This window comes from Nelumbo nucifera, chromosome 2, assembly GCF_055504915.1.
Source record: "Nelumbo nucifera cultivar China Antique chromosome 2, China Antique-T2T, whole genome shotgun sequence".
NCBI classification, from domain to species: Eukaryota; Viridiplantae; Streptophyta; class Magnoliopsida; order Proteales; family Nelumbonaceae; genus Nelumbo; species Nelumbo nucifera.
In genome coordinates this window covers 66400237-66461184 of record NC_142650.1, presented here as the reverse complement: position 1 = coordinate 66461184, position 60948 = coordinate 66400237, and the positions used below count along the sequence as shown (strand labels likewise).

General features: G+C 37.4%; 2 protein-coding genes and 1 long non-coding RNA gene across 7 annotated transcripts; 2 read left to right on the top strand and 1 right to left on the bottom strand.

The window, feature by feature from the left end:
- Positions 1 to 7111: 7111 nt before the first annotated feature.
- LOC148802297 (uncharacterized) lies at positions 7112 to 8582 on the bottom strand. Of its 2 annotated transcripts, none has more exons than XR_016081865.1 (2): positions 8443 to 8582; positions 7112 to 8232 (listed from the first exon to the last, which is right to left on the bottom strand). It is a non-coding gene; the product is annotated as an uncharacterized LOC148802297 (long non-coding RNA). The 2 variants fall into 2 exon arrangements; XR_016081866.1 differs by having other exon boundaries at positions 7112 to 7891; positions 8443 to 8574.
- Positions 8583 to 10528: 1946 nt separating this feature from the next.
- LOC104601388 (uncharacterized) lies at positions 10529 to 19263 on the top strand. 3 transcript variants are annotated; one of them, XR_016081864.1, is made up of 6 exons: positions 10529 to 10681; positions 11249 to 11340; positions 15161 to 18045; positions 18213 to 18331; positions 18620 to 18699; positions 18814 to 19263. XR_016081864.1 is itself a non-coding variant. In XM_010264688.3 (4 exons), exons 1-4 carry the CDS (start codon positions 17994 to 17996, stop codon positions 18890 to 18892), a joined length of 321 nt encoding a protein of 106 aa, XP_010262990.1. In that variant the 5' UTR covers positions 17794 to 17993; the 3' UTR covers positions 18893 to 19263. The 3 variants fall into 3 exon arrangements, 2 of the variants coding, with proteins under 2 accessions (XP_010262990.1, XP_010262989.1); XM_010264688.3 differs by lacking the exons at positions 10529 to 10681; positions 11249 to 11340 and having other exon boundaries at positions 17794 to 18036; XM_010264687.3 differs by lacking the exons at positions 10529 to 10681; positions 11249 to 11340 and having other exon boundaries at positions 17795 to 18045.
- A 33089-nt stretch (positions 19264 to 52352) lies between these two features.
- On the top strand, positions 52353 to 59564 carry LOC104601386 (alpha/beta-Hydrolases superfamily protein). Of its 2 annotated transcripts, none has more exons than XM_010264686.2 (7): positions 52353 to 52582; positions 52688 to 52789; positions 52965 to 53103; positions 53642 to 53812; positions 55899 to 56142; positions 58711 to 58802; positions 59159 to 59564. In XM_010264686.2, exons 1-7 carry the CDS (start codon positions 52483 to 52485, stop codon positions 59436 to 59438), a joined length of 1128 nt encoding a protein of 375 aa, XP_010262988.1. In that variant the 5' UTR covers positions 52353 to 52482; the 3' UTR covers positions 59439 to 59564. The 2 variants fall into 2 exon arrangements, with proteins under 2 accessions (XP_010262988.1, XP_088753202.1); XM_088897076.1 differs by having other exon boundaries at positions 52410 to 52582; positions 52692 to 52789.
- Positions 59565 to 60948: the final 1384 nt, after the last annotated feature.

The following is a 60948-nucleotide window of genomic DNA, read 5'->3' as shown; positions in this document are numbered from 1 at the left end:
GACAAAAACACCTATATCATACGAGCCCATTTCAACAAAATTCATCTTGGGGTCCCAAAAGCCTTGGCTAATGAAGAGATAAAGATGCCTCCCATGGTCGCATGAACTTCATCTCTTTACGGGGTTGATGTAAAATTCTCATTAAGGCTGCATTTGGAAATGATGTAATGGAGTGTAAATCCCGGTTTAGGGTAAATTTACATTCTGGTTTAGTTTTGTTTGTATTGATAATAATGCATTTATGCATTGACCAAGGTTCAAAGTATCGGAAATGCTATGCGTATCGGAAAGTCAAATTTAAGAGATGTATCGGGATACGCCTTGCATATGCATGAATACGGACGAAAATTAAGATACACATGGAAATGCTATAAATACTCCAATAAATCATAAATAAACATCAGTATCGCTAAATATAAGACATAAATGGGCTATTTATGCATAAAAATAACATATTTTAGTGGTTCTATGAAAAAAAACATATTATAATCAATATATGGGAACAAAAACATACTATTTAATAAAGTACTTAATTCAGTTATCATGTGTTTGCTTGTTTTATTCTAAAAATTAAACTAAAATTAAGAAAAGTAAATATGTAATAGCAAAATTGAATGGACTTATGAACATAATAGATCAAGTAATTATTTTGCATTTTTCATTCTAATTTTCTAAAAACTAAATAATTATTTTGGATGTTTTATTAATTTATTTTAAAAATTAAATTAAAATTAAGAAAAATAAATATGTAACAGAAAAATTGAATGGATTTATGGACATAATAGATCAAGTAGTTATTTTGCATGTTTCATTCTAATTTTCTAAAAACTAAATAATTATTTATTTTTATTCAAATAATTATTTTTCATGTTTTATTCTAAAATTTAAATTAAAATTAAGAAAAGTAAATACGTAACAGAAAAATTGAATGAATTTGATCATTGGACATGGTAGATCATCCATATATCTACAACATACTCAGCCTATAGGGTTAAATTACAAAAAATTAAAGAAATTCTAAACATTTTTTATTCCAAACTTTAAAAAATATATATAAAAAATTAATTATTTATTAAAAAAATTCAATTGATCTATGGACATGGTAGATCATCCATATATCTACAAAATACTCAGCCTATAGGGTTAGATCATGTAAAATTAAAGAAATTATATATATATATTATTCCAAAAATAAAAAAAAATATTATTTAGAAAAAAATTCATTTGATCTATGGACATGGTAGATCATCCATAGATCTACAACATACTCAGCCTATAGGGTTAGACCACAGGGTTAGATCACATAAAATTAAAGGAATTATATATATTTTATTTATTCAAAAAATAAAAAAATAAAAAAAAATCAATTATTTAGGAATAATTCAATTGATCTATGGAAATGGTAGATCATCCATAGATCTACAACATAATCAATTTCTAGAGGTAGATCAAAAGAAAAACCTAAAAATTTCATATTTTTCAAATTTTTTATTATTCTGGAATTTCTTCAAATATTCACAAAGATTTATATATACCAGCAAAATAAGTGGGATTTTTTGCACAAGAATAGAAGATCAACATACATAAAGATATTTTCAAGCATCTAAACTAAAACAAAACCAAAAGCATTGGCTGAAAATGTAAAAAATTTTGAAAAAACATCATATTTTCGCTACTTTTTAAACAACCTTGAAAAACTTGTTGAATATTTCAATTTTGTAGGTGTTTTGATGGGTTTTTTTTTCTAGATTTGAGTCTCTAAGAATGTAAAGAAAGTTTATAGAGGGTTTGGGGAAGAAAGAGGGCTTCTGAAATGGGTTTAGAAGCCCTCTTTCGAAGGCTATTCTATTTGTAACAGTGAATTCATAGCGTATTGGCCGATATTCGGCCGAAACATACCGAAACGGGCTGATACCAGCCTGATATGAAGTTGATACTGTTTCGACATGGCAAAAAGAGACGGTACCTTCGATTTAGGATAATCTCTCGTGCCGGTAAGTAAAAAAAACTGATACGTACCGGTCGATACATGATGAAATTTTAAGCCTTGGCATTGACAAATGATAGAAAACACATTTTCCAATGTATGTATATCAATAATGAGATGTAAAAGCACATCAATAAAAAAGAAGTAAATTGGGAGAATGACAATTCAGCCCAGGGTCAGAATTTTTAGGCCCAAAGTACAGTTGGGGTGGGTGCTAGCTCGGAATTGATGGCACGGCGAACATTGGTGTATAGAGTTGGGGTTTTTGACATTTTGAATGTTTATAGCTCTGTAGTGGAATTCAGAAATCTGCATTGGGCCTGTCTGTACTTCTCCAAAGTAAATTTGCATTCAAGTGGGTTTTGATAAAAAAAAGCCATATACTTTATTAGAATTCGTGTTTGCATCCATTGTAGCTTTGCCTGTTTGGCAAGAAGGTAAATTTGTCAATGCAAAACTAACCCAACTTTGAAAGGAGTACAAATACAAATAGGTAGAGTGCAAAACCTTGTATTTTGTATTACTTTCTATGTACATGTACTAAACATATTTGTAATGTACTCTTTCCAAACTGAGTCTAAGGCTGTGTTTGATTGTAATGCAAATAAATTTGTACTGATGCAAAATTATGGCAGTGCAAATGATTTGAATGTAAATTCTGATATATTTTTGTTTCAAATTTTAACTTATTTTATTTGATTGCAAAACAAATGAAGTAATGAAACAGAATAAAATAAAACCCAAAACAAAGTCAAATGAGAATTTGCATTTTTTGCATTTGCACTCCCATTCATTTGTACTAGTGCAAATAAAATTGCATTGCAACCAAATGCAGCGTAAAAGAAAAAAGAATGACTCCAATTCTCCAAAAGGTGTGATTTCATCGACAAAGATTGAATGAACAAGTAATACTCAAGGTTGTAGCACAGGCCTAGCATGGGCACTCTGTCAACACCAGGCCCATCAAGGAATTCAGTGCTGAGAGGAGCGGGAGCAATTTCATGAACAAACCTAGTCGTTTCAAGCACCATGAACAAGCTGTCCAAGTGGCTGTTGCTCCCAATTGGTATTTTGGGCAATTTCTAATGGGATTCCTACGAAATTGTAACTCTGTCTAAGAATCCAGAGGCAGGGCTTATATTGGACAATCACCCATTCAAAGATTTGGCTACTTCGGGCCACAAGAGACGTAAAGAGAGTAAGAATAGTTTGAAAAATTTGTTAAAGAGGGTATCCTAAAAATTATTTGATGTGTATATATGCTTTTTAGACTTTTAGGGGGCATTCTTTTTTATGATTTTGAGAACAGGGGGAAGTTGGTCAATGGGATTTTGGTTCTCACTGATAAAGAATCCCATGTACAAAAATGCCCCTTTTAATAATGGATTTTTATGGTTAAAATGGTCATTGTCTTATTTACATGAAAAATAAAAGAATATGGGTAAATGCACTCACCCAAGTAAGTGTTTCCCAGGAAAAACTTACCCAATTAACTATATTTACCTGAATAAGTAACTTTCCGAAAAATGAACAAGGCCTTAATTTTCACAGTAGTTAGCTCGCATATGCATTCCATCACCCTTTTGGATTCTTAGTCATCAACGGCAATGAGGGATTATTTTTTTTTGAAGAAGGTTCTAACCAATTGCTCGGTGTAAGAATAGCATCCATCCAGGGGAAAAACGACATTGCAAGGAGAAAAAGCAACGGCGATTCACTTTTGCAATGGCACTTTCTCACCGGCGAGACAGGGGTGGTGGTTGTAGAGAGAGGAGCTATAAGGGAGATGTGGGGAGTAAAAATGAACATAGAGGAAGGGAGAACTCGAGGGTAGGGGTGAGATTAAATGTAATTTAATGTTTTTGGGGTCCAGACTCCCGTTGATGGACTCTCGTTAAATTGAGGGGTTTGAGTGGAATTCCATGTGGCATTTTTTCTTTAGGCTGTGATTGTTTTTGGTGTAAATGTGAATCAATCTAAAATTTTATCATCAGTTTGCATTTGCACGTGTTTGTTTTTAGTGTAAATATGGACAGGTGCAAAACTCCATATCTGGTTTGTATTTTTACACATTTGTTTTTAGTATAAGGTTAAACCTTTCCATTGGTTGATTTTTCCATTGATAATTGATGTAAATAATACATCGATAAACATTGATTATCACATCAAAAAAACTTCCACTAAAATTTTAAACCTACCAATTGAATTTTACATCAATGAATTTTCCACTGAAAACAAACGCTGCCTTAGTGGATGTTCTGCATCGTAGTTGCAGAGTAACACAGATTCAGTCCTCACAAAACCATACTCACATCGTTCTCAAATTCACTTGCAGCTATGTATTGAGAATATCTCCCCGTGAATAAAACATACAAGTAAATACACAATTGAAAGTAGTTGTGAATATGTTGTGACCACGACCTTGCAAGGACTAAATTCAATCTCGTTGAGGATGTGAGTTCAACAAAATCAACTGAAATAAGTAATTTTTTATCCTAGGCCTTGTAGATTACTCTACAACATGCCTAGACTCACTTAGGTGGTGTTTGATAGCACTTTTCAAACCTCTGAAGTCTGGAAATGTTGCTTTTCAGATGCCACCTGCGTTTGGGTTGGGTCTAAAACCCAATTTCAGATCTAAATAGAAAATAGCCTCCCTAGGTGCTTAACGTGCTTAGAAGAATTTCAAATGTGGGCGAAAGACAAAAGAGCCCCCATACAAATTTGAAATTGGCCGTAATACCCTTCATATAAGCCAAAAATTCAGGTCATTCGACTCCTCCCTTGGTTCGATAAAGGAGATTTGCCATTGGGAAGTTCTGCTTGCAAGTATGTTCTTTGAATCAACAGGTCTCGCTTTTGTTGTTTTTTTAGGGTTTTTAGCATTCCAACATTTTTTGCTTATTCATATTTTTTTTTTCCATTTTGGTTGTGGTTTCATGTAGCATTCCGACCAGCGACGCAAGCTTCTCCCTCCGACCTTCTCTCTCTCTCTCTCTCTCCCCTCTCTTCTTCTTCTTCTTCCTTGATGTTCTCTACATCCTTTGCTTCACAGATCCATAGATCCGTCCAAAGAAAATTCACAGATCCACACGGTGCCCATGGAGGGAACTCGTAAATCCGTCCCTGACGTTCTCTATAACTCTGTTGTTTGTTCTACACTCTTGAAATTTCAGTTGGGAAGTTCAAGAATGTTGATGCTGCTCTCGGCGATGTGATGGTGAAGGTGCCACTGCCGCTGCAACTCTCAAGGTGGTTAACACCCTCTCCCTGTCTTCTTATACGTACTTTCCAATTTTATTCTTATTTTAATAATTTTTTTTTTTTATTTTTTATAATTTTTATTTGTATTAATCATTTTAATTTTTATTAATTATTAAATATTTTAATAGTTTTAAGATATTAATTTGCTAATTATTAAATATTTTTATTGCTTCATGGACTTTATTACTATTTTCATTACTACTTTAACTCTTAATAATTTATTTTTAATTTATAAATTTATATGTATTTTCAATTTTATTCTTATTTTAATAAATTATTTTTGAATTTTTTATAATTTATTAATATTTTTTAATATTATTTTGATTTTAATAAATTATTTTTTATGAAATAGTACAAATTGAATTCAAAATTACCAAATAGTCTATTTTAGAGGTAAAATAGTAAAATCAAAGAATTTCAAATGTTGAAGGTTTGGTCCAACACAAATAACCTTCTTTATTTAGAGCCTCTAAAATGTCGAAAAGCATCTATGTCTCTTTTTAGATTTCAGACACTTTTAATATCTTTTTAACTTTTTAGATATCAGATTTATCTAACTCCACCTCAATTTACTCTAGCCTCATGCATCTTTGTTTGCAAAATAAAGCACCGGAAGAGGCCAGAGCAGTCCATGCTCACTATCAAATTATCAGAGTTTCAAGTTTTACACTCGAGCTCTATTTCTTATCACTTCATTATTTTCTACATCACTAAGAGAGACATATTTCTGAGGCATTTACTATAGTAACATGCCAGAAAGGAAAGCCTCTCGTGGGTGCAATGAGCAATTTGCTTGTATATCATGACCGCTCCCACTCTGATGATGAGTTTCGATCTACTACCAACAAAACACGTTCCAACCCCCTACCAACATGATCTAACACCTCACATCTCATTCATGGTGGGTCCCACTTTTATGGTGGGGCCCAATTTGTGCAGTGTTAGATGAGGTTGGTAGGGGGTTGGAACGTGTATTTTGGTAGGAGATCCCAACTCTCCAATGATACATCGGACCGTATAAAGAGCACATAAGGCTGCATTTGGTTGCAGTGCAATCTAATTTGTACTAGTGCAAATGTATGGGAGTGCAAATGAAAAGAATGCAAATTCTGGCTTAATTTTATTTTGGGTTTTATTTCATTTGTTTCAGGCCTTATTTCACTTCATTTGTATTGCAATCAAATAAAAAAAGGTAAAATTTAAAATAAAAACAAACCAGAATTTACACCCAAATCATTTGCACTACCATAGTTTTGCATCAGTGGAAATTTATTTGCATTGTAACCAAACAACCTTAAGGCTTAGTTTGAAAGGATTACAGATTCAAATAATATAGTGCAAAACCTTGAATTTTATATTATTTACATGTATTTATACTGTATATATTGGTATTTGTACTCTTCCCAAACTAAGCCTAAAATTGTATTTATTTGTGGGGTAAATACATAAGTCCATCGATGTAAAAGCATTCAATCAGATGTGTCAATGTAAAAGGCGAATCGGTAGATGCATTTTTTACACCCTTCTATGTTTGCAATAAGAGTGTAAAACACCAATATATTTCTCATATGTGTTTGGAATAAATAATAGTGTAAAACTACACCCAATTTTTGTAACTGTTGTCGTCTTCTTCTATATACTAACACCAGCTAATCAATCCCCCTTTCAAGTATTGCATTTTTATTTGTGAATGAACCTTCCATAGTTTTCAAAACCGGACCGGACCGGAAAAACAGGTAATCGGTCAGTCCTCGGGTCCGATTATACTATAAACCAGTAATTCCTTAAAAAATGTTGAAAAAGTCAAAAAACTGCTGATTTGAACGGTCGAACCGCTAAATCGTTCAACCCAAACAACGGTTCACAGGTTATAATTTTTTATTTTTGCTGATTTAATAAAATAAAAAAACAAAAAATTAAATGACTACCATATCCCCGACCCCAAATCTTACATGCTTAGGGTTAGAATGACCCCATTTTCGTTCTAACCCTTTCCTCCTCTCAGTCCTCACACCCAACCAACCACCTGCGGTGGCCACACCTACAGCATCCGATGATGATACACAACGACCGACAGTGATTCACGGCAACTGGTGATGGCGGTGAAATTCATCTACAGTGGCAGTGTTGATTTTGTAACAGGTACAGCCGTCCAGTAATAATAGTTGCGGTAGTAATAGGTCTGACAACCGACTTGCAATGGCGGCCAACGATTTTGTAGCGACGGGCGATTTTGCAGCGACGATTTTGCGGGGGTTTCTACTTTCTAGCGGCAGTAACAGTAGAAAGCTTGCAGCGGCAATCACCTACGAACAAGCCCGAGCCCACCGACGGCGAGCCAACCGTCACACTACCATTACTGGCAGTGAACCGGTGAAGGACCTGAAATCTATTTTTCTTACAATTGATAGATAAAGATAATAGAAAATGAAGCTTATTTCTCTTCAACTTGAGATATGTACATAAAATGTTTTACGAGAATCATATCAGGATCTCACCTCCTTGTTCTAGAAATTCACTCTAGGTAAAAAGAAAAGGAAAATGGAATTGCTCCTCTGGCCTTGTTAAGAATCATCAACTGAAGTCATCAATTCCCCAAAAAGTTTGAACTTGTCAATCTCCTCATTCTAGAAATTCACCCTAACTAAAATGAAAAGAAAAACAGCATTGCACCTTTGGCCTTGTTAAGAATCATCAACTCAAGTCATCAATTCCCCAAAAAGTTTGAACTTGTCAGTCTCCCCAAAAAGTCATCAATTCTGTATTTTTTGTGTATTTATTTAATTTTATGTTATTTTTTTATTATTTGTAAATATATTTTTTATTTTTAATTTATTTATGACATCACGGGTTAAACCGTTTGACTCAGACGGTTGAACTGCTTAACCAAAAACCGGTCCCCCTGACCAATTCTATTTCCGGTTCATTTTTAAAAACCTTGGAACCTTCCTCCAATCCCCTCCATTCCCTCGTGGTTTTATCTGTACCCAAAAAACAGGGGCAACTGTCGTCGTTAGAAATGGGAAAGAAAGGGCTTTTTTATGCATCAAACCCAGATCAAAGAAATAACAACTTTTATTGAGATCTGATTAAACAAAACATCCAAATCTAACATATACAAGAGATAATAAAAACACAAGAACAGAAAAATCGCAGAACTGTAGATCAGTATGTTGAAATAGTAAATATACCTTGTTCATGACGAGATAGATACCGCGAGATTCCTTGACCGGTGGACCTTCCTCTGTTGTACAGAAAGAATGCGTCCGGACCTGGCAAAGGAGAAGAGATGGTGTGAGAGAGAGAGAAAAGAAGAAGAAGAAGAAGAGAGGGTCAGACCGATGGAGAGTTCGAGCCACTTTTTCATTGATTTTTTCAATGTGAAAAGCACATGGGTTTTTTTTTTTTTTTTTATGTAAAAGTAGATTTAAATGGTGATTTACATTGATAATGGGTCTTAATTTACATTTCATCCAAACGCATACAAAAGTGGACTACATTGTAAAATTACATCTAACCGAGAACAGAAACTGAATTGGATGATGACAGGGAAGGTGACTAATTGGACTCCGGATCTCTTGCCAATTTATATTAGTGCCGGAACACTCGCAGTATAAATAGACTTTCAAAGGGTTACCTCAATTCAAACAAATCTGGTTTCATGGGCATCCGTGATTTATTGGCATGCTCAAAGGGTTCAACTTGAGGAAGTCTTTTGGTGCTTTGAGTTGCTACTTGATGTAGGTGCACATGGCAGGCTCAATGACATAGGCGCACATGGCAGGCCCAAGATGGTGATGCATGGCACAAGTTAGATCGCATCCTCTGGCAGTTTATTCATAACAAACTTCAGGCAGGTTCAAGTATAAATAAGTGGTGTCACTCCCTAGGTAAGTTATTTTGGCTTCTACTGCTCTAAGTTTTTTAGCTCTTTGGTGACCTTGTCTGAACTATCTCTACTCAAGCCTCGTCCAATCCTTTGCTACGCCCTTGCTAACTTGACCGTCGGAGTTTCCACCCCTGGGATAACACCTAGGGCTTCTAACGTCTTCCTTTGCTCATAGGTCGGACCTTGAAGCTTTTGGCTCTATCAGCCCTCGGACTCAGCCAGTCCTCGTCTACAAAAATAAAATTACATTATTACCCTCGACCCATCATTGATAACAACACTACTCAAATCAGGTACTAATTAAACCACTTTCTGGATGCAGTCATAGAGGATTGCTAGGGTTGTCAACGATTTGAATCGAATCAGGGTAGATTCTAAAATCAATTCCATCTAATATCTGTTAAGTTTGAATGTTAATCAGATTGATAAATTATTTGAATATAACCCTTAATGTTCACAGAAACAAGTTTCTAGAAAACTGGAAACTGTTTTCTTTGTTAGTTGTTTAAATATGTGAGCCACCATCAAATATGTCAACCCATTGAATCACCATTCGACTGTCTCTCCCTAATACCAATTTCTCAGACTTTTGGAATGAGAATTCTGTTTTGTAGTGATCTCCAAAACCTTTGTCGACAAGTTGCATGTATTTTATCTTTTCTTGAAGAATAGATATTAAAAAGAATCAAGTACTGCCCTGCAAGACACTGATTTAAGTTGGAGAGTTGATCTAAACAATGAAAAGACATTAACATTTGGAAATGAATAGAATTCTTATTAGGCTCAGTTTGAAAAGAGTATAAATGCAAATATGTACAGTATAAATACATACAAAATAATACAAAATATAAGGTTTTATACTCTACATATTTGCATTTGTACTCTTTCTAAACCGAGCTTTAAGGAAGCAAAAGGGATTGATTAGGTATGGATAGAATCCACAATTACTTCTCAAGCGTTAAGCATTTGAGTCTGATTCTTGTGTTACGCCTGGGACTCCCTATAGTGAAAACACTGTAAATGGTGAAGAACATAATGTAATAAGCTTCTTATAAATATTTTGAGTTATTTGAATTCTTACCTTCTTAAGTTATTAACAAGGAAATTGTGATGGTTTGTAAAGAGTGGAGAGACCTGTTGTAGGATACAGGTACTGCATATAGGTACTTCAAGACCTAATTTTGGTTCTGTGCCCTGGAAATTTCAGGGCACTTTGACATTTCTTGACATTTTGGAGACAAGAAAGCTAGTGTTATCAGGCTCTCTTTTGATCCTGGATGTTTAACCAGAATATAGAATAAAACTACACATTTTGCATCTTTAATAATGTCTTGACCTGTTCATTTTTCCAGCTTTTTATCTACTTCTCTAGTTTAAGGTGTTGAGTTGATTCCCTTAATTGGCAGCATATACAAAAATATCCTATCACTCCTCTGCTGATTGTTTCAGAGATAATGGAGGAGGTAGATGAAGGAATATACAATGAATGTGAGCATGATGATCTGCTTGCAAAGAAGGAACTAATTGGATTGAAGATAAAGGTAAAGAAGCATATTTTGTTTGATGCCTCATAATTATGCTACCATATGTTTACCTCATTCTTAAACTATCATCTGGATGGTGTTTGGTTCCACTGACATTTATCAGAAAATTGGTGTCAGTTCAGCACCACATAGGCATATACCCCAGTGGAGTTTGAAATGTTGTTTGGTTAAACCATTTACCAATAAAATGCTTTTCTCGGGTTGCGCAAGTCTCATCCGTTTGGAGAAAATGCCATTTTGATGTTTCCTTCAATGGTTAGGCTGTTCATCTTATGTGGTGCCTAATAGCACCTAATGGAGCCTAGCTGTCATAAAAGCAATGAAAAACGTTTTGTCCCAGTTTTCAAAGAGAGATCCCAATTTTTAAGAGAAAAATCATACAAAATGTTTTGCAGATAAATGGCAATGGAACTAAACAGACCCCTGTTTATTTGTTTGGTAATCCATTTAACAATTCTGCAAAGTATATTCAATGTTTAAAATTAAATTTTCTTATAATTTTATCATTGAGTCGTTTATGTGACACTGACTTCATAAAGACTGGGCTATTCTTTTTTGCATCAGACCAAACGGTGGAAGATCAACATTGTGGGCATTATGGCATAGGATTATGAAGGGTTAAGACTTTGGTGACTATCTTAGGTTTAGTAAATCAGGTAAGAATATGGATTTTACAATGTACTATGGTTCTCGGGTTAATGAGACAATTCAATCAGGTAGAATGGCCATACAGGGGTCATCTTGGTATATGCAGAGATTGTATGAACGATGACTATGGGTCTGTTTGGTTCGCAGGAATAGGTATTTAGAATCGGTTATGGGAATTCCATTCTCATTCTAGGTGGAATGATGGGATTCCCTATATGAGGGAAGGGCCACTTTCCATCCCCCATGAGAATGCAATTCCCATTCCAACCTCTCTATTTTGTATTTTTTGTTTTTGGGAAAAACACGCTCATCCATTCCAAAGCCCTAATTGACCCAAGTCCTGAGCATCTCCATCAGACCTTCCTCCATCCAAGTAGCCGCCGCTGACCACCATCTCCGGTGAGGTATGACCACTGCCAACCACCATCTCTTCTTCCTCCTGTATCCTCTCTTCTCTCTCTCCCTATTCCTCCTCCCCTTAGTCACTGTCGTTGCTGCTAATACTGCAAGCGGTCGGTACTAGCCTAGCTGAACAGACATTCCACCCTTCTTATTCCTAACTGGGGCAAAACTGGAAATTTTCGCTAATTCCAATTCCGGCTTCCAGTTGAACCAAACAGAAATAATCGGAATCCGATTCTAATTCACGTCTGAACCAAACATACATTGGAAATATGAACAAGATTCTATGGAAAAGAGTAATTCGAGCAAAGTATGGTAGAAGAAATGAAGGGTGGGATCCACGAGAGGCAAATCAGTCATTTGGTTGCTCCATTTGGAAAAAGGGTTGGAAAGAGCTATAGTTCTTTTAGCAAGGAAATCAAGGTTGAAGTAAGGAGAGAATCCAAGTTTAAATATTGGATGGATTGCTGGTGTGGAAACAATTTGTTAAGGCTGCGTTTGGAAACGATGCAAGTGTGAGTGCAAATATGCAGAGTATAAAATGGTTCATATAAATTGTAAAATTGGGTTAGTTTTGCATTGACAAATTTACCTTCTTACCATATAAACTTTTAGCTGTAATGGATGCAAACACGAATTCTAATAAAGCATATGTTTTTTTTTTTTTTATCAAAAGCTTACTTGAATGCAAATTTACTTATTTTTTATTGATATACTTTTACATCTTATTATCAATGTAAATATGCATTGGTCTGTCATTTATCAATGTATAAATGTAATATTGCTAAACACAGGCAAAAGTGAACCAGAGTACAAATTTACCCTGAACCGGGATTTACACTCCATTTGCATCGCTTCCAAATACAACGTAACGTAAAGGATGATTTTCCAGAACTGTTTGCAATTGCAATGGATGAGGCAAAAGTGGCTGATTATGTGCACTTTCAAAATGGGGATCATGTTTGAAGCCCACAATTTAGAAGAGCTCTGAATGATTGGGAGATTGAACTTTTGGACAGATAACTTTAGAAGCTATACAGCATGCAAATTGATTTTAATTCAGAGGCAGAAGGGTGTAGTCAGCAGATAGAAAGGGTCATTTCACAGTAAAATCTTATTATAATAAATTGACTGAAGAGGACGAGCAGGATTTTCCTTGGTATGTAATTGGAGCAAGTATATCCCTTCAAAGGTGGCTTTCCTGTTTTTGGTCTGCCTATCTGAACAAGATTCTTACAAAAGACAACCTGGTCAGGAGGGGAATGGCGATTGACTCACCTGAATGTGTATTATGTAACGGAGTAGAAGAATCAGCTGGCCACCTGTTGCTACATTGCAGTTTTACATACAACATATGGTGAAAATCTTTAGCATTTTTGCCATCAAAAGTTGCTGCCTTGCATCCCATGGTCTGAGTTAGAGAGGGAAAATTCTATGGAAATTTGTCCCAGGAGCAATTTTCTGATGGATATGACAGGAAAGAAACCCAAGGCTCTTTCGAAGTAATGTCCGTCTGGAGGAGGAAATGTCGCAGAAAATAGTTGGAAACTGTTATCCTGGTCATCCGCACATCTATCAACAGATCGTGTTTTCCTTAGTTCTCTCTTTCAGTATGAAAACCCTTTTGCAATGACAAATGGGATAGTGGTCTAATGTTTTTTGTATTCCCACTGTATAGCGTCTGGTTGTACATGGGTCTTTTTTTCTCTCTTTCATAATGAACTAATAAGTGATTCCCATTTCGATTCCTATTCCAATCTTGGTTACAAACCAAACAGACCCTATGTACAGAAATTAAAGGCAATGGGATATGGACAGTGAACAGCTGGAAGGGTTGTACAGAATTTAAGATTTAAATTCTGGGGCCTATCTTCGAACAACCAGAGGCTAGATCACCATGAGAAGCATGTTTTTAGTGCCACTTTTAAAAGAGTGTATACACCACAGTTACCTAGTTTATAGATCTGCCTGGTTCACTCTAGGGTTTATAATACATAAACATATATAGTTTGTGAGATTGAAATGAACTGGGTCATTTGTAAGATTTAAATGAACCAGGGTTTATTTTCCTACAGTTTTCTCTGTGGTGATTTTAGGTTGCTAGTGTGTATAAGGTATTATACAGGTATTATCCAGGGTAACATTTATTTGATTATGCAAAAGGCTACAGTGTTAGCATACCTCATGATATAGAATTAATACATGAGTTGATGTCTGTAACATATTTGGGAACTTAAATTAAGTTGGATATGATTTTGTACATAATTCTACTAATTACATATTGTAGCATCCAGATTATAGACCTCTTATTTTGGTTCTGTTTTCCTTATCACCTCATCATCAAAGTACTGATTTCGTAGGCGTATCTTTTGTAGTATCTTTTCATAGCTATTTCCTTCTGAACCAATATGAATCAACTTACAATCTGGTTCACAGAATGCAATTCCAGTAATGCTAAAGTAATAGAGGTAGCTGTTGTATACATGCATAGATGCATGACTATGGCTAAAGTAATATATGGTACTATTTCCACTTCGAGTCATAACCACTGTTAACCTACACTGCTCCAAAAGTTCTGCATATTAGGAAGAAAAGGACAAGCTTTTGCCAAGTAAACAGGAGTTTTCTCTGGATACCGTTTCTTTCTTCTCTTTTCTTTTTAAGAAGAATAAAGTATACTTTTATTAATAAAAATGAAACCCCTGTATAACTAAAGGCTGTACACCGGGAATTTACAAAAAACAAAACCACAAAGATGAGAAATTATACAACAATGTCCTTTGTGTTTACAAAAAGATTATAATAAGCACAAAAAAGAGCAAAATCTGATCTGTTAAGCCTGTTCTGTCCTGCTGTTCAAGAATACATTTTTCCCACTATTTTCTACCAAACCTCCTCAACTGAGCATCCTTTGTTCTGAAAAATTCTAGGGTTTCTTTCCTGCCAAATTACCCAAAACACAGCCCCCGGAATCATTTTCCAGAAATTTCCCCCTTCTTGGTCAAACCATGTAAGTACCAGCCATTTGAGAAACACTCCACAGATGCTGGACAACAACCTCTGACAGCAAAAAACTTGTACACTTTTACCCAGATGTTGTATACTTGTATGCGAATCTATGATGTATCAACAGGTGATTCACTGGTTCCTCCATCCTATTGCATAGAACACATTCCAATGAATCAATCCCCACACCACTGCTTAAGAGGTTGCCTCTAGTAAGGATCTTATTTAAGTAGGTAATCGTACGAAAAAAGATACCCTCGACCTCGAGGGAATGTGTTTACACCACACTATACTCTTAGGAAACTCCTGATTTTCTTACTGAGTCAACTTATTATAAAAAGACTTGGCAGTGAAGTGGTGAACTTCCATGATTTCTCTCCTAACCAGTCTTCTGTCCTCTCTGTTATGGTCAATTTGCAGATTTTATAGCTTCTGAAACAGTCTAAAAAATGCTCTACTTCAAAATTAGCCTGCATACAGTCAGCAACTTCCACTTCCTGGATACTAATTTATTGAAAAGGTTCATGATTCTCTAGTTTGGAAGCAAGAATTCAAAATTAGCCTTGTTGGCTAGGAAAATAAGTTCCTGCAAAAGAATGAATTGAGCCGGTTTGGAGTCACCAAAGGTTGGAGATTTTGCTAAGAGTGTGATATCTTATGATTTAATTGATAGCAGCTAAATATGGAACTAGACACAAGGGTTTGGAGTTGCCAGAGGTTGGACCATGATATTGGTTGTGCAGTTTGGAAGGTCATTTGAAGTGCTTATTTCTTATTTCATTAGAGGAATTGGTTTTGGTGTCACTGGTTACTTTCTCCATAGCTACAAGTGAAGCATTGGTTCTGGCTTTCTATGAGACATGGCCCCTATGTGGCAGGAGTGAGGATTTGGCTGTATGGATGTCAATACTCCGATCTAACACTGCAAGACCAAATAAAAGAGAAACTTTGATCAAGCCCAAGTGTGGGATCACCAAATTCTGTTAAAAGCGGCATTTATAATCTGGACAACATTTATATGTAATTTCTAACTAAAGATAAGTTGGTGGCCTGTGGTATCGATATCTCCAATTTGGGCTGCAAATGCAAATGCTGACCATATTTTCATTCATTGCAAGATAAGCATGGGTTTTAGAAACATTTTCTCAAGATCTTTTTTAGTGTATTGGTGCTTCAGAAGGATGTCAAAGGAAACTGTTGAGTGCTGAAATATAACAAAGATTAGTGAAAAAATGAATCTTTAAGGATTATCATTTCACTTGCTACAATTTGGGTAATATTTTGGGGGATGGGGGGATGAAGCAGAATTTTTTAAAACAAAGCATCTCTTATTATTCTTTTGTTTTATATTATGCAACTTGTAGATAAAATCAGTTTTAGTATTTGGGTAATACTTCTTGTACAGGGGCATTAGGCAATGTTACTGTAGCATAAATTGGTTTGTTGCTGAATTTCATGTTTAATCAGATATAGTTTTCCCATTCCAAAATGAGCATTGTTAGTGGTTACATCCAGTGCATGATTTTCTGTTCCTTGCATTTGAATTGCAACCATCTTCACATAACCATTCATTGATTGCAAGAAAAAGCTGTGATTGATGTGTACACTCTACTAGACAAAAGGTGTGCCATTTTGCAAGTAATACCCAAGGAAGATTTCAAATTCTAACAGCAAATCTTTCTTTAGATCTGGTGAATCTCCCCTGTGCTTTGATCAAGGGATAGTGCTTGGAATTCCAGAAAGAAAAACACCTGCATACACCTAAATGCTCTGCAAGTTGTTGGAATGTGTTTCGATTTTCAACACTCATGCCCACAGGCAATGTAGCCCATTACATTGGTGGGTATAGATGTTACATGTGATTCTGTTTCGAAGGTTGACAACTCATGGGCACCTAAGAACATGCTTTCCCAATAATTTTCCTTGTTGATATAATGATGATAATGACAAAGTGAAGTCTTATCAGACTGATGGATTTAAATTACTGTGAGATCATTTGGTTTGCATCCTGAAACTTGGTTGGAATTCAGAATGATAATTCTAAGACTAGACCCTGTAAAGTTCCATAAAACTTGCAGTACTGACTACTGAGGTTCTGATCATTCTGTCAAAATCCACTGTCCAAAATCCCAGAATCAGGTTGAAAGTTTAGGCTACACTGTAACTGATTACAGAGTCTGCACATTGGATTCGAACCAAATGCCTTGTGGTTGGGGTTTCGAACAGAACCCTGAGGTTTGAGCTTCCTGAATCCTGAACAGCCATGAGCCTACAACTTTTAAGCTTCTACAGCCACTTCAAACCCTGACCTCTTCAGTGCAGTTAACTCGGAGCTTTGTGCTATTGTACTGGAACCCATTTCTTTTTAGTGGGAAAACTTTCACAATACAAAGTAATGGTACATGCACTACCACCAATTCGTACACAGAACGGAATAAAAATCAAGGAGGTGGGGCTCTCTCCCTTTTGTACAATAGAAAGAGTTCCAACTATTTCCTGTTTGTACCAACCAAACACTATCTCTAGGCTCCAAGAACTTCTTTTTCACTATGACATTTGAAAGGTGACGTCTCACAAGATAACGGATATGGAACAATGGATAACTGAATATAGCTTTAATGGGATGTGATTCATAATGGAAATTCATTTAATACGGTACATCTAAACCATTAGATCGGTATATAACAAAATTCTTCCCAATAGAAAAGACAGATAGATATCCGTATATCGATGTTAAGTGGATCCCAATCCAATGGTTCATAGCTCATTTACATATGCTTTCCAAATAATCATGTCTCTCTTTTTCTTTTTCTTGATAGGCCTCACATCTTTATCCTTGTTGGACAAAAGAAACTCCAAATACGAATAAATGGTCTCCGGCGAGTCTGGGGCCTACTGGTCCATTCTTTCAATCAGGACAAAAGAATTCATGGCCTTACCTCACTTTGGTTCTTTCCACCTTGCATGTGGAAGAAAAGAACCTACTACACTTCACCAGAGAATAGAAAACTCTATACTCTGCAGACATTCAGCTATAAATAGTCGTTGGGACTCGATCATCAAACCAAACTCTCACTCAAGCTAATCACCTTTTTCTTTGAACGTTCTGAGTGTTTGGAGATAAGAACAAACACTCTAGGACTGACAACAGTGAAAATCTGCTCTACAAGAATTAAAATCTCAGAGTAGCCGGTAGGAGACTTGTGTTGTTTCTGAATCAAGATTCTGAATTCTCAAAGGTTGTTTCTCTACGATGGGTTCTTTAACGGCAGGATGGGGTTCACTTGTTCCAGATGGTAAAGCTGGCAAGTTCTCTTATAATCTCACCTGTTCTTCTTATGTTTCCTGGTTTTAGATTTCATATTGGGCCCTTTTATTCCTCGGTAATTGTTCTTTTGACATAGAAAAGCTACGATCCGTTAATGGGTTTACAGTATTCCATATGGTTTCTAATTAACTATGGGTTTTTCAGCAAAATTCCTGAGGAACAAGTCCTTCACCAAAGGAGAAATTGACGCTTACTGGAGATCAAAGAAGAGAATAGAGGAAGAACATCTCAAATCCATTTCGGGTTTGCATGATCACAGTCAGGTATTTATAATATTTTTGCCTTCAGAATTTCATATTCCTGCTTGTATACCTGCTTGTTAGAAGCTTGGAGACTATGAGAATAGTAGTTTCCCTGAGATTCATTACTCGTCCAACTCAACCAATTGGCTGGATTCATCAGAGTCGATCTCCTAATATCCAGGCAAATCTATCCCTTGCAATTCAAACAGTAAACATCTGTATCACATCAACAAGGACATGAGCCGCACATGGGTTCATGAAAATTTGATCCAGCTAACATGGGTTTGTGTTGAATGTTGATTACGACAGGAGAGCGCAAATACAGGAGGTGGGCTTCAGAGGTCGAACTCCGAAGCAGATGTAGAGGCGCTCAAGAAGAAAATGGACTGGTGAATTATTAGCTTACTTACGTTGATCTTAAAATTGAAGCTTCAATTAAGCCTGCTATTGTATGATTATATTCTTGGCTTCTCTTGTTTACTCACTCCCTCGGCTGTTTTCAGGTGGACTCGGTGCGGCTCAGCTTTTCTGAATCAACCTCCTGTGATTGCTCCAACAAATATGCGTCACGCTTTCGCATGACAGCAGGCAGCTGGCTTTGGCTCCTCGAAGCCAGATGTTCGCTAAGAATAAGTGTGTACAAAAATAATACTATACTACGTACAAAACTGGTTAATGCCATGTGTGGAACTGAGAGACTCGAGCTTCAAGTATTGGTAATGCAGGAAGACTGAAAGAGTGGATGGATTAGAAGAACTGGTTAGGATTCGTTTCTATGTACGAAGAATGTAATGTTGTCGAGCTTTGCGTATGATGCAAATTATTAATGAATGGGACTGTATTTCGTGTAGTTCAGAAACTCCTTTCAGGTTTCAACTCCAGATGGACTCAGTTGTGCTAGTGATTGTTGTAGTTTTTTTCTGTTTCAGTAATGAATTTCCTATTTACGAAAAGATGGACTGCGTCAAGATATCTAGTTCTGGATGATCTATTTTATGAGAAATTTGATCGGTCCCAGAAATCTCAATCAACTTGATTGAATTCAAGTTGGAGCCAGTTGAATCGGGGCTTCAACCTTCAGGTGATCCACCAAGCAAGATGACGATTGTCTTCACCTAATATATATACAATAGAATGTAGGTAGGAGGGTTATAATTTAGATTTAGGAGGAAGGTAGTAAGCTAGATGATGTAGTTCCTACTTAAAGGAAAAAGAACTAGGGTAAAATATTAAAACCTCTCTATAATTTCTGACAATCATAAAAATTTCCCTCATTTTTATCAAAACCTCCGGTTACTTCCCTTTCATTTTTTTTTACCGAAATGAAGGCTTCAAAGTTCACAAATTACCCGTACAACTTCTTAGATATAATTTAAAATATCAGATTTGCCCTTCTAAATTATAGAATAAAATTATTTTATTCTTTTCAATCTAACGATTGTTCCATGTCAGCACATTTAGCCTCTAAGATCTTCGAATCAGGTTTGTTTCTGTTGCTACCCGGATTGTCCGAGGGCAACAAAGTAAAAATACTCCTGAGCTTTGAAGGCTGGCTGAAGGCTTCGAGGGGTTCAGAGGAGGTGTGCCGAGACTGAGAGCCGTAGGCTGAGGTGGATCGTCTTTGAGTACCATAGAAGCCGAGGGCTGTCGGTTAAGTGGTGAAGTCCTTGGGTAGATGTCAGAGTTCCTGGGTGAGAACCTAAGGCAGAGGCTCCGATGGTTAAGTTAGTATGGGGGTTGAAGAGAGGGATCTGGTGCAAACGAGGGCTCTGAAAAGGGTGCGTGTACGCACTAGGCTCCCAGGAGGTAAGGTCCTTCACTTAAGTTTAGAATTAGAGCTGGTATTCAGGGATCCTTTACCTCGAGGGGGGTACCTCATATTTATACTTGAACTGCCTAGAGATTGGTGGAGATGGACACCCCCGATGAGCTCCGTACGAGGGTGGTCAGCAGGAGAAGCGGGGACGCTGGGGTGTTCCACTATTGGCTCCGTACAAGGGGAGTAGGGTAGCCCCTGCCATGCTGGACTGGGACCCTAGCTAGCGTCCGTGGGCTGGGCCCTCTAGCCAGTAATGGGCTGGGCCAGGTTACCCAACATCACTTGCCCCCACTCCCGAGGCCAAGGCGGAGACTTCAACTTTGACCGAGGGGAGTAGCAATGGTGGGCGCTAGTGGGCCTGACGACTAAGGGATACCCTACAGGGCGTCGGATTTCTCATACCTTCGTTCGGTTCGTCTTTTGCAAGCGGGGGACAAGGTTGCTGGCACGCTTCGGCCTTCTGGGAAGGTTAAGCAGCAGGGCCTCGAAAGAGCCGAGTCCAAGTCTTCTCACACTAGCGGCTCGAAGGTGCATGCTGCGCTAGTGTCTCGGGCTGGTGCATGGGGACCGTGCCCAGTACAGATTCGAAGACCAGGTGAGATTCCCGTGTGCAGTGGCCTTTTGGGTAGGCTGGTGTGTGCATTCACCGGGTCAAAGGGCCCAAACTGGCGGGTCACGGCGACTGGGTCCATTGGTTCGCCCAGGATGTCATTTCATCTTCCGAGGGCATGCACCTGGGGATATGACGCGGTTGGGTTGCTGATGCGAAGGTCCCCACAACCGTTGGATCTGTCACGATCTGAGTCATTGCTTGAGCATCGTTTCATCTTCCGAGGTTGGGCGCTGAGTGGCGTGCCGCGGTTGGGTTGTGGAAGCGGAAATTTCTTGGCTGTTGGATTCGGCGAGATCTGGGCCATTCGTTCTTCTTTAAATATGGGCCTTAAGTGTCAATTTTTCTCCGTCATTGTCTCTAGGCAGCCTCACATTTGAGTGAACCACTGCTCCCAGACCTTCAACTTTCCAGCACACCTCATCTTCCTCCTACCCTTCATCTTTAGGTAATTCTTTTCACCATGTCTCATTCTGATTCTGGCCCGGAGTGCTGTGAGCTTCTGATTGGCACAGAAGGGAGTTCTCCTTTGACTTCATCCCCTTTTTCCCCAGGTTCCTCGATAGTCATCCCCCCTCAACGGGAGGTGATGGTGCTAAAGGAGAGGATAGCCTCTGGGGGTGCCTTGGGCAGCCGCCGAGGTAGTGACCCTCCCTGTGAGAGCGCCGCATTAGTGACGCCGAGGGAGCCAGAGGGGTCCCCCCAATTCGAGGGGGAGGAGACCCCAGATCTCGCCCTAGGGATGGTGGCCAAAAGTGCTGCCCAAGGGGCGGCCAGAGCTGGTCTTCCATGTTTAGAGTTCGATAGTTCTCTAGACGTGAATCAGATTAAGTCCTTGGCTAGGCAGTACTTCATACCTCGGACTTACACCATTGGGGTGCCCGATGTAGGTGACTGGCCATGGACTCCCGAGGAAGGGGAGATTTGCATCTACCAACACTTTCTCCAGTTCGGCCTTAGATTCCCTCTTCACCCTCTGATCTTTGAGTTGTTGAGGTGGTATGGGGTCACCCTTAGCCAATTTGTAGCCAATGCTCTTAGGACCATGGTCGTTATGCTGGTGGTGGCTCGGCTTCAAGGGGTGGAGCTGATGTCGAAGCTCTTCCAAGCTATGTTTGTGTCGAGGAAGCATACTTCCGAAGCCGGTATGTACTATTTCCAACCCCGTAGGAATAAGCCCGTAGACAAACCTTCGTCCGTTCACAATTGGAAGAGTAAGTTCTTCCTATCTTGCCTTGAGGGTTGGTCTTTCAAGTCGGGATGGGGAGAGGCTTGCCTAACGGTGGAGAAGAGTGCCCCCTACTTCAGGATGAGGAGGCTACTGATCTAGCTCACCTACTCGTGCTAAGGAGAGTCCAAGCCTAGCCCTTGGTGGAGGAGGAGCTCCCACTGGTGTTCGCAGGGCTTAGTCCTTCTCCCCTTAGTATAAAAGGTGTTGTAGCTTTTTTTTTTAACATGTTGCCTTTGTCTTTGGCTTGCTGTACTAATGACTTCTTGTTTATTTGCAGAGGTACACATGGACACCAAGAAGCTATTGGTAGAGAAGGAGCGGGCCAAGTAGAGGGCTCGGCCGAGGGGAAGCCTGTAAGGAACGATCGGGTTCCTGCCCCTCCATCGAGGGGAAATGCACAACAAGTCCCTATCAACCGAGGGGACAAGGGCAAGAGGCCAGCGGCCGAAGATGACAGGAAAGCGGTAGCCGAAGGTGACAAGAAGCTGGCAGATCGCTCGAAGAGGCCTGCAAAAGGGGTTGAAGCTGGTCAGACGAGGTCGGTTCCTGCGGCCGAGGCTAGGAAGAAGAGGCCAGCCGAGGGGACACCAAAGGGGCAACCGCCGACAAAGGTGGTTCATCAAGAGTGCCCTGCTGGGGGTGCTACATTGAAGAAGACCCTTACAAAGGGGCACCCTGGGGGGATTGCATCTATCCCCACTTCCTTTCAAGGGGCTGCTGAAGAGGCCGGGCAGCCCACGAAAGTTTTCCACCCCCAATGGTCCATCCACGAGGGGGATTCTATTACAGAGAAGGGGGTCGGGAAGGCCTTGATGAGCGGGAAGATTCTGCCGAGGGATGGCTTCAAGATGATGCAGAGCAACCCCCAGTTCGTTTACAATGAGGGGCTCTACCACATGGCCAAAGTGATGCCCAAGTTCGATGTTGACGGACTGAAGGTGATCCCCGACTCTCCTTTGGCTTCGGTTGCGATTGTTGATGAGGCTACCGAAGGCAACGAGGTCTCTGCTCTCCCTCCTCTGGCCGATGGCAACGCTTAGTGGGGCTCTTCTGTCCTTCTTTGCTTTCTCTCTCTCTCTCTCTCTCTCTCTTTTTAGTGATTGTAAATGTGTTCGGCCTAAGAGGCCATAAAACCTTTTTGTAAAGGCTCAATACTTGAAGTTAATGAAAAAATCATGCATTCTTTTTGTACATTGTGCTCCTTTTGTTCTGTGCATTGTGTTCTCCCTTTCTTTCTTCTTTCTTTTTTCTTCACCGAGGGGTCTCTACCCCTTCCAACGATGAGACCATAGGGCACACACAAAAAGTACCTTGTACTGGATCGTTATATGCACGCCTTAGGTTGTTAGGAGGGAGAGGTCAAGGTAGAGCTACGTGACCGAAGTACGGCTCACTTGGCCTAATTCCTTCTATGTATTCACTTAGGCAAGGCCGAGGTGGCCTACTGAAATCTAGGGGAGAGGCTAAGGCAGAGCTGAAGCTTGCCTGGCTCTCTTCTTCCCATGGTTGCTTTGGCAAAGCCGAGATGACGCTTTGAGGAGGTCGAAGTCTCGGGCTAAGGCGAACCACCGAGTTAGTCGGGGTTGTCACCTTTAGTTAATCACGCTAAGTGTATAAGACCAAGAGGCCATCGGCCGCCGAGGCAGCCAATGAGGCGTGCGAGGCCTCAGCCGTCCTAGGGTAATTTGGTGAGGTGTTAGGGTGTTCGCTATTGGTAATATGCCCTGGCAACGGTCTGACACGAGTGCATGGTCCTCGGGAGAGGTTGTGCGTCTCGGACAGTCACGAAACCGAGGGGTCTTAAAGACTTAGTGAGAACACGCGTTAAGCTTTGAGCCGAAGAGGAACTTTGCTTCATTAATTCATTACTTCATCAAAAAATTACACTCATCTATAGTACATCCGGAGGTTCTCCGAGTTCCACGTCCGAGGGATGCATCTTCCATCTAAAATGATCCAAATGAAAGGTGCCGAGACCGACGACTTGCTTGATTCTATAGGGGCTCTCTCAGTTGGGGCCCAACTTTTCTACTCCAGGTTCGGGGACCATCACCTTCCTGAGGACGAGTTCTCCCTCTCGGTAGTGTCTTTCTTTCACTTTCGAGTTGTAGTAACGGGCCACTCGTTGATGGTAGGCAGCCACCCTAATTTGTGCTTGCTCCCAAGATTCTTCCAATAGATCCAGGTTTGCTCTAAGTGCTTTACTGTTCTCGACTTTGTTGTATGCTTCAGCTCGGAGCATCGGCTGGCTGATCTCTACTGGGATAACTACTTCTCTACCGTAGGTCAGGCCGAACAGGGTCTCTTCCATGGCCGTTCGAGGTGTGGTTCGGTATTCCCAGAGGACACTGTTTAACTCATCAGCCCACAAGCCTTTCGCTCGGTCTAGTCTGGTTTTCAGTCCATCCAAGATTGTCCTGTTGGTGACCTCAGCTAGGCCATTTGTCTGGGGGTAGCCCACCGAAGTGTACTGTTGCTTGATACCGAGGGAGGCACACCACTCCCAAAACTTGGCATCGTCAAATTGCTTCCCGTTGTCAGTGACTAGCATGTGAGGGAGGCCGAAGCGGCAAATAACGTTCTTGTAGAAGAAGCTCTGAACTGCTCAAGTTGTAATGGTAGCCAGGGGTTCGGCTTCTATCCACTTGGTGAAGTAGTCCATAGCGACAACGAGGTATTTCCTGCCCCCCGTTGCTTGAGGAAAGGGGCCGAGGTGGTCCACACCCCACTTGGCAAAGGGCCAAGGGCAACTAAGAGCCGAGAGGGTGGTGGGTGGCTAATGGCACAAGTTGGCATGTCTCTGGCATTGGTCACACTTCTGTACCAGTTCGGCTGCATCTTTATGAAGGGTCGGCCAAAAGTATCCCTACCTTAGTGTTTTTTGGGCTAGGGCTCGACCACCGAGGTGATTACCGCAGATGACTTCATGAATTTCTCGGAGCATGTACTCGCCTTCCTCCTAACGGAGGCATCGGAGGTTAGGCAAGGTGAAGAATCTTCTGTACATTTTTCCCTCCAGTAGGGTGTAGTGGGCTGCCTGACGTCGGAGTCGCCTTGCTTCCAAAGGCATGATAATTCGACCTTACTCCTAACGGAGGCATCGGGCTTCGACAATAAGGTCCTTCCATGATAGTTCGACCTCTATTGGGAGCACTTGGTCTTCTTCTATAGAGGGTCGAGGTATCTTCTCCACGCGGATAGTGCGGCTGAGGGCTGCTCCCAAAGTGCTTGCCAATTTAGAAAGGGCATCGGCTCTTGTGTTCTCGGCTCGCGGGACCTATTGCAGGGAGAAGCGCTGGAAGTGGCAGGCCAGTTCTTGGACTTTGGCGAGGTACTTGGAAATGCTTTGCTCTCTGGCTCGTACTCGCCATTGACTTGGTTCACCACCAGTTATGAGTCGCTGAAGGCTTTGACATGTAAGGATCCTAGGTCCCTGGCAAGCTGTAAACCAGCGAGGAGGGCCTCATACTCAACTTCATTATTGGATGCAGAAAAGTCTAACCTTAGCGCTTACTCTATGACTGCATTGTCTGGGGTGAGAAGGATAAGGCCTACTTCGCTTCCTTTGGTGTTGGATGAACCGTCCACAAAGAGTGTCCACTTGGGGTGAGTCCCCTCAGCCGGGCGATCTCCTTCAGCATCTTCGGGGGCTCGACTGAAGGTGCATTCTGCTACGAAGTCTGCTAGGGCTTATGCTTTGATGGTGGGCCTTGGCTGGTACTGTATGTCAAATTCAAACAGCTTGATGGCCCATTTGGTCAGGTGCCCTGAGGTCTCGGGTTTAGTGAGGATAGCCTTAAGGGGTTGGTTTGTCAGGACCATTATAGTGTGAGTTTGAAAGTATGGCCTGAGCTTTCTAATCGAGACCACCAGGGCGAAGGCCAATTTCTCCACTTCGGGATATTTGGTTTCGGCATCACAGAGGACCTGGCTGATGTAGTATATCAGCTTCTGCATTTCATCTTCTTTTATCAGCACTGAGCTGACTACTTTATCCCCGGCCAATAGGTATAGATAGAGGGTCTCTCCTGGGGCTGGCCGAGCGAGGAGGGGAGGTGAGGCGAGGTAGACCTTTAGCTCGTCAAAGGTGCGCTAGCATTCTTCTGTCCACTGAAATTCCTTCAACTTTTTTACGGTGCGGAAGAAAGGAAGGTAGTGGTCGACCGACTTCGGCATGAAGAGGTTGAGAGTAGTTATCTAGCCGGTGAGTCTCTAAGTCTCATTCACCAACTGAGGGGGTGCCATGTTGTCCAGTTTGGCTTGTATTTTGTTAGGGTTGGCCTTGATGCCTCTTTGAGTATCAACGAAGCCTAAGAGTTTGCCTGAAGTGACGCCGAAGGCACACTTGCTGGGATTGAGTTTCATGTTGAATTTCCGCAAGGTGTTGAAGGTCTCGGCCAAGTTCGAGGTGTGCATCTCAGCTTTCAGGCTCTTTATCACCATATCATCCACATAGGCTTCGACGTTCCTCCCCAATTGATTTTTAAACACTTTGTTGACGAAACGTTGGTACGTGGCTCACGAACTCTTGAGGCCGAAGGGCATCACTTTGTATCAATAAGTGTCATAATTGGTGATGAACGAGGTCTTTTCCTCGTCCTCTAGGTGCATCTTTATTTGGTTGTATCCGGAGAAGGTATCAATGAAGCTGAGTAGCTCGGACCCTGCAATGGCGTTGACGAGGTGGTTTATCCAAGGTAAAGGAAAACTGTCATTCAAGCAAGCTCGGTTGAGGTCTATGAAGTCAATATAGATCCACCATTTCCCGTTAGCATTCTTCACCAAAACCACATTTGACAACTAGTTAGGGTAATGTACCTCTCAGATGAAGCCAGCGTCGAGTATCTTATCAACTTCCTCTCCTAGGGCCTTCTTCGCTCAGGTGCAAAGTTCCTCTTCTTTTTTCGAACTGGCCTAGAGCTTGAGTCCACACTCAGCCCGTGAGTGATGACCGATGGGTCAATTTCGGGCATATCAGCGGCGAACCAAGCAAAGACGTTGGCATTAGTTTTGAGGAAACTTACTAGCTTGGATAGGCATTCAGGGGGAAGGTTGGACCCGACGTGGACTATCTTCTCGGGCTCAGCCTCGTCTAGGGGAACTGAGACGAGGTCCTCGGCTGGTTGGTTCCTCCCTGAGGTCGAAGCCCTCTAGTGGTAGTGCTTCCTTGTTCTTACCTTTCAGTGCTGCCACATAGCACTGGCGGTCTGCTTGCTTGTCCCCTCGAACAACTCCAACGTGCTCGGTGGGGAACTTGAGGGCGAGGTGATACGAGGAGGTGGCCACCCTTAGCGTGTAAAGGGTCGGTCTCCCCATGATTGCATTGTAGGGCAAGTCGATCCTCACAATCAAGAACTCGTTCATCCCCGTCACTTGCTTGGACTCTGTCCCTACTATGATTGGTAGGGTAACTTTTCCCTCCGGTCTAACCACATTTCCGGAGAAGCTGACCAGCGGGACATCGGTTGGCTAGAGGCATTCAGGCGCGATCTTCATCTTTTAAAAGGCTTTGTAGAAGAGGATATCAGCCGAGGAGCCCGTGTCGACAAGGATCCTCTTAACTACGAAGTTTGCAATGACAGCCGAGATCACCAAGGCGTCATCATGAGGGACTACAAGCCCCTTCAAGTCCTTGCCTGTGAAGGAGAGGGTTTCCTGCTGCTTTGGCTTCTTAGGGGTAGGTCCGTGGATGTTTAATTGCTTGGCGTAGGCCTTGTGGGCTGAGGCCAAGGCTCCACCCGAGGTTGTGCCCCCGGCGATGACGTCGATGACGCCAGCTATCTACTGGTGTTGTTGCTACTGCTGCTGTGGGTATGAGGTGCCCGCCTTGCCCACGACATATTGCTTGAGGTGGCCACAGCGGATGAGGGACTCTATCTCATTCTTGAGATAATAGTAGTCCTCAGTGTTGTGGTCGATCCCCTAGTGGTACTTGCAGTACATTTTCGGATTGCCCCTTCTGCGGTTCCTCTTCATCTTTTCTGGCCACTTCATGAACTCCTCGCTAATCTACATCAGGATCTGAGTTCGGGTGGAGTTGAGTGACGTGTATTGGTTATATGCTAGGGCCAAAGCCAGTGGCTTTTTGTTGTCCTTGCTGCCATTGTTGTTGTTGCAATGGTTGTCTCCGCCCTTTCTCTTCTTCTCAAGGGGCCCATTGTGGCACTCGACTTCTTTTTCCTGGTGGTCCCCTGACCAAAGCCTCTTTAGCCACAATATACTTTTGGGCCTTCTTGAGGAATTCTAGCTTCTTCTTCGGTGAGGTTTCGACTACTGAGCACTTTAGGGCCGATCCGGCGCAGAGTCCATTAATGGCTGTGTGCATAGAGACCATGGGGTCGAGGTCACGGACCTCGGACTCTTCCTTTTTGAAGCAGTTGATGCAGGACCATAGACTCTCTCCCTTCTTTTGCTTGATAGACATCAGCGAGACGACGCTTTTCTGGCATCGCTTGCTGCTGATGAAGCGGGCGAGAAATAAATTGGCGAACTGCTCCCACGAACTGATTAACCGAGGTGGGAGGCCGAAGAACCAACGATGGATGGCTCCTCTGAAGGTGGCTTGGAAAGTCCTGCATGTCAAGGCATCAGAATAGTCGTAAAGTATCATGAGCGCTCTGAAGCTCTCCAGGTGGTCATCAAGGTCTGAGGTCTCGTCGTACATTTCCAATGTAGGGGCCTTAAAGTGCTGGGGGAGAGGCTTGGAGATGATATCCAGAGTAAAGGCATCCATTCTCCTCATTGGATTGCTTTGGTTGGCCGAGGCGTTATCTCGAATCTCTCGAACTTGGTAGAGCTCGTCCTTGACGGCCCCAAGCTCGGCTTGCAACTCAGCAATCCAAGGGTCAGGTGGAGCTTGCCGCCTGTCTATATCTTCATGGGCATGGTGGGGATCCGCATGTACTCCGGAATGCTCTGAGACAGGATCGCACACCTCCCGTCTGGCATGACAGTCGTTCAGGACGCCGCGGAGGTCTGAGACTGGTGCGAGAGAAGCGCGACGTCGTCCCTCGGCCCTTGAGTGGGCGCTATGGCGGCCAAGGTGTCTGCCCTCGTCCTGGGGTTCTCCCTCCAGCGGCGATTGTGTTGCTCAGAAAGCTGGCCGGAGGCTTTGAGGGGTTCAAAGGAGGTGTACTGATGCCAAGAGCCGTAGGCCGAGGCAGATCGTCTCTGAGTACTGTAGAAGCTGAGGGCTTATAGCTGAGGGCTGTCGGTTAAGTGGTGAAGTCCTTGGTAGTCTAAGGTTATGCAAGACAGTAGATGTCAGAGGCCCTGGGTGAGAACCCGAGGCAGAGGCTCCGACGGTCAAGTTAGTACGGGAGTTGAAGAGAGTGATCTGGTGCAGACGAGGGCTCTGAAGAGGGTGCTCGTATGCACTAGACTCCCAAGAGGTAAGGTCCTTCACTTAAGTTTAGAGTTAGAACTGGTATTCAGGGATCCTTTACCTAAGGGGGGTACCCCATATTTATACTTGAATTGCCTGGAGGTTGGTGAAGATGGATGCCTCCATGAGATCCATACGAGGGCAGTCAGTGGAAGAAGCGGAGACGCTGGGGCGCTCCGTTATTGGCTCCGTATGAGGGGAGCAAGGTAGCCCCCGCCGTGATGGACCGGGACCTGGGTGGCGTCCGTGGGCTGGGTCCTCCAGCCCGTAATGGGCTGGGCCAGGTTACCCTACATCAGTTTCATTTTTTTTTTTTTTCTGAAACTTGAAAGGCATCAACGTTTTCATTTTCTCATCCGTTCACTGTTTTACTCAGATCCAACTTTAACTTTATGTGATTGAGCTTGAAAGAAGCATCTCAGCATTAGGTGTTTTTTTTTTTTCAATTTGCTTGCTCAAATCAAATACGTATTAGGAGTTTATTTTTGCGTTATTGGGTACATTATTAAGTGTTTTTTTAACAAATTTGGTTTCTCCTTCGTTTAGCTACTTTTTTTTTACAAAATTTTGAAAAACAACCAAAACCAAATCAAGTAATATCAACTCACTAATAACAAAAAAGTAGAGAAAACAGCAAAAAAACAACCGGGTCGTCGCAGAACCCGTTTCAACGCTCGGGCGAAGAAGACGACAAAGACGAGTTTTGCGTGACCTGTTTTCGATGGCTTAATGGTTCGTCCGAACCCGAACTGTGTCCGACACGATTCGCACCAACCCTGCATCATACGAACGACCCGCCCATATGATTTTGATTTCCCATTTTCTAGGTCCGGTTCCTTGGTCGAACGGTCTGACCATCCGGTCCAAACCGTTCTCGTATCAAAGGTTCGACCACCTGAGCCAGTGTTTCGTTGGTAATTAATTAACAGTAATCTAATTAACAATAATATAATTAATAGTAATTACTTTTTAAACTGTAATAGTAATTAACAGTAATTACTTTTTAACATTAATATTAATTTAAGCTATAAATATCAGCAAATTACATTTAATTACTAAAAAAATAATGGTTAATAGTAATTCATTAACAGTAATATAATTAAAAGTAACTAACAGTAATTATCTTTATAAACTAATGGTTATTTTATAATTAATAGTAATTACTTTTTAACATTAATTTTAATTTAATGTTTGAGCCAAGAAACATTATCAGAAAATTACATTTAATTACTTAAAATTGTCATAAATAAGTTTTAGCCAAGAAATAACCAAAACTTACAGTATTTTTAATAATTAAATTAATATAGTATTTATTAGTTAATAGTAATTAACAATAATATAATTAAAAGTATTTATTTTTACAAAATAATGGTTATTTTATAGTTAACACTAATTACTTTTTAACATTAATTATAATTTAATGTTTTAGCCAAGAAAAATTATAGGAAAATTACATTTAATTTCCAAAAATGTCATAAATTAGTTTTAGCCAAGAAAATAACCAAAATTACAGTATTTTAATAAATATATTATTTATTAATTAACCGTATTTTCAATAAATACACTATTTTAATAATTACAGTATTTATTAACTAACAATATTTAATTTACAGTATTTTATTAATTAACAGTATTGTCAATAATGTATTTATTAATTAACAGTATTTTCAATAATATTATTAATAATCAGTATTTATTGAAAATAATGTATTTATTAACTAACAATATTTTTAATACTGAGCATTATTTAATAAATACAGTATTTATTAAAAATAGTATTAAAAATAATTACAGTATTTTTAAATAAATAACTGTATTTAATGATATTTTTAATTTATAGTATTTTATTAATTAACAGTATTTTTAATAATGTATTTATTAATTAACCGGTATTTTGTTAATTAACAGTATTTGTTTTCCATGAATTATATTGTTCATGATTATTTCCATAAACTATGCAATTGGCTTTGTTTTGGACATTTTTATTATAGTTTATTTCAATTTTTTTGTCAAATTGATCGGACCATTATTTTGATTCTTTAATTTGTTATAAGTCTTGATTGTTTCATTCTTGATTAACAAAAGATGTCCATCGCACGGGTCCCTGCTAGTTTTTAATTAAAAGTGAAAATTCTTATGGAATATTTTAATAAAGTTTTATGTAAATTGATAAATATAAGGGTAAAATGGGTGTTTTTTTGAAAAAACTATTACATTAGACCAACATTTTCTGTCCCTGACAATAGAAAATGGAGGTAACTGCAGGTTTTATTCAATACAAGTGAGATTTTTATGAAAATGAAACCATTGGGGAGGTTTTTATGATTGTCAGAAATCTTAGAGGAGGTGGATTAAAGGTGGTGTAAATTTTCCATCAAATTTTGAGATGCAAAATTTGCATTATCAATAATGCAATTGAGGCTCAATTTGGAATGAGTACAAATGCAAATATGTACAGCATAAATACATACAGAATAATACAAAATATAAGGTTCTGCACTCTACATATTTGCATTTGTACTCCTTCCAAACTGAGCCTGATGTACTGTACAAATTTAAATTTGTATTCTTCCCAAATAGAGCCTGAGGCAGAAAAAGGTACAAATTTTGCATCAGATAAGAGTTTTGACTTCTGATTACAAACCAATGGATGCAAAACTGAACTGGGTGTAAAGTTTGTAATCAGTTCATATTTGCATTCCAAACAAACCAAGGCGGTTGCATTATTAATGAGCTACAAACAAAGGCATGTAAAACTAGGGATGCAACTTGGGCGGGCTTAACCCGAACCCGGACCAGCCCAACCTGATTTTTTCACGGGTTGGGTTGGATTTTTTGAGCCTTGGGTTGGGCCTGGGCTTGAAAAGGCATGTTTTTATATTTTTCGGGTTTAACCTGAGCCCGACCCTTAGATTAATAGTGATGGGTGTATGGCAAGGTTTACATGATATTATTAATTTCTAATAATGATGGGTGAAATTTTAGTTTGACCGCTTTTTAGATTAATAGAACTATTTTATTTTATATTTGATGGTTGAAGTTAACACTAAACTTATCAAAATTTCAGGTATCTTTTCTTTTCCCCCTTTTGAAATTAAAGTTTTCAGTTTATGATTCAAAGAAAATTCCAGGTATATCTTATATTTTCTAGATGAAATCATCTTCCTTTTAATTTTATGATAAAAATTATATTGCATTTCTTTCTTTTCTAAATGAAATATATGTATTATACATACACATAAATGTATATTAATTTTTAGTTTGGGGCTTTGGGCTGATTAACCAATCTAAGTCTGGCCTGGGCCCGGGCCCAATCCGAATGCCTGAAATTTTAATGTGGGCTGGGCTTGGATTGGATAATTCGAGCTTGACCTTGGACTCGAACTAGGCTCGGGCTTTAAGTTCAATTCTTAGGGTTGAACTAAAACCCGGTCCAGCCCGCCCAACTTGCACTCCTATGTAAAACAGGTTACTTGTTCTATATGCATGGGCCCACATTTTGTGTACTGAATATTGGCGTGTTCACTCTTGGTTCCGTAGTCCATTCTACATATATTTAATTAATTTGTACTCATCAAAGATATTCTTTGAAATAGAAACTTCAGAAAAAGTTCTTAATGAATTTATAAATAGCGTTGGATCTGGCTTCATGCATATGATTCATATGCTTTAAACAGACATAAATACAAGTCTATTTATAACCCAGTAATACTTTTGTTAGCTTAATGGCTGAACTGAATGACCTATTGCTTTTTCTTCAGTGAATAAGCTATGAAGGTTCCGGAGCTCCTCAACAGATGAAGATGAAGTTCGACTGATTACTATACCTTCAAATATTTAATTATTTTATTCATTAAAATACAAACTAATAAAAGGATGTTTGTCAATACGAATGGTTTTGTTTTTAAATACAAAAAAAAGGAAACACAATTGTTTTTTTTTTACATTGCAATTGCTTTGTTTTGAAAAACAAAATCATTCATCTTCGCAAACTCCTCTTAAGTTATTCAGTTATTCAGTTCAGTCACTTCAGTCATTATCCAATGACCCCTCAATCACTTAGGTACGGCAATGTTTGGAACCGGTGTCATGTCCCATTTTCCCAGTGGTGAAAGGGGTTAAATGGCAACTGCCGCTAAAAATAGGGAGGCGCGAAAAATGTAAATCCTCCTCTGCCCGCGTAAACCTTTTATCTTGATCTTCTCACCACTGGTGGCACCTCTATCACTCCGTCACTCTCTCTCAGCCTTTTCACCACTAGTGGCACCTCTGTCACTCTCTCTCTCTCGTTCTTTCTCAACCTTCTCACCACTGGATAACAGTTCTGTCACTCTCTCTCAACCTTTTCGCCACCAGACGCACCTTTGTCAATCTTTCTCTCTTCACACAACCTTCTCACCACCGGACGACACCTCTGTTACTCTATCTCAACCTCTCACCACCGGACGACACCTAACCAAGACATCAACGTCAATAGGTGAAATCTCTCTCTCTCTCTCCATTCGTTTGTTTTTGCCCGCCACCGGCAACATCAACGTTAGCGGTGTGGATTCCGGATAGGCTACCCTAATCACCTCTCATATCTATACGCTGTTAAAAGGTAAAAATCTCACCATATTTTGTATGGCATTGGTGTTTTTGTTTTCTAACTTTATTCTTGGTATCTGTTTTGAGAAAAATCTTTAAGGCTTATTGTCGTCGTCTTCTGTCCTATCATGTAAGAACCTTCTGTGCATAAAAAGCTCATGTTATTAGTTATCTCCCTAAATCTTCTGTGCACAATATCTGCCATGTCTATGCACTTAATCATTTCCCCAAATTTAGATTTTGGTATTTTAGATTATATACGATTTTGTTTGATTAAAATAGATCATATGTGACAATGAGATTTTACTTTATTCAAATGTAAACCTGTACATGAAGCTACATTCTACAAGGCAGCATCCATATATGATGATTGAAGTATATGCCTCTTCTTTCAGGTCACTTATCACTTCTTCCTCTGGAGATGAAGATCAAGATATCTATAATGGATTGGCGTGGTGTGAGCAGATAGATAACGGAAAGCAGCTTACTGGCAAGAGAAAGTTCTTGACTGTCATACTGGTTCTGCGAGTATAGCTCTATAAAGTCGGCCTTAGTATATTTTCCAGTTGTGAAGCCAAATACATGTGTATGTTTACATAGAGTATGATAGTTTGAATTTGATGATAAAACTCAACCGGTAAGGATTGTCTGATTACTCCTAGAAATACCAACGTGAGGGCATTTAGTCATATAGTGCATCTTTCTCAATTTTGTTTAGAAATATTTCAACAAAATTATGTGTTGTTAATATTCATTTTTTATTTTTAATTACTACCATTCCATGGCTCATTAGCATATCTCTAATGACTTTTATTTTGGACTTGAGGATGAAGGTTGCATCACTAAACATGGTTTAGCGTCTGTCTGGCATCGATGTTGTTACTCCAGAAAATGGTGTCACATCAGCGTCACGTTTGAAAAAACGATGCTCCAGAAAATGGGCATTTGTTTGAAATCATTTTTCCATAAAAAACGGTATTCCAAGCCACACCTTGAAAATCGGGAAGGCATGGCTTGGAGCAATGCCGAATTTGGCATTTCCTGGAGCTGCAGCTCATTACTGCCAACATGAATGTGAGATGTTACATTTGCAGCATCAATGCCAAACATATACTTAGCCATTGGAGGAGTATAGGTAAGCTTTGTATTAGGGAATGGTTATTCTTGGGTAACTTTGCATTTTTTTTCTTCGTTCGTAGACTGGGATGTTCAACCACATGAACTTTGTATTTTCTCTTCATTTTTTAGCTTTTCCACAGCCAGTTTCAGCCAGAGATTGTGGAATATGACAGCCATATTTTGAGTTCTATTGCATTGTTGGTAACAGGACAACATTGTGCTTTGAGGAAGACACCCCAGTGGAAGGAGAGCTATGACTGCTACTTTCTTCACACCCATGCCATGAATGTGCTTTAGATTGAAAGCTGTCTAATTCACCACTCAAGCAATGAAGGCTGGCAAGCCCTACATTTGTGAGAAAAAAAGGTGACAAGGTTAATAGAATTTTCTATTCCATGATGAAAGCACTGAATTGGCACCATATACTCTTGCTTAGATGATTCTGAAGCAAACTGATGGCCAAGCCTTGGGCCCAAAAGGCTGGGATTGATAAATGCCCAACAAAATTCAGACTTAGCCTAGGTTAGGATTATTCAACTTTAATATCCTGGGTATCTCAAATTGTGAATATATAGGTCTAGAATATAGGCTTAGCCTGCTTCGTATCGCCTAAGAATTGGTCAAGCTCCACATATTGGACACTAATGGGCCTAACTACCCATTAATAGTAATATATAGTTAACCTAGAACTTGGACCACAAACCCAGGTAAATACTGGACTACAAAACACCTTAAATTGTTAATAAACCAAAACTTGGACACCTAAACATTAGCTAATAAAAGAATAAGAAGAGAAAAAAATGGTTCTTATTAGTTATCAATAAGGTGTTTTCAAGTTATGGTTCTTATTACTTCCACTTATTGAAGTAAAGCGAGTGATGGCAAAGATTATGGTGCTAGTGTCAATTGGATGGATTTGGTCCAACTCGATCCAATTTAATGTGAGTCCACTTATAAATGGATTGAATCCAATTCAGTCCAAATTCAATACAAACTAAATCCAATCCAATCCATTAAAATGTAAATGGATTGGATTGGATTCAATCCAAATCGAATAAAATATCAAAAATTATATAAAAGCACTTTTAGCATTGACAAAACACTTTTGTAAAAGTACTTTGATAAAAATATTTTCATATTATTGTAAGTACTTTGGAAAAGAACTTTTCGAAAAGTACTTCCAAAGATTTTTATAAAAGTATTGTCGTAGGAGTGTTTTTTATAAAAGTGCTTTCGTAAAAGTTCTTTCATAAAAGTAATTTTCTAAAAGTGCTTTCGTAAAAGTGCTTTTATAAAAGTACTTCTATAAAAGTGTTTTTGCAAAAGTACTTCTGTAAAAGTTTTTTTGTAAGTGGTTTCATAAAAGTGATTTCGTGTAAAAGTGCTTTTACAAAAGTGTTTTCACAAAAGTACTTTTGTAAAGTGCTTTTGCAAAAATACTTTTGTAAAAGTGCTTTTATTAAAGTGATTTTATAAAAGTGTTTTTATAAAAATGTCTTCATAAAAGTGCTTTCATAAAAGTATTTTCATAAAAGTGATTTTGTGTTGTTTTCAGTTTTGATTGATTTCAAATTGGACAAGGGTTTGGTCTCATGATCTGATTATTGGAAATTTGGTTTAAGTCTAATTCAAACCAATAAGAATACATACTAATTTATTTTGGATTAGCTCAATCCAATAATTATAATAGACCGTCCAAATCCAATTTGATAAGATTTGGATCAGATTAGGTCCAAACCAAAACCGATCGATTGACACCCCTAGGTGCTAGAATCTGTCCATGGCTGAACTAAATAACATTTTGTTGCTTCTTAGTGAAAAGTCATTAAGGTGTTTGAAAGCTCCTTAGTCTCAACCTGAAGCTGAGTTAATTACTATACCCTCAAAAATTTTACTATTTAATTATTTTATCCACTATAAAACCAAAAAGTCATTCAGCCATTTCAGTTATTAGTAAACGGCCCCTTGGATTATTGAAGGAAAACCCCCAATAGGAAGTATAAAGCATAAAAATACCAAAAGTGTTAATAAACAACGGCTTTGTGCAACTCTTTTGACCCTAAAGACATGGTGGGGTCCATTAGAAGAGACGATAGCATTACGAGAAAAAGTTGAATATATCTTTTCATGGGCCCCACTTAGGGCAATAATGCCATGAATTGCATAAGTCATAATTTATTAGCATATATCTGAAATATTAATTTCCCAAGCATCTCTGTCACTAATTAGTGCTTATTTATGCCTTTTTTTATTGATAATTACTCTCAATCGTTATTGAAAGACAAATATCACTGAATGCAGAAGGCAAGGTTCAAAGTATCGGAAATGTTAAGTGTATCATAAAGGTAATTTTAAGAGACGTATCGGGAGATACGCATAGATATGCTTGGAAACACTATAAATATACTTTAATAAATCATAAAAATATATCAACAGCACTAAATATAATACCTCGATGAGGTGTATATACATTAAATTAATATATTTTAATGGTTTTATGAAGAAATATATCATAGCTAATTATAACTTCATTAAAAATTCTATGCTTAACTATAATTTATAAATTATAATTCTTAAGTTTTAATATTTTATGGGATGGGAAAAACCCAACTCTCTTATCCAACCATAAAACATGCATTGGCACAACTTTTATGTAAAAATATAATTAATAATTATTTATTATTTAAATAATTATTATTTATTATTCTAAAAATTATAAAGAATAAAACATTATATAATATATTCAAAAATAGTTATTAAATAACAAATTTCAATTGCTTTGTGGATATGATAGATCATCCATAGAATTATAATATATTCAATCATTGTGATCAAATAGTAAAGTATAATTAATTAATTATTTATTTATTTTTTAATTCTAAAAATAAAAAAATAATTATTAAAGAAGAAATTTCAATTGGTCTATGGATATGATAGATCGTCCATAGAATTATAATATATTCAATTGTTGTGATCAAATGATAAAATATAATTAATTATTATTTATTTTTAATTCTAAAAATATAAAAAATCAAAAAATATATATTAAAGAAGAAATTTTAATTGCTTTATGGATATGATAGATAAATCCATAGATCTAAAACATATTTAGTCTTTATAGGTAGAGAAAAAATTACATTTTTAATTTTTTTGTTAATTTATATTTTCTCCAAATATCTTCATGTAATTTCCATAAATCTACTAATAACACACAAAAAAATTATGATTTTGAATGTAAGAAATGTAGATCAAAATATATTTAAACATCCAAGAAAAAAGAGAAATCACAAGATATTATAAGAAATTGAAAAAAAAATTACCTATTTTTGCCATATATTTTCAAAATTTGAAAAATCTTTAAAAAAATTAATGATTCACACTTGTTTCTTGCAAACTTTTGCAAATCTAGCACTATAGGAATGAAGTTTGGAGTTTTAAAGTCATTTAGGGGTAAAAGAAGGCTTATTTCGGGGAAAAGAAGCTTGCTTTCCCCCTTTAATTTTTTTGTTGCCATATCTTTTTCGTCAATACACTACAGATACGCCCCGATACACCCTTGATACGCCCCCGATACGGGTCAGATACGCATGGAAAAAGACAAAATGTCCAATTTCCATGTGTATCACATATCTATTTTTCAAAGATACGATATGATACGCCTTGTATATCGAAATTTTAAACCTTGGCTAAAGGATGTGCTTTGATAGCTTATTTATGGTTTTCACTCAAGCTTATTTATGATTGTTTTCATCTTTTGTGCTTTGAATTTTGAAAATGGATGATGAAATTTGTATTAAAGAATCTATCGACTTGAAACAAAAATGTATTTGTGATTCAAATGTTTTGAATAGAGAATGAACTTTTAAATTTCATTTGTAATTGATGTTTTGATTCTTGTATTTCATTTCAATTTAGATGAATGTAGAGAAGACAGGTTATTTGAAACAAATTAAAAATAATTATATATATAGCGTCAGTCATGCATCCCTTTTAGCGGTAATCACGACTGCCACTAAAGGTAGTTTTAGCGGCAGTCGCAAAAACTGCCACTAGAACTTCTAGCAACACTTCTTTTAACAGCATATTGCCGACTATCGGTAAAGACTCTAGTGGCTAAAAGTCATTTTTCCTATAATGCCACATTCGTATGTTGTTTTTCTTTTCAAAAAATGGCTATTTTTTGTTTGGGACCATTGTTGCCATATACACATTTTTCAACACCACATCAGCATATTGTTCATACGACACATTTTTCAATTTCCGAGACATGGTTTAAGAAAACGTTTTTCTGAAAAATGTCCAACCAAATAGTGAGTGTTTCTTCAAAAAATAGATTTCAGAAGTGGCATTGTTTTTCAAGAAAACAATATCAGTTTCAAATATTAACTACATGTACCCAACAGGTTTTTTCATAGATTTTCTTCATTGACCCCGGATGGAGAGGCCACCTGAATCAGCATGCACTGAAGCCTTTCCACCAAAACTTCCATCAGCTAGAACTGAAATCTAACTTAGAGGAGCTGATGACTAAGTTCATAACTAGTACGGAAACTAGATTTCAGAATAACGAAACATCGATAAGGAACTTGGAAACTCAGGTTGGGCAATTGGCACAGATGATTTCAGAAAGGGTTCCGGGTACCTTATCAAGCAACACCGTGGTAAACCCAAGGGAACAAGAGGTTGTTGGGAGAATTCCCAATTCAGATGCTTAGTCATAAACTGTCTTACTTGCTTTTTGTTTTTCATTTGCATTCATAACATTTAAGTTTAGTTAGTTTTTCTTAGAATTTAATTGAATAAAGCTACTGATCTCCTCTTCTAGTTTGCAAGTGATTTCTAGCAGAAGAAGCTTCCCACCGACAACATATTGCAGAATTCAAGAATGATCTTTAGGGAAGTCCTCTAAACACCTCCTATTATTTGATGATGTTCTTGCTAGTTTTATTGTTACTCCCTAACACTATGAACATTGAGGACAATGTTCATCTTAAGTGTGGGGGAGTGAGCCTGAGGCTAGGGTGTGGGGGCTAAAACCATGCACCTCATTCACCCCAACACACATATGCAGGTAATGACATAACCAAGAAGACTGGTACCCCTCAAGATTCATTGCTATTTATTTGGTGATTTTTTTTTTAAAAAAAAAGGGAATTCAATGAGTTGAGGGAGACCGATGTATTTGTTAAGTTCTTATTCTTGTGAATGACCCTATTTAATATATGCATGAGAAAAGGGGAGCTAAAAATGCCTTTCAGCATGACTAACCCTAACTACCTTCATATGTATGAAAGCACTGGATTTCATTATTAATTGTCAAGAGAGCTAGTGCACATCTGAAGTGTTGATACATGAGGTTCAATAATTGAGCCCAAATTGACTCAGCTATTTTGAGTTAAATAGTAAAACTAGCAGCTTAGAACATGAGTCTTGTCGTCTACCTCAAGCATGTGACCAGTGTGAGATGGAGCATTTGATGCACTCACACCAAAAGAGAAAAAAAGAGAGAGAAGAAGAAAAGTGTGTGAGATGGAGCATAAAATGCACTCACACCGGAAAGAGAAGAAAAAGGTGAGATGGAGCATAAAATGCACTCACCCCTAGAAATAAATAATTGTGGTGACAACTAAGGTTCAAAGGGGCATACTAAAGTTGAACTCTCATTAAGATATAGTTACATATGTGAACTTAAGTGCAATTTGATGGCTTTCAAGAGAACTCTAGAGTGTAGCTATCATGTGCTAAGAGGGAGCCTAAGTGCAGCCCAAATAGCTAGGGGCGACAATCCTTAGATGACTTTCAAGAGAACTCTAGAAAGTTCAAGAAGGGGGTGTAATACACCCCATTCTAGAGGCTTCAAGAAGGGGCAAGAGCCCCCTTGAAAATCTATATAAGGAGGCCTCTAAAAGGGGGGAAGGTGTTCAATTGCTGGAGATCAAGGCTCTCCCACTCCTAGAGGTTCGAACACCTTGAAGAGAAGAGAAGGGTTAGGCGCAAGGAGGAGAAGAGGAAGGGCTGAAGGAGTTCAAGTCAAGCTAGCAAGAAGAGAAGGTGAGTTCGAAATTGGGGGTTTTTGATTCAAAGATCTATTGTAATAATTCCATTCTAGTTTCATTTTCCTTTGATTCAAATTCAGCTTTCTTGTTGTAATCTTTTTCTTTCTCCCTCTTCCATTTTTTCTTGATGTAAGTAAGTTTGTAAAATTTCAGATCAACAATCATTTTTTTTATTCATTCGAATGGGTGTGAATTGTTCTTGAAGTTTCTTGAATAAGGGTTAATTGTAGATCAATTCAGCCAATTAAACTTTCAAAACTCAAATATGATTTTTCAGATCTGAGATTGCAAGATCTGAATTGCTTGAAAGAGAATTCAGATCTGCATTTTTTCAGATTGGCCGAATAGATCTAAGCTTGGAATTCTTAGAGTGCTTGAGAAAGACTCTAAGAATTTAGATCTATTATTCAATAACTGAATTGGATGCAAGGTTAGAGATAAATTGCACAATTCAGTTGGTGATCAATTCAGATTTGATTTGATGCCTTAGAAGTGTTTGAAGAAATGCATGCATGGGGATTAGATTCTTGCTAGAGATAGAAGAACCGTCACTCATGCATAGGATGAACATGCGCTTGAGAGAGGTTGTTCATGACCTTGGGGTTTCACCAAACCAAGGCTCAATCATGATCTATTCGAATGGTTCAATTTGATTGATTATTGAATTCTGAGATTGACATTAACTACTTACTCTTCTAACCTGAATTGAAGGCAATTGGGCCAATAATTTAGATAGATTTTAGCTTAGGATTTTTAGCTCTTGAATAAAGTTTTGATTTATTGTTGATCAGATAAGAAGTGGCCAAGTTAGTATTGGTAATTGTTTCCTAAATCCTCGTGGGAACGATACTTTATTCACTACTTTACTACTTGAACGACTAGTGCACTTGCTAGTGTCACAATGAGCCACATCAAGTTTTTGGCGCCATTACCGGGGATTTATGGATGCAATATTAGGAAACATTGGGCATTCTTAATCTAGTTTCATTCAGCAATGCATTCATAGATGGTTTTCAATGCTTCATTTTACATTTCAGCCTTGGATGCAACAGTTGTATTGATTTAGCTATGTTTCTTCTTTCTTTATTATATTAATTCCTTCCTTTGTTTCAGCTTTATTTTTATAGAAGTAGATCTGATTTCCTTTCAATTTTGGAGTTGTTATCTTCAAAAAGAAAAAAAAAAGTGAAAACAAAATTTATAAAACATGAGTGTTGTAGATCTGAGTTGCATTCAACACTCAGATCTGTAGAACTCAGACTTGCAGCACTCAGCCAAAAAGATTTAGTTGTGTTTCAGCCTTTTAATTTTCCATTACAAAAAGAAAAAAAAAAGAAAATGAAAAAAAAGGGAGATCATATGAACAAAATAGGGGCAATTGAGAATTCGGATCAGAACTCAGATCTGAGTTCAGATCTGAATTCTGCTATTGCAGACCTGCAATAGTTCATATCTGAGTTCCTCTGAACACAGATCTGAATTGATGCAAATTTGAGGTGAATTGGGTGTCATAACTACCCCAATTCACCCTATGACACTTCTGCTATTCCTCAAAAGCAATTTGGTAGCAATGACTGAAGCAATTCAGATCTAAAATGATACAGATCTAAACTGCAGTTGAGAACAGAGCTGATGTAGGGTATACTTTGTGATTTTTGATAAATTGGTTCTCTACTCTATCCACTAGTAATCGAGCTAATTTAGCTGAAGGAATGTATGTTTGGATTGAGAATTTTGATGCTTCATAGATCTAATGAAAATCAACACTTCCAAAAGTTTTTCTATTAAATTTCAGACCTGTAGTGGGGTTGCTACCTGCTACCGCAGACCTGTATCAGGACAGGTTTGAGGACAAGTTTCTATTAGAATTAGCAATACTAATTTGGAATTGTGGATGTTCCTTGCAATTTTTCAAATTTGCTAGCTTTGATTTCGGCTGTGAATGAACAAAAGGTCTAAAAATTTAGATTCAATTCTGGTCTACAACCTGCAGCAGTAGCAATACAGCATACCTGAATTCAAAAGTTGGATGGAATGAATGGTTTATTTTTCATATACTTGAAAGCTATGGGTTGATTTAGATGATGTTGGCTTATGGGCATTTGTATGGATTTATAAGAAGGCTGAACCAAGAAATTGACTGAGTTAAATGTGAACTGAACTGCTTTCAATCCGAATAGCAGCAGATTATATAGGTCATATGCATATCAGACCTAATTTCAGGTCATAGAAGTCTTCAAGATTATGAAGCCATACACTTGCATAGCTTACAAACCTGAACCCAAACCTGGCTCAGGTCTGGTTACAACTCATTTTAGGTCCTCTGAATATACCTTAAGAATTTAGCTCTGATAGCAGCCTACAGTTTAGCAGAACTGAGTGGATGTATGCAGTCGTGTGTACTACATTCCAATAAGTGTATATCAAGGGTTGCATTGATGGAGCCATGTTTCTACTCTTCACATTTGATTGTTCCATCCTTAGTTTCAGTTTTAATGTAGCTTATGTAGATCTAATTTCTCTTATTCTTTTGGTTTTATTATCTCCAAAAAGAAAAAAAAAATTATAAATGTCAAAATGAGTTCAGATCTGAATTGCATTCAGCAATCGGACCTACACTCATCCAAAAGATTTTGGTTGCCTTGCTGTATTCTGTTTTAGCTTTCTTCCATTATATATATATATATATAGAAAAAGAAAAGAAAAAGAAAAAAATGAATGAAAGAATGGCATGTGAAGATCTGAACTCAGACTTGGGTTCAGATCTGAATTCTGCTGATTGCAGGTCTGCATTCTGCTAGGTTCATATTTGAGTTCAACCTGAACCTACTCAATTATGACTGATATTTTGATACATCAGACTTGTTTCATGGCTGAAAATGTAGCAAATAATGAAAGAAATTTTTATGTGAACTTAGATTTGAATTCAGATATGAGCTCATCCGGTTGCAGGTCTGAATACATTTGGGTTCAGATCTGAGTTCATCTGAAATCATACCTGAACCCACTCTATTCTGATGTGAACTCGGGTAGTAACAGCACCCAATTCACAATTTGATGCATCAGACTTGCCTCATTGATGAAAATGTGGGCCATGAATAGTAAAATCAGATCTAAAGTGCATGAGAATCTGAGGCAGTATGAGATCTGAAATCTCAGTGGAGTGATGTTTTATTTCAGATCACTTGCACCCAATCTGAAATTTCTGAAGACTGATGCTTTGATTGGTTGAGACTAATGTTTGTGAGGCCTGAAAGGTCCAAAAAGAGCATATTTTTTATTGTAATGTACTGGCATTCAGATCTGAATTAAGGCTGCTTACAATATAAAGTTATAGACCTGATTTCAGGTTTCTGCAATCACTTAATATGAGCCACACAAGCTTGGTTGTCCATTACTAAATTTAAAGTTTTTGTTGGTCAGCTCTATTTTCTAATTTGGACTGATATGAGATCCGATCTGAATTATATTTGGACTGTGTTTTGTTCTGTAAAACTGCTAACATCATATCTGAATTGCAGCAGTTAACAATACCAGATATTGCAGACCTGATTTCAGGTCTTAGCAATTGTTTGATATGCATGAGCTATACAGGTTTGGACTTCAATTGCAGAGCTTAAAACCCTTAAACCAAGCCTAACTCAGGTCTGGTTACAGTTTATTTCAGGTCCTCTTCATATATTTTAAGATTTTAGCTCAGATCTGATTTCAACCCTATAGTATAACAGATCTGATCCCAGCCCTAATTGATGTATCCTTGAGTTCAGCATATTTTTTTTTTCAGATCCACTGTCCTAACATCTGGTAGTTGCTGCTTTCAGTTTTAATCTTGTATACATATCTGTATACATCAGAACTCTTAGACTACTAGGCTAGTTTTAATCTTGTATATCACTTGCATATCAGATTCCAAGAGATATTTATATTTGGCTTTTGATCTTGTTCTTGAAATTTTTCTTGTTAGATAAACTCAGACTTCTTGGCATTGTAAATTTCTGTTGTATATCAGTCTTTACCTTGTAAATTGCTGCTAGATTAGGATTACTGATTGATTAAATTATTTACATTCTTTTGGATTGTGTATAGTAGTCTTTTTTTTTCTTTTTTTTGCTTGGCTTAGATTATTTAGAACAAAGCTCCTGATCTCTCAAGTTTGAATTCCTTTCTAGCAAGAAGAGGCTTCCCACCAAAGTATCCATTTTATTATCTAGGGAGTCCTCTATTCACCCTTCTCTTTACTTGATATTGCTCTTGTTGGTTTTATTGTGATTACCTAAAACTAGGAACATTGAGGACAATGTTCATCTTAAGTGTGGGGGAGTGAGCCTGAGGCTAGGGTGTGGGGGCTGGAACCATGCACCTCATTCACCTCAACACACACATATGCAGGCAATGACATAACCAAGAAGACTGGTACCCCTCAAGATTCATTGCTATTTATTTGGTGATTTTTAAGGAGGAATTCAATGAGTTGAGGGAAACCGATGTACTTGTTAAGTTTTTATTCTTGTGAATGACCCAATTTGATATATGCATAAGAAAAGGGGAGCTGAATATGACTTTCAGCATGACTAGCCCTAGCTATCTTCATGTGTATGGAAGCCCTTGATTTCATTGTTAATGGTCAAGAGAGCTAGTGCGCATCTGAAGTGTTGATTCATGAGGTTCAATAATTGCAAAGAAGGACAAAAGCCCAAATTGACTCCGCTATTTTGAGTTGAATAGTAAAACTAGCAGCTCAGAACATGAGTCTTGTCATCTACCTCAAGCATGTGACCAATGTGAGATGGAGTATAAGATGCACTCACAAAAAAGAGAGAGAGAGAGAGAGAGAGAGAAGAAGAAAAAGAAAAGTGTGTGAGATGGAGCATAAAATGCACTCACACCGAAAAGAGAAGAAAAGTGTGAGATGGAGCATAAAATGCACTCACCCCTAGAAATAAGTAATTGTGGTGACAGCTAAGGTTCAAAGGGGCATACTAAAGTTGACTCTCATTCAGATATAGTTACATATGTGAACTTAAGTGCAATTTGATTATTAACTTTGACAATTAAGGAGCTGATTTATATATGGATTAGGAGTGAAGGCTGGACTTTGATGAAATTCATATTCTCCTTTCCCTGGATCTTATACATGTGTTAAAATGGTAATTTATAAGAATAGGAATTGAACACTTACAAAAGTTACCCGACCACTCAATGCCATTTAAGCTCCTTTTTGGGAAAGATCGGTCCTAGGTATAAATTCTTTTGAGTTTTTAAGCATGTGCCTTCTCTATCTGCATTATTCTTCCTCTATTTTAGTTATCCACTTATTACCATACACAGTTCCAAGGAAAAGCTGAGGCAAAAACTCCAAATTTGCCCGTTTTTTGAACAAACCTGCATTCATATGGAGTTGAGATCTGTTTGGTCAGCATCAATCAACCTAACTAGGTTTTGGTTCTACTACCATTAAAACATTTAGGTTACCTTGTCAAAGTCCCACATTATGCTAGTTCTACTTTTGTGTGCTAATCTTAGGGTAAAAGACTTAAGTTGTCTTTGGTACCATTGTTGTAGGGTTGATCGATATAAATTGGCATACAATTGTTATTTGAGACAATTTATGCTTGAAATGGGCATATATACCTTATATGTTGTTTCTAGAAACATTAAATTGGTGTTTCTTGCTTACTCTAGGAGGTGAAGTCTGATCATTCTAGCTGAAATTATTTCACATGTGATGTGATTAGGGGTGTCAATGGATTGGTTTTGGATTAGATCCGATCTGATCCAAACCTTATCAAATCAGATTTGGATGGTTCATTATAATTATTGGATTGAGCCAATCTAAAATAAATTGGTCCATATTATCAGTTTGAATCGAACCTAAACCAAATCCAATAATCCGATCATGTGGCCAAACCTTTGTCCAATTTGAAACTGACTAAAGTTGAAGCCGACATAAAAACACTTTTATGAAAGTAATTTTATGAAAGCATTTTTATGAAAACACTTTCACAAAAGCACTTTTATAAATGTACTTTTATATGAAAGCTCTTTTACACGAAAACACTTTTAGTAATTTTATGAAAGTATAGTACTTTTACAAAACCACTTTTATAAAAGTACTTTACACGAAAACACTTTTATGAAAGCACTTTTTATGATACTTTTATAATAAAAGCACTTTTATAAAAGTATTTCTACTAAATCACTTTTATAAAGTACTTTTACAAAAGCACTTTTATAAAAGTATTTCTACTAAATCACTTTTATAAAGTACTTTTACAAAAGCACTTTTATAAAAGTATTTTTACTAAATCACTTTTTATTTATTCACTTTGGATTGGATTGGACCCAATCCAATCTGTTTGCATTTTAATTGGATTGGATTGGATTGGATTGCATCAGGTATTATAGTTTTTTTTTATATATTTTCTGGATTTCTCATGTTATTTTGGTCTTTGATTCAATTTGGATTGGATTGGATCCAATCCGGTCCATTTACATTTTATTTAGACTGGATTGGATTTGGTTTGTATGAATTTGGACTGGATTTGGTCCAATCCATTTGAACCCTATATGTGACAACACATATTAGATATCTCTCACTAATTTGTATTGATCAACCCAAATTTTTCAAGTAGAAACAACAACGATACCAAACACAACTTTAAACATACCTTGAGGTTTTATGAAACTATCTTAAACATACCCTAAACCTTTCAAGTTGTGTATTGACTCCATTGGACTTAAATATTCCCTCCACTAGTAAAATTTCAAGAACCATTAACATGTGATTTCACATGACCCATTTAAATTTTTAAAAGCCCTATTTTGCCCTTTTCACATGTATTTAGGAATGGCAACGAGGCGGGGTGGGGGCTGGTTTTTTCCTGTCTCATCCCTGTCCCCAAACTCAAATGCCCTGCCCCAAACCCCAATCTAAAAATTCTAACCTCATCCCTGTCCCTACGGGGAATGGGGATCCCCAAATTTGCTTCACCTTGCCTTGGTCATTCATACTTGTATACTTACAAGTTTATTTATTTTTTATTTATTTTTGAAACCTACCTAGAACTATTTTATATTGTATAATATAAAATAGCAATATGTTAACAATTATATATATATATATATATATATATATATATATATATATATATATATATATATATATTATATATCAAGGTCGGGGTTGGGGCGAGGTGGACAAATGCCAACCCCGCCCTATCCTCGACCGCCAAAGTTTCAGTTTCCTCAAACCCCAACCAGTGGTCAAAAAACCAGTCCCGATTAGGATGGGGCAAGGTGGGGCCCAATGGGGATGGGTCAAATTGCCATCTCTACATGTGTTGAAAGAAAACATCAATGTGAATCATTTTTATCTCTATGTAAATGATGATTTTATAGCAATTAGATATTTATGATAATTTTATAGCAATTGGATATTTATTCATAAGATGTCATCACGTGCATTGAAGACAATCAACACCATAGTAAAAAGAAGTGATTTGTTGCAAGTTGAAGGGGGATAAAATGGCTAGGGTAGATGGGTTGAGAAGTAGTAAGAAATGATTTAACTCATAACAATGGATATGGCATTAAACATAACAGAGATGATGATGATCTTTAATTGATTGATGGCCTAATATTATTAGTGCATTTGCAATTTCACATTCAACCATGATCATTATACCTTCCTGGGCTCTAATTATATATCTTGGAATGTTAAAAATAGCTCATAGGAGATATCTCCCAATGTTCTTTTTTTTTCTAATATTTCTATTATACATGCATAATAAAGCATGTTCCCATGGAATTAGCTACATGTAAATTTAGGGGGTGTTCTACAATGTGAATTGTTTTTCTTGTTGTCGGTTGCAAAAACAAATCAATACCATCTTGTTCGAAAACATATTGTTTCTTAAAACAAAAACACAAAAAACATGTTTTTGGTTGTATGCGTATTTTTTGTTTTCAAAACTAAAACAAAAAACATGTTCTTGAATCTAGTTTCAAAAATATATTTTCATCTAATTATTCAACATCATGTTCCATAAATCATATAATTTCTATACTAAAAGATTTATTTTTTTGTTTTAAAAACCAATATTTTATTGGTTCCAAAAACATGTATTGTTTTTTGAAACAAAACCGACTTGTTTTTCCCTTTGAAAACAAAAACAGAGTTCTGGAACATGTTTTTTGTTTTTCTTGCTGATGTGGTGATTCCGAAAACATTCATGTTGTAGAATGCCTCTTAGTTGTCTCTTAGGCTGTGTTTGGTTTGAAGGAAAAAGTAAGGAAAGGAAGGGAAACATAGGGAAACCTATACAATACAAGGTTTGTATAGGTTTTCCTATGATTCCCTACCTTTTCCTTCAAACCAAACATAGCTTTAAGGTATGTATGGTTTGATAGAAAATAATTATAGAAACAGAAGGTCGAGTGAAAGTTCTTTTGTAAAATTCCTTAATAACTTACCTTCAATTTTCTGTTTCTCTCTTATTTTCTATTAAACTTCAAACCAAACACAGCCTTAATTATTTATTGTATACGGGAATCCCAATTACATGATTTACTGGACTACTTTTAATTAATTGATTGTTTATAGACTAGAACAGGCCTTATAATTAATTGACAAAAAATTCATCATCAACTGAAAATGTTACTAAAAAGTAGTGCTTTCTACCGGTGATCAAGGCAAAAATGGATTGGCCTCCGGGTCAGATTTTAAAATATTGCTAAGTAAATATTAAGGCCATGTTTGGTTCAATTCTCATTCTTTTTCATTCTTACCTGAGATGAAATTTTAATACAAGAATGGGTAAAAATAGGTAGAATGAGAAAATATTGCTATGAACCAAACACTTTTTTCCTAAAAATGAATTCTTTTTAGACTAACAAGTGTCCTATGTTGCTTGTTTTCATTCTTCAAAATAAAAATAAAAATAAAAACTGTGCCTTTAATCATAAACCGCCAGCCTAAGTGCTTTCATAAAAGTACTTTTATAAAAGTGCTTTCATAAAAGTGTTTTTATTAAAGTGCTTTCATAATTATAAAAATACTTTCATAAAAGTGATTTAGTGTAAAAGTACTTTACTTTTGAAAAAGTACTTTTCATGAATTTACTTTTATAAAAGTGATTTTGTAAAAGTTTTTTCATGTAAAAATACTTTTATAAAAGTGCTTTTGCAAAAGTATATCTATGGTAGCAGTTTTGCAGGTACAGTTTCCTCAAAGAATGAAAATGAGCAAGATGGGGCATGATTATTTTTCTTGCTACATGTTGCTTAATTTTTGTGTTATGGTGCTTATTTTTCGTTCTAAAAAGAATGTGGCCCATAGTAAGAATTTTGTAACCAAACTCTCTAATATTATTCGTTCTTGCCCATTCTTGCCTAAAATGAGCAAAAATTAAAAAATGAGGCCAGAAGTGAACCAAACATAGCCTAAGATGTAAACTCCTTTCTTTCTTAAAAAGCCAAAGTCATGGCTTTAATTTGGATTGGACATAGGGATCCACTCCAATTTAATTCGATTAAGACCTAAATTCTATATTTTTAATACGCATGTGAATAGTTTATAGTAATTAAGTTCAATTGTTCAATAACAAAATTAATTTTTTTATGATTAATAAAATTAATTTAGATATTTTTTTTGATAGATCCAATTGGTGTTACACAAGCCTGGGGGTGGTGTAGTACGTCCCCACGAATCACAATTATAAATAAAACCTAGAGGAGGGAGATCCTGTAAATTAAAACTTAAGGAGTCTGTAAGACAGAATTGGCCTCACGGAAGACATGACGCCATGACGGTACTTTAAACCAAACGCAAACTGGGTCTTCAGAGCGGTGCAGTCTTCAATGATGTTTCGTATGCTCGCTCCATGGTGGTGGAATTTCTCCACGCAAACATGAAATAACAAGAAGAAGCTTGGAGTCCCAAGTTAACTTAGATATCATGTTTTCATTAGAGACCCATAAATTCAAATTTCATTTTTATTAGAGAGAGACCCATCAAAGTAGGGATAATCATCTCTAGCCCGGCCCAGAAAATTCCGGGCTTGGGCTTAGGTTTTCTGTCTAAGCTATGGTAAGCATAGTACATTTAAAGCTGTATACGTAGAAGCCTAGTCTGGCCTGGCCCATGATCACCTTATATCAAAATCTGATAAATAGGTCACAATAAAAAAAAAATCCAAATATCAGAAAAACTAAATTTACAATCGAATCCGATCCATTTACAGAGCCATTTGGTTTGTGTTATAGTTACTTCTTGTTGTTCACATCTATGACTCATGTTTAGTGGACTTGTAGGTCCCATTGCCGGATATGGGCCCTTTGTTTCGGGGACTATACGTCTATACGTGAGGCGTGGTGATGGCTGGTGTACATCTACTCGTAGGGACTTAGTAAATTTTGTCAATATTTCATTTCTCATGGTGATTGGTGACAGTGAAATGATATTTTAGAAAATCTATGATTCTGTTTATTTATGGTGCAAATTTCAACCAGATACCAATTTTGCATCTATTTACTTATAACTACAATTTGCACTCTTATCTAACACAGAATTCAATCAAGAAACTTGTATATAAATTCAATCAAAAATGAAGCTCAGATGCAACTTTTCAGAAAGAAAAATGATGAAAACAGGAAAGTATAAATATATAACTTCTGCAACCAACAAAAGAACCAATCCAAAGGAGAACGCAAGAGAAGAAATTCCTGAATGAATGCATAAACGTGGGACCACCTTTCTAATAAAAGTGATAATCACATCGTCATAAAACAAATTAGAATTTACATACAACCTATTTAAAAAAAAATATATATATATATATATATATTTATATAAATATAAAATATTAAATTTATTAATTATAAATTTTATATAATTTTTATATATAATTATTAATGGACCTTGGATTTTTTTTGTATGGACTTTGGATTTCAATCGAATGTATGCATAACTGTATGTCCGTATAGGATCGGATGTCGAATCCGGTTTTGAATTTTGGGAGTTCATTGGCAGCATAGTCTTGACTCTTGACTCTTGACTCTTGAGTCGGACTGGACGGTTGAAGTGTTCAACCCGTGACCCGATGACCAAAACGGTATTATGTCCGGTCCAAATATGACAACCTTAGTAGAAAGAGAAGAATCTGGAGATTCGTTTGGTTCCAAATGAGCCACAGCTGCATGGTACGCCAGCCACATAAAAGAATTTAGTTTATGCTCTCGCAGTCTCTCGCTAGTCGCTACTAATTTCTTCTCTTTCAAATCCTCCTCGTAATTCGTATCTGGTTTCTCAACCTCAACCCAGTCCAGCGATTCTTGAGCTTCGTGGGGTTTATGGTTGTTGGGCTTCGATGTCTTCTTCATCTACACTTTCACCTTCACTCAGACATGCAGATTTCTTCAATCCCATCCAACGTCGACTCTTTGTACCCAGAAGGATCTTTCAGCACAGTAAGGACCAAGGGCTTAATCCTATCTACTTTTATTTGTTCTACCTCTGAAACTAAAATGCTGGTTGTGGAAAACTTTTGCTGACTTTTTGGTTTCTCTGCGAAGAAAGCCAATGCAAAATTCTTAGAAGGAATTTTACCTTGAAGGGAATCGTTGCAGCCGGGGTTTCGGTTATGGATTCTTCTTCGACTGCCAGTCCCATCCAAGGTTTGTTTTGTTCTTCATCTCGGGAATTTGGTTGCAGATTTAGATTTTTTTGGTGGAAATTAAAAGTTATGCTACCTGATAGCATTCGTTTCTTCTTGTTTATTTTTGCTGAATTTCTTTTTAGAATTCATGTATGCGTGTATACAGAACTTGATTAAGCTGATTTTGTTTCCAGGAAGAGAGAGGCTACCTTTCAAGCCAGAAGGGTACAATTATTGGACATGGAGGGGCCACAGAATACATTACGTGGAGCAAGGAAAAGGGATTCCTATAGTTCTTATTCATGGGTTTGGTGCTTCTGCATTTCACTGGAGGTTCGTTTTGGGTTCTTGATTTTCTTTCTTGGCATCTTGTTAATCAAAATGCACCCAACGATTGCACTTGAAATGGTAGGCCATCACTTCATGTAGCGCCTATTCTGAAACTGTTTAGAGAGTTTTCTGTGTGAAGATCAAATTGATGATTGTGTTTCTCATTGTTAGAAGTGTATATATGGTTCTTTTCCAGGTTAGATGTGTTTCTCTAATGCAAAGCCTATCATTTCTATCTGTTGCACAATTTGTGAATACATCCCATTCCCACATAGAGGATTATGTTATTCTTGGTTGTGAATTGTATTCCCTTTAAAGATTTGAAATTGAACCAAATCTTCATTCAAAATGTGACTTGAACATGCATAAGTTTGTTTAACAGACACTGATTCTGGTAAAACATTGCTTCCTGAGAAATTAATTGGTTTGAAAATCATGCTAGTTTGTCTTAGTCTTCAATTTCTATTTGTCTTGAGTCTCTTGACTTTTATGTGCACTTTCAGTTATGTTAATGAAGTTCTTTTTCTTGTGATGTAAGCAGATACAATATACCAGAGCTGGCTAAAAAATATAGAGTTTATGCTTTAGACTTGCTGGGGTTTGGATGGAGTGAGAAAGCAATAATTGAGTATGATGCCATGGTATGGAGAGACCAGGTTGCAGATTTCTTGAAGGAGATAGTGAAAGAACCAGCAATTTTAGTTGGAAACAGGTAATATTTTACTACGAGTGCAGAGTATTTATTCTTGTTTTAAGGATGCTTGACAATAAAAGTTCTTGAGTTTAGTTGCATTCTACAGTGAATCTTATTAAGTTTCTGATTTATTGCGTGGAAGGAAATCTCAGTATCATATAAATGCATATATTTTCTTTAACAAAAATAAAAATTAAATGTTCACATTTCATTTTAAGGTTTAAAGAGAAACTTGAGAAATTTCTGACATTTGAAGTTACCTGTTTATTTAGAGGACTGTACCTCAGAATTGTGTTGTTATTATTTATAGTAGGCACCAAACATGCTTCTTGGAACAACGACTATCATTGTTCTTATTATCTAGGACATCCACTTTATCATATTCTAATTCAACCATATTTCCTGTTATTTTTTTCATCAGAGGAGCTTGTGACAGTACTCAAAGATTAGGGGTGCAACTTGGGCAGGCCCAACCCGGAATTTTACACAGGCTGGGCTCGGGCCAAAGAAGTAGGGATTTTCAATTTTTCAGGCCGGGCTCAGGCCTAGCCCTTAGGTAGCCCGAACCCGGCCTAAGCCCAGCCCAATTATATATATTTATACATATATATATATGTGTATATGTGTATATATATAAATGTTTGCATACATATTTACATATATATACATACATATTTGTATATATAACATTTGTATAGATATTTTGCATACATATTTACATACATACATAAATATGTATATATATTTGCATAAATACATTTATATATGTATAATTTTAGAGTGGGTTCATTGACCAACCCAAGCCTGGCCCGGGCCCGAGCCCAACCCGAGGGCATCAAATTACAGGGCGGGCTGGGCTCGGGTTGGAAAAATCCGGCTTGACCTCAGGCTCCGGCCTTAAGCCCAAATTTTAGGGCCGGGCCTGGGTTGACCATAAACCCAGCCCAACCCGCCCGACTTGCACCCCTATCAAAGATCCTTTAGTTCTTGGTCTTGCATCGAGTTAAATTAGTTGAGATGTCAACCAACGGTGGTTTTTTTTCCCTTCTGTTTATTATTTTCCTGAACTTGAAAATTTGTCATGTAGCCTTATTCTCCCTTATTTCCTAATGGATTTTTTCTTTATTTATCTTCAAAAAAAAAGCCTTATTCTGGAGTCTATCAGAAGATCTTGGTAGCTAGAGCTACATCTGGTTGAAAGACCATTTTGCTCTGATTAGAAACCCTGATTGGGGAATCCAATCTAGATTTCTGAACACTAAAGGACAAGTTGTACATATACAGAAGACGACAAAATGAAACTGCAAATCCATAAAAAGTGCCATTACCCAAACTCCCAAACTACTGTTATAAAATTCAGTAAGTACTGCAGAGCACAAGGTGCTTAGGTTTGCAGCTTATATGATCGTTCTCTTGTATTAGTAGGTGAAAACACAAAGGGGTAACATATTATATAATTTGTCAAGTGATTGTATGGGCTCCATAACTAAATTAGTAAGCTTCATAAGCATGGATACAATATCAATATGAAAAATAGCATGTAAGCTTTCAAATGTCTTGATATCTATGTGGTTGAAGCCTTTGGGCTTATATCATGGTGATCATTCACCAGGCCTTCAAATTAAGATTTAATGCTACAGTGATAGAGCAAAGAAAATGTAATCATTTTAGAAGAATATGGTAATTTCTCATATGCCCAAACTGTATTATCTTGTTTGAACTATTTCTTTATGTTCTGTTCAGTCTAACAATTACAGAGGTTTCATGTACATATTCTATAGAGAATTGTTTTGTGCATAACAATTCTGGATAAAACCTCAGACTTAAATATGGAAAGGATGTCCCTTAACAGCCATGACATGTGTTCGGAAAACCCAAAGAACTTGTTTTGTCAGCTTGATCATAACCTGAGTCTAAAAGAAAGAAAGAAAGGAAACATTAAAGTTGCAGGGAGCATATGTCTTGGTCATGATATAACGAACCTTCTACTTCAACTAGAATCCTTTCTACACGTGTGTGTGTGTTCAATTATTGCTTATTCTTTCCATGTTGAGTGTGGTTTTAATGACTCTAAAAGATTATATATCCTATGATTATTTTTCAGTCTTGGAGGATTTACTGCTTTGGTTACAGCAGCAGAGTTGCCTGAACAAGTTGTGGGAGTTGCATTACTAAACTCTGCTGGGCAGTTTGGAGATGCAAGTGGGAGAACATCTACAAAATCTGAGAATTCCATCCTAGAGAATTTTCTCTTAAAGCCACTGAAGGAGGTTTTTCAGCGTATTGTTCTAGGATTTCTTTTTTGGCAAGCAAAGCAACCTGCAAGGATTGAATCTGTCTTAAAAAGTGTATGCTACTTATCTCCAACTCTGGTTTGGTGCATTCTCTTTTTAAAGCTTAATGGGTGCAACAAGCATAACTTTGATTCCCTCTTTGGGTGTGCATGCAAAGTTCACTGACATACTGAGAGACCCTTATCTCCCATAAAACAAATAACTGATAGATTGTCCTAGTACCAACATGAGCAAGCCCCATATTGTGATTAGAAGTTTGTCCTCCCACTTTTCACGTATGGAGTGGTTGAGCTACTTTTTAGCATGTCCTACCAGATGATCATAGTTGTCAAGGCGATGCCTAGGTAACAAGGCGCCCTTTGAGGCTCGCTTCACCTAATCGCCAAGCAGTTTTTTACTTCCTACTATAAAATACTTTCTTGTTCATTCTTTTTTGAGATTATAATTATAAAATAGACATTATTAAACTAAAATAATCATTTTCTGTGTTTATATACTAATTTCTTTTTATTGTTTTCTTATTTATTTGGGTTTAATCAACACAAACGTTGTTAAATGCTGTATTGAACCCTCAAAGACTTCAAAACCTGAACCAATAAGTAAGGAAGACCACCACCACCACTACTACTACTACTGCTACTACTACTTTTTCTTTTATTCTTTTCCTATAATAAAAATAAGGGTTCATCCCCTATATTTTTTGAATTTTATTTTCTTTCTTCTTTTTCTTCTCATGAATATGTTGATTTTCTATAATTTAATATGAAATTTATACTTTTCTTATGAAAATTATGAATAATTATTAAGGAAATATGGTTATGGTACCTAGGGAACTATCCTAGGATCTATGTTTTCAACATAAAAAAATCCATCGCCTAGGCGACTAGGCGACAAGGCGCCCCCCTGTCGCCTAGCCTCTCCTTGGGTCCTTGAAAACTATGCAGATGATATCTAGTTAAGTTCAGTGTCATTGAATGATTTCCTGTCATTTTCTCTTTTATTCCCTGACTCTGAAAATGTGATAGACTTGAAGCCTGACCATATCATCTTTTGGACTAGGAGAACTGCTCAACTTCTATAACTATGTTTCATCTGTCTGGATGAGACAGAAGAGAGATTCTTTTCATCCTTGTATTCAATTTCAAGTAGACATTTGGGCTATGTTTGGTTAAAATTCTGCTCCAAAGAAACACTATTTGAAGAATACTAAGCCAAAATTTATTCACTTTTGGAGCTAAATTTCTTGACTTAGAATCAGTTATTAGAACAAGTTTGAGCCCAGAAAAATAATTAGTTCCATAAATTGTCATAAATCCAAACTTCAAAAATGATTCTTAGAATTTAAAAATTCATCAAAACTAATTCTCAGAAAGCATGTCACACACAGCCTTAGCTGCAGAAGTTGTGTTATCTTCCATTCTGCTTATTAGGGAGTTGAGATAAGGCTCAGTTTGTAATCATGAGATAAAGATGAGTGGAGAACTTGAGATGGATTAGGATGGGTTTAGAATAGAGTTTATGTTAGGTTGGTTTTATCCTACTTATTTTATAAATACAATGTAATTTTCATAGTTGAATTAATGCACCAGGACTGTCAACAACTGATTTGAACTAATCACATTTGCTATCACCGGGAATATCTCTGCATATTGCCATAAATGACTTCAAGTACAGTACCAGCCTCTTGCAGCATTTGTGGCCAACCATGGAGAATTGGAATCATGTTGCAGCAGAACTCAAAGCCAAAATCTTCAGCAGGCCTCTATTGTCTGCCCTGCTGTTTCTCCTTGTTTCGACACTGCATCAGCATCACCTACAACTCGTTCTGATATGAACACCTAGAATTTCAACACTCTTGGTTCACCAACTGTACATTCCCATTCAAATGAGAGCATCCTTGTTTGGCTAAATCCCCTCTTGTGAGAAAGACACTTGCTGTTGCACACGATTCTTCAGTGGCAGGTGGCAACCTATTCAAGTGACAGCTCCTGATGGATGTCGGTACCCCTGATCATTGTCTTCAGTGCACTGTTACCCCCATCTCTGGCCATCTCATATGTTATCCATGGTTTAAAGTATCGATACACCCAAATGTATCAGCAGGGGTGTATTGATACATTTTACCCCACACTTCTTTTTAGTTTTTTTTTTCAAAATTTCATTTTTATATTAATTAATAAATAAATAATTGGTTTCCCAAAATCACCTTTAAACCAAAAACTCTCTCTTGAAGAGAAGCAGGTTCTCATCATCATGCTACATCACAGCCTTGTCATCATTAGTTTGCCGCATTATCATCACAAAAGGCTTGGAAGCGTGGACACATCATCACATTGTAACGTTAAACACATGAAGATCTTCGATCCCCATGTGTTTAAGGGGGCATATTAGGGAGTTGATATTAGGCTCAGTTTGTTCTCGTGATAAAGATGAGGTAGAGAGTTTGAGATGGATTAGGATGGGTTGTTAGGTTTAGGATAGAGTTTATGTAAGATTGGTTTTATCCTGTTTATTCTATAAATACAATGTAATTCTCGTATTTGAATTAATGCAACATTTCTACCTTTCTTTGTTATTTTACACTATTTATTCACCTCATTAACATTTCTTTTTCCAATACAGGTATATATAAATACTTCCAATGTAGATGACTACCTTGTGGAATCAATAACAAAACCAGCGGCGGATCCCAATGCTGGAGAAGTTTATTATAGGTATGAATGTAAATATATGCATTAATTTGCTCTGTCCCCAAATAAGAACTCAAAATTTGATTTTAGATGAATGTATAACTATGGAAGCAATCAGCCATTAGGGGTGAGATCTACAAGCCTGACCTACCTGATTTTTCTGGTTTCTGTTTTGATGGTTTTAATCTGCACCTTGGGTTTGACTTAGCTCAGGCTACCGTTAGTGTCAGAACTACAGGAATGATTTTTGATTTGCAAATTTCCCTTCTAAATCTAAAATTATGTAATCCCCTAAATCTAAAACCATCATGGAGTGACAAAGGAACCATCTGATGATCTCTTTTTCTTATTCATAACTGGATTTTCTTTGACGTTTGCAGATTAATGACGAGGTTCATGTTAAACCAGACAAAGTATACACTTGACAGTGTGCTAAGCATACTCTCTTGCCCATTGTTGTTGCTCTGGGGTGACTTGGACCCTTGGGTAGGGCCTGCAAAAGCCGCCAGAATCAAAGAGTTCTATCCCAACACATCGCTTGTGAGTCTACAGGCAGGGCATTGTCCTCATGATGAGGTCCCAGAACTTGTCAATGGAGCTCTTCTAAATTGGTTATCAACACTAAAACTTAGCGCTTCTCTCCAAGCAGTGAATATGTAATATTTAACCTCTGTCTATGGTGGAAGCATTACAACCATCTTTTGTTTGTATGCTTCTCTGTATTGCAATTTTACTTGTAATATACCAGTAAATTCATTATTTACAAATTTAAGAGTCATGTTCTTACATCTGAGTCAAAAGACATGGAACATCTTTTGTATGTCATTTTCAAGAAGACATCCAAGGGTGACAAATTCTTGGCCTACCATTCAGTTGGTTACGTTGTGTTGAGGTGAGATTCTGGGTTTTGAAGGTAACAAGACATGAAGAATAACAGGAAATAAACAAACTACCAGAATAAAAGATTTATGTAGTCCAGCAAGAAACCTATATCTACAAAAACAAGGCAAGTAGTTCACTAAAAATTTAAATTTACAAAAAAAAAAAAAGCACCAATAATTTAGGAGATCAATGAAGTCAAATCCATAAATAATGTCAAAATTTTGTGCCTTGAATTATCTCCATTTTGGCTTGATTTCTATGAAGGAGAATGAAAAAGTAAAAAAAAGTGAAAGACTTAAAACATACCTTGAATTTTGCAAAAATACTTAAAATATATATCTTAATGCAGGGTCGTCCATCCCCATACCCACAAGGTCACAACCCCCCCGCCCTGATGGCAAGTAGATAGATGCAAGTGGGGAACTCGAACCTGCAACGAATATTGTGAAGTCCGGCCTCATTAAAGTAGGGGTGATCATTTCAGCCCGGCCCAGAAAATCTGGGTTGGGTCTAGGTTTTTTGTTAAGGCCTGGGCTCGGCCCAGCCCATATATCTAAACATACAATGGGCATAAAGAGGGCATATATGCCCCTTACTTTCATTTTAGAAACTGCCCACTTATAACTGTCCATGAATTATAAATAATTTTGTCTTAGAGATACTGTTATATGCAAATGCACGTACATATTTGCTAGTATATCTTTATGTATATATGTTATTTAAAAATATTTGATAATTGATGTTTTATATATTAAATAGAGATTTGTAGGAGATTAAAGATTTTAGTCCTACGGTCTTAGATCTTACCAAATTCTAATCTACTATTTAATGAAATATAGAAATTACTAAACCCTAATTTTCTTGGCTCTCTCTCTCTCTCACCAATTTCACAAAACCACCGACATGCCAAAACTCTCTCTCTCACCAAAAGATGGATCTTCTAGTGATGAAGACTCCATTGATGAAGATAAATCTGAAGTTTAGAGTGGTTGCAAGTTTTAGGTAAAATTGAAACCATTTTCAATATTTTATTACTTATTTATTTACATTAATTTGAATTATTTTTTCTTAGTTTGTTAATATCTTTTATTTCACTTTTTATTTGTAGGAGTTGAATGGAAGATGAAGCCAATTATAGAGATGTTTAAAGTTGTTTTGTGAATATTACATGACAATTGATGGTTATTTTTTGATAGATATTATAAGTTCTAAGTTGTTTTTTTTTTATAGAAGAATTGGTTTGTTAAAATTATCATTTTTAGCATACTAATGACCAATTGAAACTTAT

Excerpts from the sequence above, each read along its gene's own strand:
- LOC104601388 (XM_010264687.3), top strand. The coding sequence starts at position 17,994 with ATGGGTTCTTTAACGGCAGGATGGGGTTCACTTGTTCCAGATGGTAAA. Across the intron at positions 18,332-18,619 it reads GTTTGCATGATCACAGTCAG|GAGAGCGCAAATACAGGAGG; the intron begins GTATTTATAATA and ends TGATTACGACAG. Across the intron at positions 18,700-18,813 it reads CTCAAGAAGAAAATGGACTG|GTGGACTCGGTGCGGCTCAG; the intron begins GTGAATTATTAG and ends GGCTGTTTTCAG.
- LOC104601386 (XM_010264686.2), top strand. The coding sequence starts at position 52,483 with ATGTCTTCTTCATCTACACTTTCACCTTCACTCAGACATGCAGATTTC. Across the intron at positions 53,813-55,898 it reads GCAATTTTAGTTGGAAACAG|TCTTGGAGGATTTACTGCTT; the intron begins GTAATATTTTAC and ends ATTATTTTTCAG. Across the intron at positions 56,143-58,710 it reads TTGAATCTGTCTTAAAAAGT|GTATATATAAATACTTCCAA; the intron begins GTATGCTACTTA and ends TTTCCAATACAG.